Source organism: Rhinoraja longicauda, chromosome 1 (assembly GCF_053455715.1).
Source record: "Rhinoraja longicauda isolate Sanriku21f chromosome 1, sRhiLon1.1, whole genome shotgun sequence".
NCBI lineage: Eukaryota > Metazoa > Chordata > Chondrichthyes > Rajiformes > Arhynchobatidae > Rhinoraja > Rhinoraja longicauda.
The window spans coordinates 103,393,850-103,465,938 of NC_135953.1; the positions used below are offsets into that span (position 1 = coordinate 103,393,850).

The following is a 72,089-nucleotide window of genomic DNA, read 5'->3' on the forward strand; positions in this document are numbered from 1 at the left end:
CGACACTACAACATTTTCAATAGTCAATAGATGAAGGAGGCCATTCGGCCCTTTGAGCCAGCACCGCAATTCAATGTGATCATGGTTGATCATTCTCAATCAGTACCCCGTTCCTGCCTTCTTCCTATACCCCCTGACTCCGCTATCCTTAAGAGCTCTATCTAGCTCTCTCTCTTGAATGCATTCAGAGAATTGGCCTCCATTGCCTTCTGAGGCAGAGAATTCCACAGATTCACAACTCTCTGACTGAAAAAGTTTTTCCTCATCTCAGTTCTAAATGGCCTACCCCTTATTCTTAAACTGTGGCCCCTTGTTCTGGACTCCCCCAACATTGGGAACATGTTTCCTGCCTCTAACGTGTCCAACCCCTTAATAATCTTATACATTTCGATAAGATCTCCTCTCATCCTTCTAAATTCCAGTGTATACAAGCCTAGCCGCTCCAGTCTTTCAACATATGACAGTCCCGCCATTCCGGGAATTAACCTAGTAAACCTACGCTGCACGCCCTCAATCTCCTCTTAACTTATCAAATTCCCATTGGAAAATAGAAAATACCAAATTTATTTTATGTGATGCAACACATCCTTCACCAATGATCTCAGATGCCTCCCCTGACTAATAGTCTTCCCACGTACTACTACTGATGATATAACGTAGCTCTATTTGGCTTCACGATGCAGCTCTTCACAAGACTTTGGTTAGGCCATACTTGGAGTATTGTATGCAGTGTTTACAAGAATGCTGCCTGGATCAGAGAGTTTCAGCTACATGGAAAGGTGTTGGGATAAACCTGGATTGTTCTCTCTGGAATGTTGGATGTTGAGGGAAGACTTGATAAAGTATATCAAATTATGAGAGGCATAGAAAGGGTAAGTCAGTTGGAACCCCCCCCCCCCCCCCACCCCCTTGAAAGAAATGTCCAACATTAGAGGGCGTGGCTATAAAGTGAAAGGGGGAAAGTTTAAAGAAGATGTGTGGGGCAAGTTGTTTTTTTACACAGATAGTCCTGAGGGCCTGGGACACACTGCCAAGGGTAGTGGTGGAGGCAGATACAACAGTGATGTTTAAGAGGCTTTTAGATAGGCACATGGGAGTGCAAGGCATAGAGGGGCATAGATCATGTACAGATAGATGAAATCAGTTTAATTTAGCATCCGTGTTCGGCACAATCATTGTGGGTCAAAGGAGCCATTCCCGCGCTGTAATGTTCTATGTTCTACTGGGGACAGTTTCGAGTTCCTTAGTTTATTAAAACCCTTCATTAATCTGTACATTCCACAGCCTTTAGGATTACTGCAGAAAGGCTCTAGTTTCTCCATGTAACCAATGAAGTTCAAGTCTTATAGCTCTGGTCCAAGAACAGTAAATCTCCTCTGCACTTTAAGGGCATGAAATCCTTTCTAGGTGTGACACCCAGAAGTAGGGATTTTTTCTCCCAGCTCTAATGGGCTCTTAGGTTTCAGGTTTGAATGCCTGAAATAAACCGGCAATCAATCTGTCTTCCAGTCTGCTTCATCTTTCCCAAGAGTCCATCATTAACATGATGCTTGAAACCACAGCCAAAATGACTTATTCTTCCAAGTGCAGAAGTTTCATGAACCAGATTTGAAGTGCACCACTAACCGAGCCAATAACAAGCTCTTAAGAAGTTTATTTATTCACAAAATGCTGGAGTAACTCAGCAGGTCAGGCAGCATCTCAGGAGAGAAGGAATGGGTGACGTTTCGGGTTGAGACTCTTCTTCAGACTGATGTCAGGGGGCACCAGTCTGAAGAAGGGTCTCAACCCAAAACATCACCCATTCATTCTCTCCTGAGATGCTGCCTGACCTGCTGAGTTACTCCAGCATTTTGTGAATAAATACCTTCAATTTGTACCAGCATCTGCCAGCATTATTTTACTAAACTAAGAAGTTTATTTAGTTCAGTTTAGATACAGTGTGGAAACAGGCCCTTCGGCCCACTGAGTCAATAGAGAATAGGTGCAGGAGTAGGCCATTCGGCCCTTCGAGCCAGCACCACCATTCAATATGATCATGGCTGATCATTCTCAATCCGTACCCCATTCCTGCCTTCTCCCCATACCCCCTGACTCCGCTATCCTTAAGAGCTCTATCTAGCTCTCTCTTGAAAGCATCCAGAGAATTGGCCTTCACAGCCACCAGTGATCATATGTTCACTAGTTCTACACTACATATGAGACAATGAACAGAAGCCAATTAACCTACAAATGTGCACATCTTTGGAACGTGGAGGGAAACCAAAACCCCGGATAAAACCTACATGGTCACCGGGAGGACCTAATACCATTTTAATCTCCATTATCCATATATCTGATTTTGCACAAACCATAAACCAAGCTGCTACTATTTTTTAAATCCCCAATAAAACACAAGACAGCCCAGGCTAAACATGCAGTAATATAGAAGCAATTTTCAATCTTTACAAGACATTTAGCAAAAGGTTTTCAATCGCTGAATCCTTCACGAACACGTTACCATAGGGACAAGCTTCATTAATTTCTTTCTCCCAGTTCTCTTTCTCAGAAAATAGCTCAACAGCCATTCCGGCCACTTGGGTAGTCTCTGGAGATGATGAAATGCAATAGTCACTCAGGTCACTATCTGAATATTCATTAGTATCAGTTTCATCATCATCTTCCTGATCATTTTCATCTTTTGCCCAAGAGAGATGTGTGACCTGTCGTTCCAAATGTTGAGAATCTAAATCAAGAACACTATCCAGTTCCTTCCTTGCCCGATCTATTAAAAAAGCGAAAATATTGGATATTTGAAATTAAAGAATTTTGACAACTATTTTTAATGATGATGCATGGTAATTTACAACAATTGTTTAGACATTTATTGCATTCAAATCCAACCTGGAGGAATGCAACAGATAGGGTAGATGCACAGTCTTTTACCCAGGGTAGGGGAAACAAGAACCATAGGACATAGGTTTACAGTGACTAAAGATTAATTGGAACTTGAGGGGCAACTTTTTCCACATAGAGGGTGGTGGATGTATGGAACGAGCTGCCAAAAGAGGTAGTTAAGGTAGATACTAAATCAACATTTAAACGTCATTTAGACAGGTACACAAATAGAGGGATAAGGGCCAATCACAGGCAGATGGGACTAGGATAGATAGGGCAGCTTGGTCAGCATGGGCAAGTTAGATCGATGGGCCTATTTCCTTGCAATATGACTGACTTTACATTTTTACAATCTTAAATGAAATCAGTATGGGTGTTTTCAAACCAGTTTGTCATGGACATGGATACAATCTAAACGTTATATCCCCGTACTCTTTCCAATATTCAACATTAGCTGACAGTAAATTACTACTCTCATTCAGAAGCCTAATTCTGGGCATGATGTTTTAAGAGCAATATCTTTGGTGAGGGTACAGAAGAAATTTGTTAAAATGTTTACAGAGAAATTACACATCTCATTGAAGGCAAGATTATTTTTCCCAGGCTACAATGAGATTTTCTGATGCATTTAAAATTAAGCAGGGTTTAGATAAATACATTATTTTTAAAAGCTGATAACAAATTTTTAAAGAGAAATTTAAGCAGACTGCCACAACAACCAGAAACGACAAAATAAAAATATCTTCTAAATACCGACACAAGGAACTGCATTGCAGATGCTGATTTTTAACCAAATACAAGTGATTAGGATTTGGAATGTTCTGCCCAAAGATTTTTTTTTAATTTTCAGAAGAGAGCTGGATGTATACTTGATTAAAAAACTCCAATTACATACAAGAACAGTAGAGTACTAAAGATGCACCACTAACTCAGTAATAGATTGAACCATCTTTTTCCAATTGGAAAATTCCAAAATTGGTGCAGCTTTGGCAAGAGTGTGCAACAATAAAAACCCAAGTTTTCATTTTCATTCAGGAATAAATAATGTATGCGACAAATCCTTAAATTGAGAACAATGTCCATGCATAGTTACATCATATTAGTTCCTCCAGCAGTTACAAGAGACATCTACCCACCCAAAGCCAATCTCATGATGGATGGGTGGTAGAAGTACAGTCACAAGATTAGGAGATACACGGCTCTGATTTGTTGTACTGTGAAGAAGAAACTCTGTTCTTTTACCAAGGAGTTTGTTTTTCTTGCTATGCAGCGGTCAGTAATTCTGGCTATGATGTTAATCTGTATCTTTAGTTACTGACAGACTTTGTATGTTCCAGGTAACCTCTCTTTTTTGTACCTTATGCGTGGCAGTTCAAACAAGACTCAATAGTTGAACATTGATATTCTCTATTCTCAATTTTTAGGTGACTTCTAACAACCCCCACCCTTTTCTATCCCACCCCTTCCTTCCCTGTGCTGCACCTGGATTTGCACCCATTTCCTTTCCTCTGGCTTCACAATTTGCAACTCTTCAATTCTTCTGTCTCACACCATCTGCCTTTGTTCCAACCATCTGCCTATCACTCCTGCCTATATCCACCTACTACCAAGCATACTTTGCCCTGCCTCTGAGGTTTCTCCCCTTCCCCACCCCTCCCAGCACATTGCATAATGACAGGAAGGGAAGAGGGGGGGGGGTGAAGATTAGTTTGCATTTCTTTAGTATTCTTCCCAATCTCAGGTTATCCTAAAATGCAGTTAATGACATGTAGTCATTATTTTAATATAGAAAATGGATAATAGGTTACACGTGTTATGGATAAGTAATGGCAAATTTCAGATTGTCTTTGTTCCAACATACCTACTCTGGGCCTCCAGATTGGTCTTCCATTTTTATGGCAAACTGATGTAATGTGCATCTCTTCAAGTCCTTGCGAAAATCCCTTATTCTCCTTAACTGAAGTCTACAAAGCAGGAAATATAAGACTCAAGAATATGCACAAAGATGTAAAAAAAAACTATTGGCCAAAGCTCAGCTCCAATCCATCCTAGAAAACACCTATTCTACTCAGAAAAACATGTGGGATTGCTACCGCATGATTTGGGGGCGTTGAGGTTTTGTATCAGGTTGGGGCATAGACTAGGGAATGAATAGTGTGTCGTCAGCTGGCCATCAGTCATCCTGAACTCAGTCACTGAAATTGATATCCTTTGTACATTGTGTATCTCTACTTGATTCCTTAAGGAGCTGGTCCTGTCTTTCCTATTATAAGGGTGAATGATGTGTAGGCGGCCGTACCTCCTGCAAGGCTTGGGCGCTGGCGCCAGGCAGCGACACCCCGGCCTCTCCCGCCATCGGACGTCCGCACGACCTTCCCAAGATGGCGGCTGCCTAGTCCGACCTTCCCAAGATGGAGGCCGCCTGCTCCAACCCACCCATGCAGTCAAGTGGCATTGAGGCCCGCCATTCAACACACCAGCATAGCCACTGCAACCTGGACACGCTTTTAAATCTTAGCTATGGTTCTTCGAGGCCGTTGGATACAGGGAGTGAGCAGAAAACCTCAAAGGCAGACCTCCCTTCCCCTTGCCTCCCCTCGTCGCCTTCGCCCGACAACACGGTAACTCCACTGCGCCTGCGCGGTAGAAGGGAAAAAACGCCGCCACGCGCATGCGTGTTTGGTCGCCCCGCTGTAACGTCTGCGTGTGCGCGGACCTCGACGTCATCGGGGCATCACGTGTACTGCCGCTCCTGCCGGCCATCGAGTCGTGCGCCTGCGCATTGCCCCTGGAGGGAGCAGCGTTGCTTGGTCGGCCATTCAGTGCATGGATACATTGTCCAACTCAACACACACACGCCGTCCGCTCCACTGCGAAATCCCTACTTTGAAGAAGTTCTCCTCCTCTCACTGACCAGAGTTCTGCAACACTGCTCCCCCTCTGTGATTGCTCCTGCTCTCCAGCCTTTTTCCCTGTCTCTCAGGGGACCAGTCTCAGACTCAGGGAAGGGTCTCGACCAGAGCCGTCTTAACGTATGGGCCTGATGGGCACTTGCCCGGGACCCCATGAGCATAGGGGCCCCATGCTGATCTGTGTATGTTAAGTGACTTGCAATAAATAAATACTACTTTAAAAATGTAGGTTCAATAAGTGCTTTTTTCGCAACATTTTCGGTCCCTAAGTGCTTCTCACAGCGATCTGTAAGCACTTTTCGCAACAATGTAGCACCCCAAGTCCATCGCTAAGTGCTTTTCAGTAAGTGCTTTTCGCCGGCACGACAGGGGGGGGGGGGGCTGGTAGGGAAAGGGGGGTGGGGGAGAGTAACGGTAGGGGCCCCAGTACACTGCTTTGCCCAGGGGCCCATGATGCTGTAAAAACGGCCCTGGTCTTGACCAAAGATAATAGAACAGAGCAAGATAGACCACTCGACCCTAAAAACCGTAGTATGACATGGCGCCATTTTAGCAGGCAGAAACTTGCAGAAACATTTAAAAAGAAAAATAACAAAAATCTGTGCATTGATAGATGAGCTATATTCTGCATTTTTATGGTATCATCACACATACTATTCCCCCAAAACTCTGCGAGAGGCATAACGGACGGCGGGTTTTGCTTACTAAAATGTCACCCATTCCTTCTCTCCTGAGATGCTGCCTGACCTGCTGAGTCACTCCAGCATTTTGTGAATAAATACCTTCGATTTGTACCAGCATCTGCAGTTATTTATTTTCTTACACTTCAGTATAGACGATTTCGACAGGGTGGTTCATCTTGCTCTATCTTTGGTCTCGACCCGAAACGCCACCCATTCCTTCTCTCCTGAGGTGGTGCCTGTCCCGCTGAGTTACTCCAGCATTTTGTGCCTATCTTCGGTGTAAACCAGCGTCCGCAGTTCTTTCCCACACGATACTTATGAAGATTGATGTTTAATTAATGTGGACGGCTTGATCGTATTCTTACAGTCTTCTTTGACTGGACAGCGCACAAACAAAAGCTTTCCATTGTACCTTAAACTAAACCAACTAAGTCCCAACACGGATTAGAATTTTGAGGTGTCGGGCTAACATTTTTTCTGATTATTAATAGCCAGAGTAAAATACTAAGTACTAGAACTCAGTGGGTCAGGCAGCATCTGTAGAGGAACGATCATGGAATAGTTGTAAAGTTCCAGATAGTGTTCCCTCCCAAGATGCTCTTCTCTCCACAGATGCTGCCTGAACCAGAGTTAATCCACTGTGATTTACTCAAGATTTTAGCATCTGCAGTTCTGTGTGCCTATTAATAGCACAACCCATTTTCAATTCACCTATTAAAAAAAATATCATTCATTGTCATAAGACGTTTTCCAGTGTACCAGCTAAGTCTAAAAGGAACACAAAAAAAACCTCACTGCAGCAAATGTCACCTGGTCAACCAGACCAGAGGCCAAATCATTGGGATTTCAGAACGGTTGGGTGTAGATTTGAACAATAGCTAATGAAGCATAAACACCATTAAAGGTACCAGAGAGGTGAAGCTGAAGAAGTCAAAGATCAATGTACACACATTAGACAGCCAATGCAAGGATCGAGAGCAATATGAGAAACCTGATGTAGTCAAACCGCATTTAGAATATTGTTCAGTTCTGGGCATCATGAAATTGGAAAGATATTGTCAAGCTTGAAAGGGTTCAGAAAATATTTTTGAGGATGTTGCCAGAAACAGAGGGTGTGAGCTATAGGGAGAGGTTGAGTAGGCTGGGTCTCTATTCCTTGGAGGGCAGGAGGATGAAGATCATCTTATAGAGGTGCACAAAATCATGAGAGGAATAGATCGGGCAAATGCACAGTCTCTTGCCCAGAGAAGGGGAATCGTGGACCAGAGGACACAGGTTCAAGGTGAAGGGGAACGATTTAATAGTAATCCAAGGGGTAACTTTTTCCACACAAAGGGTAGTGGGTGCATGGAACAAGCTGCCAGAGCTAGTTGAGACTGGGACTATCCCATTGCTTAAGAAAGTTAGACAGGTACATGGATAGGACACGTTTGGAGGGATATGGACCAGGCGCAGGCAAGTGGGACTAGTGTAGCTAGGACATTGTTGGCCAGTGTGGGCAAGTTGGGCCAAAGGGCCTGTTTCCATACTGTATCACTCTATAAGCTTGTACTCCGCTGTAAGATTTGAGAAGTTTTCCCTCATTTGGAAAGCAACACCAAACCAAAGAGCTGCAGTTTGGACATTTTAAACGGGAGACTGGGGCTGATAGCGGAGAAAGGCTGCGGTCAGATTACCAAAGGATTTCACAATCCGTGGGTCCTAAAATGGCCGCAGGACCTCGTGACCAGCCACAAAAAGTAAAAACCTTACAACAGTCTCTAGGTTTCTGCAAAGCCACGGCCAGAACAATGGATGGGTATTGGCCATGCAGAATCCTGCGAAACCAGGTCGAAGTCCAGACACTGGGGCGCTGACATCAGCACTCACAATGCCCCAAGCCGACCTAAACAGTTCATCTCGTTAAGGGGGCACAATAGCCCATAGAAGACTACCTGGTAGGTGATGGGAAACCAGTTAAACCCATCACCTCGCAACGAAATACCAATTAACACCGTCTAGCCATCCCCGGTATCCCCGGACATAAGCGCAGATCAGAAAAGAACTCATACATATCTTTTTGAACAAAGAGATTCCAAGATCTGGCGGGAGATAGGACGGGTCAGAATAGTATAACTGGCCACTACTTTTGGGTAAAAAACTCAAGTCAAGACACGCAGAGAAAACCGGGTTCCAAGAAACGGACGCAAGAAGGAAGTCAAGACACGCAGAGAAAACCGGGTTCCAAGAAACGGACGCAAGAAGGAAGTCAAACGAATGCAGGAGGAAGAAACGACAGGCAAGAAGAACGGATGCAAGAGAGAGGAACAGGCACACAGCTCGAAGAGAAATACTGAAAAACGAACAGCCAGTAACCCCAGTAATAGCCCCATGGTGAGCATGCACCCCGATCTTGCATATCCTGGACATAGTTTAGTGTAGAGGGGAGGGTGGTTTGAATAAACGTTGGGTGTGTATTGAAATATGTGTTGGTCAATGTTGCGATGTGTCGTACGTTCCCCATCTTACAGTCGTGTATGTCTTGTAGAACTGTGTGTTTAAGAATTCAGCGAAAAAGGTATTCGTGTATATGTCTTGTAGAACTGTGTGTTTAAGAATTAAGCGAAAAAGGTATTCGTGTATATGTCTTGTAGAACTGTGTGTTTTGTGATTCATAAGTCAAAGGTATTCATGTGATTCAATATGTGTTTAATAGATATGTCATATAAAAATGTATAAATATTCATGGACAATAGTCCCAAGCGCTAAATAAAAGCCTTTTCATTTAAACCCTGGTTTTCAAATCTGGTCTGGTGGAATTTTTCTGCACTATAAGAGCTCCTGCATCTAAGTCCAGTGTCTAGAACCGTAAGGGGTGAGTGGGTCGAACCACTCACGGGGAACCAGTGTGCACGGCCTGGTCAAGGGATCAGAGCAAGGCACGGGGACCTTAGGTCGGGCGAAAGCTCGGCGCAGAAACCCCTTACACCGCCTAAGGAGTGTGTCACCCAACAACATCAATATTGAATTCTCCAATTTAAGGTTTCTATTAATTCTCCTAATCCACCCAGATTCTCTCATACTCGTTTCCAACTCTACCTCCCCAAGAGCCCGATTTCCTTCTGCCTATCGCCCACATGCTCTACCTCCTTTGTTCCCTATGCCCACTCCTATTGTTTCTTTTCACATCATCCCTTCCTTATCTAGTTCTATTTACCACCTTATTATATTCCATTCCATATATTATATTATAACACCGCTTTGCTTTCACAGATGCTGCCTGGCCTACTGATAATTATTTGTTGTTGAAGGTCAATGCGTTTGACCAAGGCAGAGGAACGACGGAGAGACCAATTTGTACTTATTTCACTCGTAAGTGGCTTAACTTTTATTTTGAAACTGATATTCTTCTGTTGGGGAATAATCTTTCCTGTATCTATCCTGTTGTGCTGCACAAGCATTACTTTTAATTCCCGGTCGGAAATCAATTCCACCTGAATGAGATCGTGCTACATTTATCAGTCATGGCACTTCAAAGCCTGGGACAAGATATCCAGCCTCACAACTGTGCACTGACCCATAGACTCGGTGGTGAGTTTTTCCCTTATGTTATATCTCCAACATACAACTCACTTCCTTGTAGTAGGTTAGAATAGAAAGCAAGAATACTTTGACTCATGAAGATTATGTTGCACGGAGTTCTCTACTAATCTCCTGACTGTACTTAATATTGGTCCATCCTTTGCTAGATCAATAATTCCTCATATTTTCAGGTTAACCGAATCTTAGACCCAATTACATTTAAAGAAAATCAAATTTTATCAGATTGAAGATTATAATTTATCATACAGACAAGAAATCCTTCAACAATTAAACAGAAAAACATTTGAATCGCCAAGAATAAGTGCTGGTAACTAGAATTAGGAGAGTTGGTTACTCGAGTCAGCTCAGTTGTGATTAGCCAAAGGACCTGTTTCTGTGCTTTATGACTCTGTGCCAAACGGGATACAATTTGAAACTAATACATAAAACGTAAAGAATCTAAGGAGACAAAGAAATTGCAGATACTGTAATCTTGAGCAAAACAAAGTGCTGGAGAAACTCAGCGGGTCAGGCAGCATCTGAGGGAATGAGACTGGAGAAGGGTCTTGACCCAAAACGTTGCCTGCCCATTCCCTCCCCAGATGCTGCCTAACGCGCTGAGCTCCTCCAACACTGCTTTGTTAAAAAACATCTAAGGATGCATATAAAACCTTTCAAATCTTCTTTGCTGTAATGAACAGTTGAACAGTTTTCTAATTACATGCTACCAGTCTGGCATCATTGTTTTTCTCAAATATACCTTTGTGTTATTTCCATGGCACATCTTTCCGCCTCCCTTGTTTCAGAACCTGGACAGTTCTCTGCTGATTGGAAGAGGAACTGCAATGAAAACTTCACTTACTGTTTTAACTGGCACAGCAAATTTATGTTTCAAATAATTTTGAAATATATAGATATGCCGAAAAGCCTTGGCATCCAAACATCCTTAAAGAATTAATTGATTGTGGTTTGATCCATTCATCCCAAGGTAAAATAAGGTGACAAGAATAAACTATTTTGTAAATATTGCATATAAATGATTATACAACCAAAAAAAATAATTGCTTAGGTCTTGAGTTTGCTCATACTAAGCACTATAGTTCATAACAATTGCAAAAGTCTTTGATGTGGGACAAGAGCATCAGTTATAACGGTTGGAAAAACTGTCCAAACATTTCTGAGTCGGCGGGTGGCCTTCAGTCATCCTGAACTCAGTCACTGAAATGGATATCTTTTGTAAATAGCGCATTCCACTTGATTCCTCAAGGAACTGGTCCTGTCTTTTTTTCTATCTTTCCTATCGTAAGAAAGATTTTATGTTCATAACTTATTCTGTCAAATTTTTGTGCCAGTTTAGCTCTGTTTGGATATTTATAGTAATATTTACAATTAGAATTAAAACAATTAAAAAACTCCCAATAGTTAAAAATGCGCAATTAGATAAATGGTCAATATCACTTAATCCTACATTGTCACAAAACCTGCAAATGATGAACACACAGAATATTTTGTTTAATTACAGTCTGAAAAGCAATAAAAATAAAGATTGAAAAAGAGAATTTTCCTTAATAAAAGCACCAACCACGATTCAATACTGCAGATACCCAACTAACTGCAGAGATCAAAATACCTTGGGATGAATGGATCAAACCACAATCAATTAATTCTTGGTTTAAAATTTGTACTTTATTACAGGAAGAAACCTTAAGAGGGGAAAAATTGAAGGTGGGTTTCACAAAGCATGTTGCTTACTGTATAACTAATTTCATTTACAACTGGAGAGAAAATACGACTTACGATTTAATTATCTAAAGTATCTTATAGAAACTCAGTGACTGATTACTTGAAGTAGTTTATTGTTCAAATACACCAAGTTAAGTTGCAAGCACTTTTTATGTCAAATATATACAGAAAAAAAGTACAGTAACACAGAACAGTGATTCAAATATCGAAACAGGACATTTTCTCAAACACTCCAGAAGGAACATGTGTCTCCTTCAAGCATAGGTAGCATACATTCAGAACAAGTGTGTGTCTTACTCAAAAAAAGGGTACTGGAAACCAATACATGCCTGTTAAAACTACAACTTATATTGTCATGACTGTTGCACTTAGACCTGCTTATCATACCATTTTACATCAATATTTCACAGTATCTGGATAAAACAAAATAACCAGTGAAAGCAGGCAAAATCTGACTGTTATGACCAAATATCATTTACTTCCAATTTAGAAGTAAAAAAAAGTAATCACTGCCAAATTGTGCTCAATGTTCCAGGCAGTTCTGCCTTTAGTAGGGCATATTTGGTCCGTGTTAATGTTATTATGTTGTGACAAACTGAAGTAATTTTAGAAAGACATTTAAATTATTGTTGCTTTTTCTGGAGCAGGTGATCTGCCGGCGTGGTTTTAGTGTACTAAACAATTCTTTATAAGAAATAGTCTGGAGTACGTCGAGTGACGTGAGGTTCTCCACGGCGTGGTGCTGGATCAAACTGAAGACTGTAAGAGAGGAAAAGTTGCCAGCATGTGAGCCAATGACCATCGAACAACATGATACAGATTTAACACTTAAAGATTGAGTGGTGTATACCAGCAAGAATAGCATTAAGAATATCATTATACTTACAATGAATACTTCAGTGTATCGTCTAGTTCCATAATAGCAGCCTGGTTACCACAACGATAACAATAGTTTGGAGCACTGAATATTGTCACAACATTTCGATCATGACACCAGTTGTATCCCTGAGATCAGATGAAAAGATATAAAATTATCATCTTACAAAATAGGATTATACCAGATACAAAAATCCCATTAATTTGCAGCGTTCTTCTACATAGCATTTGAATTAGCATATCCTTCAGTCCATTTATAACTCCTCAAATTTGCTAAACCAAGTCATATACATAAATTTGAGGATTTATTGATTGAGGATTGGACAGCTATTATAGTAAGTTAATACAACAGCTACTCAAAATACTAGGATTGTATACTCTAATCTTTGTAAATGACAGATTATCCACTGAAACATTAAAATTACCAGCGATTTCTGAAAACAGGCAACATTACCTCAGGGTCAGAAGATTAAACTCCTTTTAGCCGTAAACTTTTAATGCCAGTAGCTCCTCTCTACCAAGCCCTAAATGTGGACTGTGGCTAAGTTGGGACCGCGGGACTTAGCCACAGTGGCTAAGTTGCGGCCGCGGGACTTTTCATCGCTGGTGCGGCTCGGCCGCTGGACTTAACATCGCCCTGTGCAGCTTGGCCGCGGGGCCTTCCATCGCCCGGTGTGGCTCGGCCGCGGGACTTAGCTGCGCACGGCTCGGTCGCGGGGCCTTCCATCGCCCGGTTCGGCCGCAAGACGTCTCAGCGCCCGGTGCGACTCGGTCGGGGATGAGCTGTCTGTCCGTGGGCGTGGGGAAGAGAGTGGAAGTTTTGTTGCCTCCATCACAGTGAGGGGGTGTTTGGAGTCACTGTGATGGACGTTTGTGTTGGGGTCATGTGTCTTGTGTTCTTTTTTGTGTGTGACTGCTATGTAGTTTCGTTCGGTACCTTGGTACCGAATGACAAATAAAGCTCTGTTGAACTGTTGAACTGTTGAGTTGTATTTGCAGACAGTTCCTCAGTCTCAACTATCATGCATATTTATGATAAACAGGATTCCTTGTACACATAAAATAAAATAAAATCTAAAATTTATATCTTTATATATTTTATCCCAAGAAGCAATTTTTAAATTGGGTATAAATTAGAATGGCGAATCCCTTGATTTAAAAATTTATCAACGCATTTATATCCCGGCAATTGCCAACAGCATTTACATAGCGGGTTACATATAGACCAGAAAGAACCATATACTGGTTAATGCTACCCGGTTCTACTATCGGATAAAAATCAGCTATTTACCCTCTTAAATTCGTTGTTAACCATGGGATATTAGTGTGCAAGTTAATTGAACTCAAACCGAAGTTGGGAATATAGATTTCATCAATTACAAAATTCATAAGATTGGTAAAGATCTATGGTATTTTATATAGCTAGGCTTCAAATGGGCAATTTTCAAGCTTTAACTCCCCCAGCCCCTTCTCCACCAGGCCTGTAATGCCAATGTACCTGTTGGTTTGTCATTATGTTAAAAATATACTTGCTGCACCATGTACCAGCTTTAACCATGTTTGAAAGGCAGTACCATCAGAACATAATTATAGAAAGTATTATTATGTATATATTTCTAAGCCAATCATATAGAGCTGATCTATTAAAAAAAGAGGTCAAAACACAGTTAACAATTCTTTATGCTTTCGGTAGTTGACAGACCCAGACCAGCTACTGTTAAACTATATGAGCAATTATCAATTTGGCCTATCATTCAGTCTGAATTGAAACTGGATTACTCAAAAGCTTTTAAAGTCTACAAATAGGATATTGTGTTTATGAGATCTTAAAGTTACAAACTGAAGAGCACCAACTCCTGTTAAGTACATGATACAATAGTTCAGGTATGAATCCCCTACCTCCATTACAAGTTGATGAGCCCTAGAAACCAGAGTGAGGCCATTTGCATGGTTAAAAGTTTCAGAAATGTCCTGTCCAAAGGTGTAGCCTGCACCTCGAGGTGAAATTCCCCAACCACCGCGATCGTCAGGATCCGACCACAGCAAATCACACATCGGGCCCTGTTTGAACCAAGCAGAACAAAACGTTACAAAGAACTCAGGTCAAATATTACCTAGAGGAAGAAAAAGTTAACTTTTTAGGTTGATAATCTGATGAGACATCTACAGTAATATATTTGCATATTTGCCCTTCTCCCAGAAGCTAATGGATAAAATTGATTTTATATCTACAAACTGAAATAAATTTAAATTGAATGATATATTGGCCCATAAAATAATGGTCACTGAAAGCCAAGGCTCCCAGCAGAGTCAATACATGTCCAAATGTCGTGCATTAAAAAAAATCAAATTCAACTGACTGAGTGTTAAAAACAAATGCACTCAAACTGGGAAAAATACATAAAATAACAAATACTTTAATATCTCAGAGTTGTCCTCCCCTTCAAATTCAACAGAGATTAGTCTCTGTGTCAGGTTCAAACTAGACAAGTATGTTTTTGCAGATTCGCCCAAAATAAGTGATGTTGATCTGTTTGTGTTTTCTTCCTAGACTTCGAGTCATCCAGTGCTGAAGGTTTAGAAAAATATAGCCAGCAGCTGATTGCAATTTTGGAGCCAAGATCCCAATGTTACTCAAATTTATAGGACAGTCAGCACTATCAATTCCCTGTAAAACCATGTTATCCAATTCAAATTTGTTTAACACATTTACATCAATCTAGATTATCAGACTTGGCATCAGTAAATTTACATTGAAAACCCACACAGCAATGAGGCCTTACTTTGACTACGACATGCAGCAGAAGGCAGTAGTTCATCTGTGAACTCAAACTGCTCAATGTGAAATAGAGACAAAGCAGTTCTCAGATCAATATGTAATGTCATAATGTAAATCTGGCAGCAATGCTGCAATTGTTTTTTGAAACATTATTCCTTCAAATTGCAGTCATGACTATGAAACACCAAAAACCTGAAAGCGACCGTACAGGGGCAAAGTTAATCAGATTAATTAACTATTGTACATTTGGTACATAGTGCTCAGATATCAACCCTTTACCATTGTCGCTAAAATGTAGGAAGCCACTTTAGCTCACCATTTACCTATTTTCCCTGCATTCACATCAATCCCCCCACATTCTACCTCTCACTTGCACAATGAAGGCAATTTACAGCAGTTAATTAACCAACCACCCTGCACATTTTTGAGATGTGGGAGGAAACCAGTGCACCCAGGGAAACCCTAAACTGTCACATGAAGTACGTGCAAACTCCATGTAGATAACACAAACTATAGGATTTACCTTGGGTCACTCGAGCTGATAGAGAAACTTTGACATGCTATGCCCACTGGGTCATCCCAAATCTGTTGCACTACTTCAGAATAACTTTTGAAATGGTGACAACCAGACAAAATTGCAGGGAACATACCTCGTGTGGTACTTCCTGCAGACGATCTAAGGCTCGAATATGATCCAATGTGTCTATGGATGGGGAAAGCCCACCATGCAGGCAAAATATCTGTGGATGGCAAAGCAATAAATTAAAAATATTAATATCTACCAGGTATACCAAAACAATTTCCGTGTCATAAAATCATAACGTTCAAAAAACCTTACAAAAAATATACCAGACCAAAATCATTTTAAAGATATAGGAATTAATTTCTTGATGTACATCTCATTTCTTTAACTATGTTCCAACTCAATTTGGCATTAATGGTAACAGGTAAAAAATACTCAAACAATTCAATCAAAACAATGTGGCCCATCATAATCCTTCCTGATTAAACCAAGGTCACAAGAAAGAAGCATTTAATAAGTAATAATTTCCAAGGAACGTCATAGGAACAAAACCAACATATGAAATGGAATGAAAAGAGGATTTGAATGCAGGAAAATTACTCAATGAAGTCTTAAATTTTTCTTTAATGAAAACATTCCACTTACTTGACCATCTACTAAGGCCGTCAAGGGCAGATAATCAAACAGATCTGTGAAGTACTTCCAAACACTAGCATTTCCATATTTTCTTAGGCATTCGTCATAAAATCCATAAACTTGTGTGATTTGTCTGCTTTCATGGTTCCCTCGTAATATTGTGATGCGTTCTCGATATCGAACCTTTTTTTAAAAAAAGAAATGGAACAACTAACATTGAGCAATATTCCCAATAGCTGCATTGCAAAACTAAGTATGACTGAATCAGTACTACTTTTATCAGTAGTTCAAATAATAATATGCATGGTAAGCATTTGTGAGGAAACCAGATATAATTGCATAATATAAAAGGATATAAATATGAAAATGAATCATACCTTCAGTGTTACAAGTAATGAGACAGTTTCAACTGAATAATAACCTCTGTCAACATAATCTCCCATGAAAAGATAATTAGTGTCTGGAGATCTTCCCCCAATTCGGAACAGTTCCATGAGGTCATGAAACTGTCCATGAACGTCACCACACACAGTGACGGGACATCGTACTTCCTGTACATTCGACTCCTTTGTAAGAATCTCTTTAGCCTACAAAAGCAAGAACGAAAGGAAGGATTAATTCAAGAAAACCAATAATTTTTTTAAAACCCATGTGAAAGATAAATAATAATAATAATATATTCCTTTAGTCGTCCCACACCGGGGAAATTTACAGTGTTACAGCAGCAAAGTGGATAGCAAGAGATCATTCATTATAAATAAAAGTAAAGACAAGGATAAATTGTATTCCTTAGCGGTTACTGTTGACTCGTCTGCTGGGAGCAGTGCTGGTTGTGCAGTCTCACAGCAGCGGGAAAGAAGGACATCCTATATCTCTCCTTCACGCACTTGGGGTGAAGGAGTCTGTCACTGAAGGAGCTACTCAGTGCAGTGACAGTGTCCTGCATGGGGTGGGAGTCGTTGTCCAGTAGCGATGTTAACTTTGGCATCATCCTCCTCTCTCCCACCGCCTGCATTGTCGAGGGGGCAACCCAGGACAGAGCTGGCCTTCCTGACCAGCTTGTCAAGTCCCTTCAATTCCGCCGCTGAGATGCTACTGCTCCAGCAGACCACTCCATAGAAAATGGCCGATGCAACCACCGTGTTGTAGAAGGTCCTTAGGAGTGCCCCCTGCACTCCAAAGAACCCGAGTCTCTTTAACAGGTAAAGTCTACTCTGGCCCTTTTTGTATAGCACATCGGTGTTTTCGGTCCAGTCCAATTTATTATTGAGGTAAACACACAGGTACTTATAAGTCCACCCTCCCGATGTCAATTCCCTGGATGTTCACCGGCATCGGGGGGACCTGGCTGCGCCTGCGGAAATCTACCACCATCTCCCTGGTTTTCCCCGCGTTAGAATTGACTAAATTCCTTTCTCACATTGCTAAATATCATTAAGCAATGATAAGCAACTTGGTATTCCAATAAGCAACTTGGTATTCCAATGAGTCCTTAGAAAACAGCTTGGTGCATTTGCTTTTCCATAAAATCTATTTACTATGTACCCTTTTAACTTGTGATTCGTGGTGTGCCTCACGGTTCGGTGCTGGGCCCATTGTTGTTTGCCGTCTTTAGGTTCAGATGAGAACGTACATGGCATGATTAGCAAGTTTGCAGATGACACCACAGTGGGTGGGGTTGTAGATAGTGTAGATAGTGAAGATGGTTGTCAAAGATTACAGCAGGATCTTGATCGGTTGGGCAGAGGAATGGGTTGATGGAGTTTAATACAGAGAAATGAGGTGTTGCATTTTGGGAGGTCTAGCATGGGCAAGACCTACACAGTGAATGGTAGGGCTCTGGGTTCTTTTTTTAAACACAGATAGGTGTTGTGCTTGCATGGAACGGGTAATTCAGGCAGGAACTATTGCAACATTTAAGAAGCGTTTGGAGAGGTACATGGATAAGGTAGGTTTAGAGGGCTAAGGACCAAAAGCAGGCAAGTGGGACCTGCGCAGATGGGGCATGTTTGTCGGCATGGGCAAGTTGGGCCGAAGGTAGACACAAAATGCTGGAAGAACTCAACGGGACAGGCAGCGTCTCTGGAGAGAAGGAATGGGTGACGTTTCGGGTAGAGCCCCTTCTTCATATTATAAAAAATAAAAAAAGACGTCAGGGGGGAGGGAGATAGATAGATAAGGAAGTGCGAAAACAGGGCCAAATTCCCATGTGTGGGCAAAGGGAATTGGGCATAAGGGCCAGTTTCCACACTGCATTACTCTAAAATAAATATCAACAACGCAAGAATCTATTCACTTTTGAGCAATGATAAGCAGTACAACAGGAGTGACACGAAGAGTACATTGGCATCAAATGTAAACCAGCACAGAATCTGAAGATTCTAACCCAAAATGTCATCTGTTCATTCCTGCCATGGATGTTACCTGACCTGCTGAGTTTGTCCCATTTTGTGTTTTGCTCAAAGCAATAATCAGATAGTTCATTATTGTCATTCAGACAATTAAGACATCCGGACAAATCAATGCAATACCATTGAACTGATTTACACTCTTTAGTTTAGTTTATTATTATTGCCACAATGAAAAGCTTTGTTGGCATTAATTTATTATGTCACATCCAATTTCTTTGCTAATGATACCAGCTCTCTGACCCAATCTGTCAGCAGGAATCACGACATTTGCAAGACCACATCCAGGATCTGTTTTTCATTATATAGCACTGTTTGCAATAGGATATAATGCAGAGAGGAAAGCAAAACTGCGCCAACCTGCAGCTTCTACTGCATGAAGACCTTGATATTAAAAAGGCATCACACTGCTATTCAACCAAACAGGCACATCTTTCAATCATGGTATTCATCTTCTCGAAATCAATTGAAAACTACTTTAATCTATCAGCAATAACTTAAACCAAGTAGGAACAAATTAAAGGCTGGATTCATTTGCAGTTAACTGAAGGCTTCCAGCTGGCCGTGACATGTATTTATAGGAGAGTGCTTATCTGTGTTTCAGGCCAAGCAACAGATCCCACTGAAAGGATAAAAGAAAAACATTGTGGTTGAGAACACAATGATTTACAAGCCCTGCAATTTCAAAATCTAAAATTGCTACTTGGCATTGTATGTGGCTTTAAATAGCAGTTTAACAGCAAATGGGAAAAAAAGGCTTTGCATGAACTCTCAACACGTGGTTTTGGAATGTTTTAGAAGTGATTAAATCTGTATTTTCAGTGGAATACAGCAATTCTGAAACCAGGCAGTTAAACCAAAATTAAAATGGTTCAAAGAAGATGAAATACTCAGCGTTAATTCACAGATATATTTCTCAAATCCACATGGCTTTGCTATATGTATACATGTTCAGCTGATTGGGACAGATTGTATGTTAACAAACACCTAAAGCAGATGTACACAATATTAACTAGATATTTAGAAATTCATTATTGTATTTTGACAAGTACAAAGACAACTGTCTATCAGCAGTTAAAGCAGTGGAAAAGATGACAATGACAGTCCACTTGTTGGCTCTACCTTAAGTACTTTTAAAACCCTTTCTCGGTTTTCAAACTTCTCTCCCCTTACACATCCAACTCCACCATTATAAGAAAGAAACTACATCTTTTGGCTTAATAGTGGTCTAGGTTAATGACCAAGAAACATTCTATACAATGGTGCAATTTTTTTTAGTAGGGTCGGACAGCATCGGTGGAGGTACAGGGATGGTTACAGGTCAAGATCCTGCATCAAGAATGTCGACCATGTCTCTGCTGCCACAGATGTTACCCGACCCACTGATTTTCTCCAGCAGTTTTTTTTTGCTCCAGATTACTGTATCTGTAGCCTCTTGTGTCTGTTCTATAGAATGGTATTATTTTCATTTTGTGAAGTTTTTTTTTGGGGGGGGGGGGGGGGGGGAAGACCCACTTTGATGGTACTAAATTGGTAACAAGGTTCAGTTATACTCTCCTGAATACACCACTAGAGCACACTACAAGAAAGGCTCTTTCTTCAAAAATACTTTGTAGCAAAATATAAGATTCACATTACAGTTGCTCCTGATTGCAAGAACTCGTTCTAAAAGCATTCCCTAAACATCAAAATTGTGTGTCAATGCTGACAGCATACAATATATCCTCAAATGATGTGGATAAAATCAACCCACTGGCCCCTGTCGCATCACAACTCACTCCTCTTTATACTGGCTACATTCCCTCTCTACTCTTAGCCCTAATGTTCTGAAACATTAATAATTCCTCCCCCCAACTCACAAATGCTGCTTGACCAACTGAGTTCCTCCTGCAGATTATTTGTTGTTATATATCCTGGATGACTGGTAAAGGAAAGCTGAGAGGATTTAATGCCCCTGTTACATGAATATTCCTGCAATTGATCTTTAATTGACTATTTGGTTGAATTTAATGTGCATGACCTTCAAATAATGTTTCTTTACATAGACAACAAGATTAAAATCAAGCGGTAATGACAACAAAAATTATTGATGGCGCAAAAGATTTTTTTACACTAGAAATTTCTCAATTCACAACCAACCATTTAACCACCAGCACAGCGCTGTACACTGATGGTTTATATTAGTGATTTTCAATAGAAGCTACAAATCTAAATCAGGACAACGGGAGAAAGAGAATGTGTTTTGTTACTCCCTGTCACCAAGCAGAATCTAGCATCTGATACAATCTCAGCTGAGATTTGCAAAAACAATCACTCTCAGAACACCAAAAACTAAAAGCAGAGGTCTGGAAAGTCATCTCGTCATTACTTTGATGGGCTATAAACAACCTGGATAGGATTCTACAATACATGACATTCATAGGGAGAATAAGCATGCAGATCATCAAATTATTCTTTTAACAAATATAGTTGTTGAATAAAAATATCAAAAGACAGATTATTCACACAATAGCCAATGCTCAGTTTTTTCCAATATTGACAAATAATGACATTGGGACATGTTTGCATGAAATAAACAGGAATAAAAGATCCCACCAAATCAATGAAATGCAGCCAGCGAAACACTGGTCTGAAGAGAGATAATTTTCTTGGAAATAACTTCCTGCTATGTGGAGGTTAAACGGACTGCACTTCACCACCCCATGAATACATCTATATTTGATGTTATAGTTAAAAAGAACTATTTTAACAATTTCTCATTGGGCAATAAATTTTGGACTCTCGTTTGGCTAAAACATTTATCCTGTCACTTCTGGGTCTTATTCCAGCCATCTCAAATTGGATGAAGTATTTCTTTCCAGATATAATGGTTTTTAAAAGATTATCTCATAGAAATGTTTGCTTTCAGCATCAAACCAGCTGCAATTTGCCTATAGCTTTACATGGTTTGAACCAACATCCTTTCCCCCACTCCCCTTATTAGCTGTAACTTAAGAGTCAAGCATTTTCACTAACAAATTGGTTAGTATTCAGTTGAAAGATAAGGACAGTAATGCAGCACAGAAATTGGCCCTTTGGCCCACTATGTCCACACCAACCTTTTGCCCACCCACACTAGTCCAATTTGCTTGCATTTGGTCTGTATCCTTCTTTGCCATGCCCATTTGTCAAAATATCTCTGGTAGTATATTCATTTCTCTCAGCTTAAACAGATACTTTTTTTTTGTTTTTAATGCCTCTAACATGGGACAAAGATGTTGACTATCTACTTTACCCACACCACTCATTATATGCATATTTTTTATCAGGTCACCTCAGTCCAGCCAATCTTTTCCCATAATAATGTCCCCCAATCCATGCACCAGTCACCTCTACGCTCTTTCCAATGAGTACAATAACAGAATAAGAAATAGGGCAGACAAAAATAATTGATGCCCAAAACAAATAACTGTTCATATTAATTTCAGTTTAAACTACAGGAACACATTTTCATCACTATAATTTCAGTTTCAATTTAAAGGAGATTCACATTGTAAAATACAGCTATTATAATCCTGTTATACTATAATTTGGTATAATCCAGCATCTGCAGTTCCCCCCTACACTATTATCCTGCAATTGGATAGAATTAGTGAGAATAGAACAAGCATTTTTAAATGTAACAGTTGCAATATTACCCCGTATTCTTAATAATTCACAGATCAATTTGAATATCTGTCCAATTAAATAACACACTTTTAAGAACAGTGCACCTTGGAGAAGGTAGTAAAGAATTACAAAACAGTTACAGGGCCGAGGAATATATTTTTCATTATTCGGAGATATTCAAAAACGTGTTATCCCTCTGAAGCACAAGGGGCTGAGGGTGGGATTTAGCAGGATGTTCAAAGTTATTTGTAAAAGAACCAGAGGGGAGACCATGAGAAATTATTTACACAGTGAGATGTTATGATCTGGAAGACAATAATCAGAAGGTCAAAGTCCAACAAATTCAATGACAGCTTTCGAAAAGAAACTTGGTGCATTTTTATGCAAATAGATTTGTATGCCATGGGAAAGCACGAGTAGGAGATTAACAGGACACATCTTTCAAAAGGCCAGCTCAGAAACTATGGCTTAAATGGCTGCGATACCAGATGATACTCTAAACAACAAAATGCAGACGTTACAGAATATCGAAAGATTTAAGATTTTAAAAGGGTAATTAAAGCTTTCAAACTGTAAGAGTTTGCATGCAAAGCCAACAAAATTCAAAAAAGATGAAAATCAATAAACTGCAAATGTTGGAATCATAAGTGACAACAAAATGCTGGAAATATTCAATATGTGAGGAAACATTTGTGGAGACAGAGCTGAAGTTTCAGGTCCAATAACTCTTGATCAGATTTGTAAAAGTGAAGAAAAAAAAATTAGGTATTTTAAAGCCAATGAGATGGATATTTAAACCTCAACTTTCTTTCCCCTCATTATTTCAGGGTCATCACCCTGAAATGTAACTTTATCTTTCCACAGGCTCAACATGTTGTTTTTCTTTCAAAGGAAATGGCTTGAAACCAGTAATCAGAAGTATAAAATAACACTGCGGATGCTGGAAATCTGACAGACAATCACAATACGAGAAATATTGAACAGATTTGTCGGCATCCCCGGAGGAATAGATTTGCGGAGACCTCCGCAACAGAGAAAACACAACTTGCAGACTTGTGACTGAACCATTTCAGCAAGTCCACTGTAACATCAATAGAATCAGAAATGTTGAAGATACTCAGCATGTTAGATAGCTTCCGTGTACAGAAGCAGTTGGGAAACAAGCAGAACAAAGGACAGTCAGTGGATGTTGTTTTCTTGGATTTTCAGAAGGGCTTTGTTAAAGTGCCACCTGGAAGGCTGCTAAACAAGAGAGGAGCCTGTGATATTAGAGGCCAGGTACTAGCATGGATAGAAGATTGGTTTACTGGCAAAAGGCAGAGTGGGAATAAAAAGAGCCTTTTTGGGTTGATGGTCGGTGACTAGCGGTGTTCCGCAGGGGTCGGTGTTGGGTCCGCTAATTTGCACGTTATATGTTAATGATCAGGATGAGGTCAGATGATATGAAGATAGGTGGAGGTGCAGTGAGTAGGGAGGCTGCAGGACTTCGACAGGTTGGGAGAGTGGACTAAGTGCCAAATTGAATACAGTATATAGCAAAGAGTACAGTCATTGCCCTTGGTAGGAGAAATAAAGGATTACACTGCTTTCTAAATGGGAAGTATTCAGAAGTCAAAGGTGCAAAGTGATTTGGGAGTGCTGGTGCACGATTCCCAAAAAGTTAATTTGTAGGCTGAGTTGGCAAATACCGATACAAATTTATTTCGAGGGGACTAGAATAAAAAAGATTTAATGTTGAGGCTTTATCAGGTACTGGTGAGGCCACATTTGGAATATTGTGAGCAGTTTTGGGTCATATATCTGAGGAATGTTGTACTGATTTTGGAGAGAGTCCATAGGAGGGTTACGAGAATGATCCTGGGAACAATTGGGTTAACTTACTAGGAACGTTTGAAGTCTCTGGACCTGTATTCCCTGGAGTTTAAAGGGATGTTGGTGGTCACATTCAAACCCACTAGATAACGAAAGGCCTAGATTGAATGAATGTGGAAAGGATGTTTCCAGGAATGGGAGACTCTTGGACCATCCTAGACACAGCCTCAGAATAAAAGAAAGTACTTTAGAATGGAGACGAGGAGCAATTTATCTAGCCAGAGGATGTTGAATCTGTGGAATTCATTGTGGAAGACGGCTGTGGAGCCCATGTCATTGGGTATTTTTAAAGCAGAAATTGATAAGAGTCTTGATTAGTAAAGGTGTCAAAGTTTACAGGAAAAAGGCAGCGGGGGAAAATAGATCATCCGTGATTGAATGGCGGAGTAGACTCGATGGGCTGAATAGCCTAATTCAGTTCCTATGTCTCAGGGTAGAGACATCCTCCACCACTGAGTCAACTTTTTATGGTTCTCAACTCACAAATTCCTATCGGCTCGCTGAATATTTCCCCACACTTTATCCTGCTGGTCTTGTCACTATGGATCTGGAGCAGCCACTCCCAGCGACTGGTAACGTGCCCGCTCGCACTCGTCCATGGAGGGGGGGGGGGGGGGAAGGGGAGGCGCACGGTCTTTGGCGGCGGCCCGTCTGGTCTATGGCGCACTATGTGGCAGGGCGAGTGCGGCCTACCCGGGGAGGGTGACCGTGGCCCACTCGCCGTGGGCGGACCGGAGGGACCCTCGCTGCCGCCTCCGCCCCTCACCCCATCCCTCCGTCAGCTGAAGACCCGGCTAAAGCCTCGGCCTCGATTTATTCGCAGCCCAATCACCAGCTCACCTTCTCGCACAGAGTCCGCACTTGGTTCTCGTTCAGCTGCTTGCACTCGTTCAGCTGCTCGACCCATTGGTCCAGCTCCTTGGCGAACGCCTTGCTGTCCATGGTCACCGGCTCTTTGTTGTTCACCGTGAGGGGGGAAGCGGCGGACACGTTACATGGAGTCGGGAGCCCCGAGGAGCTCGGCGGCGGCGTCCGCGAGAAGAACCAGAGCGAACCAGCGCGCCAGAGGGCGTGGGGGAGGGGGGGGGCGCGCACGCACCCGGCCGCGCGCTTCGGGGGCGGACGCGCACGTAGCTGGTCGCGCAGTGGAGGTTGGGGAGGCGCGCGCACGATCGGTGGCGGTCGGGGGGAGGGGGGCGCGCGCACGGCCGTCGGTTGGGTTTGAATCGAAGGGCGCGGCTCTGACGTATGCCTCCCGCTCCCGCTCCCGCCCCCGGCGGCTGACCCGCGCGCCCCTGACGTCACCGCTGCGGCATTTGCTCCTCTGCCGCCTGTGAGGGGGAGGAAGAGACGCACGTGATCCCTCTCGGAGCCCCGCCCCCTCCTTGTCCCCGCCGCAGCTGGACACAAAGTGCTGGAGCAACTCAGCGGGTCAGGCAGCAGATGAATGGACAACAGGGGCAGGAGGAGGCGGCCATTAGGCCCTTCCAGCCAGCACCGCCATTCAATGGGATCGTAGCTGATCATCCACAATCAGCACCCCGTGCCTGCCTTCTCTCCATACCCCTCGCCCCTAGAGCTCTATCTAACTCTCAAATTCATCCAATGAATTGGCCTCCACTACCCTCTGTGGCAGAGAATTCCACAGATTCACAACTCTGGGTGAAAAAGTTATTTCTCATCTCAGTTTTAAATGGCCTCCCCTTTATTCTTAGACTGTGGGCCCTGGTTCTGGACTCCCCCAACATTAGGAACATTTTTCCTGCAATCCTTTAATAATTTTACATGTTCCTATAAGATCCCCTCTCATCCTTCTAAATTCCAGTGAACGCAAGCCCAGTCGCTCCATTCTTTCATCATATGTCAGCGCCGGCATCCTGGGAATTAACCTCATGAACCTATGCTGCACTCCCTCAATAGCAAGAATGTCCTTCCTCAAGGCATCATCTCTGGAGAACATGGATAGGTGGTGTTTATGGTTGTGATCCTTCTTCAGATTGATTGCAGGGGTGGGGAGGGGGTTAGGGGGAGAAACAAAGCTAGAAGAGTGGAGGGCAGGACAAAGCAGGGCAGGTTCTTAAGTCATAACAGCAGAATGAGGCGATCCGGCCCATCTTTAGACATAAACATAGAAAATAGGTACAGGAGTAGGCCATTCGGCTCTTCGAGCCAGTACCGCCATTCAATATGATCCTGCCTGATCATCCTAGATCAGTACCCCTTTCCTGCTTTCTCCCCATATCCCTTGATTCCGTTAGCCCTATGAGCTAAATTTATAGATATAGTGCAGAACCGGGCCCACTGAGTCCATGTCGACCAGTGATTACCCCATACACTACCTGTAGTGTGGGGGAAAACCAGAGTACCCGGAGAAAACCCACACGGTCACAGGGAGAACGTACAAACTCAGTACAGAATTCAGTGGAATTCTCTGCCACAGAAGGTAGTTGAGGCCAGTTCATTGGCTATATTTAAGAGGGAGTTAGATGTGGCCCTAGTGGCTAAAGGGATCAGGGGGTATGGAGAGAAGGCAGGTACGGGATACTGAGTTGGATGATCAGCCATGATCATATTGAATGGCGGTGTAGGCTCGAAGGGCCGAATGGCCTACTCCTGCATCTATTTTCTATGTTTCAGACAGCACCCGTAGTCAGGATCGAACCCGGGTCTCTGGTGCTGCAAGACAGCAACTCCACCGCTGCGCCACCTGCCATCGAAACTACTTCATGAATCATTGCTGATCTATATTTCCATCTCAACTCCATTCTCCTGCCTTCTCTGTAAAAGTTGTAGTTTGAACACAGGCAAATGCATTTATTTGGTTGGACAAGATCAAAGATGAACACACACAAGGTGTGAGACAAAAGGGATTAGAGAATTCCGATTTGTGAAACTAGAGGATTGACATGGTGCAAATTCTTTAGGAATGTAAGGGTAGGGGAGATATAGGTACAAGGTCAGCCAGGCCTCAGGGGAGGAAAGGGGGTTATGGGGAAGAAATGGGGTGGGGGATTTGTCGTGGTTACCTAAAGTTCAATGTTCATACCATTGTGTTGTAAGCTACCCAAGTGGAATATGAAGTAGATACAAAGTGCTGGAGTAACTCAGCCGGTCTGGCAACATCTCTGGGGGAAAAAGGATAGTTGACAGGACCCTTCTTCAGACTGAAAGTAGGGGGTGGGGAGGAGGTGAGGAACTGGAGCTGAGAAAGGATCAGGGCCAGCCTGTTAGCTAGGGAAGGAGTGATCTCAAGAGAAACAATGTGGAGAACTGTGGAACTGGAAAAATGACTAGCGTGAGGGAGGGGTAAGAGGGATGAGATATTTACTGAAAATTAGAGAATTCAATGTTCTTACCACTAGGCTGTAAGCTACCCAAGCAGAATATGAAGTCCTGTTCCTCCAGTGTGCGTGTGGCCTCACTCTGGCAATGGGGGAGGCCCAGGACAGAAAGGTCAGTAAGGGAATGGGAAAGGGAGTTAAAATGGTTAGCAATTGGGAGTTCTTGCAGGCCTTGGCAGACCGAGCACAAGTATCTGGCGAAACGGTCACAGTCTACTTTTAGTCTTGCCGATATACAGGAGGTCACATCGGGAATATCGGATGCAGATGAGGTTGGAGGAGGTGTACGTGAACCGCTGTCTAACCTGGAAGGGTTGTGCAGAATATAGTTTCTCAGCATTGTAGTGCAACAGTTATAGAATCATGGAGTCAGACATCTTGGAAAAAGACCCTTTGCCCAATTTTCCCATGCCGAACAACATGCCCCATCTACACTTGTCCCACTTGCCTGCATCTGGCCATATCCCTCTAAACCTTTCCAATCCATTACTTTTTCCAAATAAATGTCTGCAATAAGGTTAGTTGGAGAATTGGGACCACTACCCTAGCTTAGTTTATTTTAGCTTAGAGATACAGCATGGAAACAGACCCTTCAGCCCACCGAGTCCATGCCAACTAGCGCTCCCCACACATTAGCACTATCCTACATACTAGACACAATTTACAATTTTTACTGAAGCCAGTTAACCAACAAAACTTCGTCTTTGGAGTGTGGGAGGAATCCGGAGCACCTGAAGAAAACACACAAGATCACGGGGAGAACATACAAATTCTTTACTGACTGCACTCATAGTCAGTATCGAACCCGAGTCTCTGGCACTGTAAGGCAACAACTCCAGTGCTGCGCAACTGTGCCTCCTTAATGCTTATGGATGGACTATTAAGAAGTCTGATAACAGAGGGGAAGAAGTTATTCCTCAGTCTGATGTGCATGTTTTCAAGCTTCTGCATCTTCTGCCTGACAGGAGTGGAGAAGGATTGACCCAATGCCCTTCCATCAACTTGTTTTCCAATGCACTGAAGATTGTATTGGTACTGTTTCCTGTGCTCATACAGAACTCAAAAATGTCATTTACTTTTGTTGCTCATTTCCATCTTGCCTAGTCCATCTCAGACTCTTCCCTTTCTGGATTTCTCCATCACTGTCTCAGGGGGTACACGTCAGTGACAATCATTCATTGCAAGCTCACAGATGCCCACAGACATCTTGGTTATTCTTCTTCCCACTCTGCCTTTTGGAAGGTCTCTTATCCATTCTCCCAATTCCTCAGGCAATTGCAGGAGATGTAGCACTACTCTTCACTTTTTCCCATCCCACCATCTAACATTAAGTGAGTGTTCGTTGTTGAAGGTGTTGATTTTTAGTTGAGACCCTTTCTGACTTTCTTGTCTTGATGAGCAGAGGGGATCTCATATGTCCTGGACAATATTAACCTCATATTGAAGGACATAAAATACTGGAGTAGCTCATTGGGTCAGGCAGCATCTCTGGAGAACATGGATAAGTAACATTTTCAGACTGATTGTAGGGGAGGGGAAGAAGAAAGCTGGAAAGGGGAGAGGCAGTACAAAGCATGACAGGCAATAGGTCGATATAGGGGATGGTTTTGTTTATAAACAGATGGTTGGAACAAAGAACAAAGATGGTTGAGTCTGCAGAAGGATTTCAACCCGAAACATCACCCATTACTTCTCTCCAGTGATGTTGCCTGTCTCGCTGAGTTACTCCAGCATTTTGTATCTACTTTTGGTTGGAACAAAGGCCAGGGATAAGATCAGAAGGTGTGCGATCGGTTTGATGCGTGGTGGATTGTGAAGCCAGTGGAATGAAAGTTGTTGGAGAAGGTGGAGAGAGCGGCCAGGAGAAATAGTTGGGGAGAAATAGTTGGGCCATTGGGGAGGAGGGGGGGGAGGGGGGTGTGAGGGGTAGAGGTTACCTAAAATTGGTGAATTCAACATATCATTGGGTTGTAAGTTACCTAAGCGGAATATGAGGGGCTGTTCCTGCAATTTGTGTGTGACCTCACTCTGGCAATGGAGGAGACATATAACCTCACTTTGAAAGTGATTGCAAATCCGTCCTTGATTGAAAAGTTAATACTTCATGTTGATGAACGGCACATTGTATTGTGTAGGAAAGAACTGCAGATGCTGGTTTAAATCGAAGGTAGACACAAAATGCTGGAGTAGCTCAGCGGGTCAGGCGACATCTCTGGAGAGAAGGAATGGGTGGCCTTTCGGGTCGAGTCCCTTCTTCAGACTTCACATTGTATTCCTACCTTAGATTTGGTTTCATTAGCTCCTAAATTGTTCCTTTAGCATCATGAACCGAGGATAAATTTCCATTAGTGGGTCATTATCCCTTTGCTCAACGAGGAACAGCTAGTTACATGCTGCATTTCTTACATTCAGCATGGGCAACTTTTGAAAATCATTCCAAATAAGGGTCCTGACCCGAAACATCACCTATCCATTAAAGGACACAAAGTGCTGGAGTAACTTAGCAGGCCAGGCAGCATCTTTGGAGAACATGGATAGGTGAGGTTTTGGGTTGGGACTCTTTTTCTGAATAAGCATCCTGACCTGAAACATGACCTATCCATGTTCTTCAGTGATACTGCCTGATCCGCTGAGTTACTCCAGCAACCTCCCTTCCATTGACTCCATTCACACCTCACGCTGCCTTGGCAAAGCCACCAGCATAATCAAGGACAAGTCACACACAGGCCATTCCTGTGGATGCTCTTCCTCGACTTCAGCTCTGCCTTTAACACGGTCATCCCGAGCAGACTGGTCACCAAACTTTCTGACCTTGGATTTTCCCAAACCATCTGCCAATGGATCAAGGACTTCCTGACCAACCGCCCCCAGACCGTCAAAATAGGCCCTCACCTCTCCTCCACCATTACACTGAGCACCGGCTCACCACAGGGCTGTATGTTGAGCCCCATCCTTTACTCCCTCTACACTCACGACTGCGCCCCCACCCATCCCACCAACACCATCATCAAGTTCGCGGATGACACGACTGTGGTTGGACTCATCTCAGGAGGAGATGAGACAGCCTATAGGGATGAAATCCAAAGGCTGGCAGCATGGTGTTCAGTGAACAATCTTGTCCTGAACTCCTCCAAAACAAAGGAACTTATAATTGACTTCAGGAAACCCCTTTCAGGTTCCTGGGTACGCACATCGCAGAGGATCTTACCTGGCCTACCAACACCATCACCACAGTAAAGAAGGCACAGCAGAGACTCCACTTCCTGAGGATCCTCAGGAAAACCAACCTGCAGGAGAAGCTCATGATGTCCTTCTATCGCTGCTCCATCGAGAGTGTGCTGGCATACTGTATAACCACATGGTATGCCAGCTGTTCAGAAAAGGACAGGAAGGCCCTTCAGAGGGTCATCACGACGGCCCAGAAGATCATCGGCTGCTCACTGCCCTCCCTGGAGCACCTGTTCAGCCTACGCTGCCTCAGTAGAGCAGGCAAAATAATAAAAGATCCATCCCACCCCGGTCACCGTCTGTTTGTTCATCTGCCCTCTGTTCGACGTTTCAGGTCGATCAAATCCCGAACAAACAGACTTAAGAACAGTTTTTACCCCAGGGCCATACGAGAACTGAACACTACCTTCTGCACTAGGCAACACTGTTAAAAAATCTTTTGTACTTAATATAATTGTATTTATTTGTTTTTGCATTTATTGCATATATGTTTTTACGCACCGTCAGGATTGGCTATTTTTAAATTTCGTTGTACTCGTTGCAATGACAATAAATGAATATTATTATTATTATTATTATTATTCCCTCTTCTCCCATCTCCCAACGAGCAAAAGGTATAGAAGCATGAAAACGCACACCTGATTCCGGGACAGTTTCTTCCCAGCTACTATCAGGCAACTGAACCATCCTACCAACAACTAGACAGCAGTCATGAGCTACTATCTACCTCATTGGAGACCTTGGACTATGTTTGATCGGACCTTACTGAACGTTATCTTGCGTCATTACCTTATTACATTTATCATGTATCTGTACACTGTGGATCATGTATTGTTTTTCCGCTGTACATTGTAATCATGTATTGTCATTCCGTTGACTGATTAGCATGCAACAATGATTTTCACTTGCCTGTACACGTGACATTAAACTAAACTTAAACTCCTTTTGTGTTAAACTAACATCTGCAGTTCCTTGTTTCTACATCACCAATACGTGTTCTCCACAATTGCTGCCTGACCCATTGAGTTACTCCTGCACATTGTGTCCTTTTGTGTTAAACTGACATCTGCAGTTCCTTGTTTCGACATCACCTATCCATGTTCTCCAGCATTTTGCGTCTTTTTTGGCAAACCAGCATCTCCAGCTCCTAGTATCAACATTTGAAGATTATTTCTTTACTTGTGCAGCTCTTTGGAATATCTGGAGATTTTGAAGGGCAGAGTGCATATACAAACCTTTAATTGTGTCCAGAGTTACGAGCCAGAGTATTGAAAAGAGGCGTAAAATAGATATTCTAAGTACACTGAAGTGGACTGATAGCAATTTCTGTAACAAGTTTGTGTAAATTAATTTCTGCAGAATTAGTCTAGAATGAATGATTTGAAAATTTATGATAATTTTGCAGTCAGTCCTGTTTTTAAAAATTTGCTCTACAAAAGAGAATTCTTTAATAAAACAACTAACACAGAGATTGTATCAAATGTGTATTTCCATCAAGTGACCTTAGAGAAGCATAAAAATAACATCGACTCACATGTCTTACAAAGGTGTCATTCATCATACAGTATGCATGGCTGGAATCAAACAGTGACAACAGAATGAAAAATAGCAGTTAGATCAATGTAAAATCTTAACTCATCTTGCAAACAGAAATGAAAAAGAGTAAACTCTTGAAAAAGCAATCAGCCAAGAAAATTATATCAGGAATTTAAATATCCACAGAACGAGTACACACACAGTATTTTATTTGACACAGTGTTTATTTTTTGGCTGTAGCTATTCAAACAAGAACAACAAACTTTAAAATATCATGGGTGCTCCAAAGCACTACTGCAAATCTTTTTCTAAATTATCAGGTTAGAATTTGTTTTGTCTCTCTTTAGAAATGTGAAAAGAGCTGCCTGGTATAACCCATCCCCTCAGTCATTTAGAAAGTAGTTCAACATCATGTTTTTTTGAAATTCTCACAAAAATAATCATAACAAATTTTGTTGGGATTAAACTTTAGCCCAATTCTGCTTTTTGTTTCCCAGACCTAAGGCCTTAAACAACTAAATCACAACAAATGTATTAAAAGTGGTCCATTAAAGTAACATCAAACAGTGTTTCAGCAAAGTAAGCTACATTTTCAGAGACTAAATGTTCTCAAGGTTGAGATTATCTTCTCGTGCCTTCATCATTACCACTTCCAAAATCTATCACTATTCTTTGACGAGCAACCAAATAGTTTGATGAGATAGACTTAATGTATATTCATACACTGCAAATAACTCCTCGTAAGACCAATGGGAAACTCAAAACTTACATTTGCTGGACTTTTTTTACCATTCTTTTAAGATCTGCTGGTCATGATTAATTTGATCATTTATTTGGACCTGACGCCATTTATTTTCTGATCATTCTAATATATCATAAAGCTTTCCATCTATTATCAGCTTACACTGCCTTTATTCTGTTGATGTTAACTCTTGTACAACAATTTGTAAATATCACTACTCACAGTAAATACGTTGAACAAAAATCCTGGTTCAAATATTAATCCACTGGTCTTAGTCCATTATTTTGTTTGTTGTGACCCTTCTACATAGCTTCACAGCAATACTTGTCATTCACCTTTAATCAGAGGTCAGGAAGTACACACAGAATATAAGGGAGGATTTCCCATATTCTGCGCTCTTTGTATCGGTTATTATCTACAAATTCAAAATAAACAAACATTAGTTCTCCAATTTGCATAAATGGAAAATAAATCACCATTTCAGAAAGACGAGTACAGATCATAGAATCCATTGCACTCCAATGAGTGGAACTATTGCCTCACTAACATTTTTAGAGAGTAAGATATATTTTCCTCAGGACTGTGACATTCAGAGTTATATGACAGTCAGGGTTGACAATGGGTTGGATGAAATTATTGTCTGTCACTGAGCCTTCTCTATTTGTGCTTTATTCATATAGTTTATGTAGCACTGAAGGTATTTATTCACAAAATGCTGGAGTAACTCAGCAGGTCAGGCAGCATCTCAGGAGAGAAGAACTGGGTGACGTTTCGGGTCGAGACCCTTCTTCAGACTCACCGATCAGGCAGCATCTCTGGTGAAAAGGAATAGGTGACGTTTCAGTTCGAGACCCCTGAAGAAACGTCACCTATTCCTTTTCTCCAGGGATGCTGCCTGACCCGCTGAGTTACTTCAGCTTTTTGTGTCTACCAACCTAAATCCGTGATCTGTATTACCAACCCCCACCCTCATTTCTGTCAGAAATAACTTGCCCAAAATTATACATAAACTATGGACTTAACCTTTCCTGATTCTTTATTGATCAGTATTGGCGTGGTCCCAGATTTGACCGCTGATAGAGCATTCATTACATAGCCCCCCACTTCCGAACTTAAATCTTTTACTTTACTCTTTGTCCTCATGATCTAGGCAGACCAAACATTGCTTACATTTCCTACCTACCTTTTCCTATGTCTTCTGATTTTTATCCATATCAAACCATCCCTGTTCTAACTTTTAAAATGCCCCAACCTTTTCTTCTAGCTTCCCATTTGTCCTTCACCACGATTCAGGTTAAATGCAAAGAATAACTCAATAAGATTCATGTCAACCTCTACGTACAGTGGCACGGCTGGTAGAGCTGCTACCTCACAACGCCAGAAACCCGGGTTCGATCCCGACCCAAGGTGCTGTCTATGCGGAGTGTGCACATTCTCCCTGTGTGTGTTTCTTCCGGGTGCTCTCATTTCCTTCCACATCCCAAAGATGTGCATGTTTGTAAGTTAATTGGCCTCTGCAAAATTGCACCCAGTGTGCAGGGAGTAGATGAGAAAGTGGAACCAACAGAATTGTAGTGAACGGGTGATAAATGGTTGGTATGGTCTTGATGGGCCGAAGGGCCTATTTCCATGCTGTATCTCTAAACTAAGTATCCTGGTGAATCTGTACTGTACACACTCCACTGCACTTCCATCTTTCCTGTGGTATGGCCTTTACATCACACTAAGAACTCCGGATGTGAAAGCAAATTATCAACCTGCTTGCAGCTATTTAGGGAATGGATGTGCTTTTTCTCCGACAATGCTCCGGTTCACAGCCCCTCCGAAGTGTATCTCCTGAAATCTAGGCGTCATTCCTTAGAAATCATACAGAGTGGTTTCACTAACCTTCCCTTAAAATGAAATGCCATACAACCAAAATCAATGGAGCATTACTTTATTCTTCAAAGACTTCTACAAACAGCCATGTCAGAACTTCTGTGCAACGGAGCAGAAACAACAACACAGGACTGAAATAATTTACATCTTACGGTACGAAGGGAGGGGTACAATGTTTCTAAATGACAGACTATATGTCTAGCTTTCTATCATTGTGCAGAATGATTGCAGGGCAAGTCAAGTCAGAACAATACAGCAGGCAACCTGCAGAGGAGCCCATTGAGTCATTTGTTGCATCTCCCTCTTGTAGGTCTCAGATTCATCCTTTATAGATCTGGCTCTACAACATGTATTTCTTTGCAAACTAGGAACTTCCTTCACGAACCTATTCCCTGGATAGCAACACAGAAAATTTGAGTGGAAGCCCTTTATATATTGTTCCTGATTTTAATAGGCAGATGGTTGGACAAAGCCCAGAGAAGAAATGAGCATGGATGAAAAGGTAAGTATTGAAGATTTGCAAATCGTGAAGCCGGAGGAGGGATTGTAGGTGGAAGGGGACAGGGAGGGGAGAAATAGGTGTGAGTCCAGTTGGGTCAAAGGCAAGCAAGGGGGAGGGGGGGGTTGATTAGTTACCTAAAATCGGGGAATTCAAAGTTCATACTGTTGGGTTGTAAGCTACTTAAGCGGAATCTGAGGTGCTGTTTCTCAAGTTTGCGTGTGGCCTCATGTTGGCAATGGAGGAGGCCCAGGATAAAAAGGCGAGTAGTATAGGAATGGTAAGAGGAGTAGAATGGTTAGCAACTTTTGCTACATGACCTGCTGAGTTATGTACATTATCCAGTAGGCCTTAAAAGACCAAGCACGCGTTTGGCGAAACAGTCGGTGAGTCTATGCTTGGTCTTGCCGACGGACAGAAAGCCATATCTGGAACACTGGATGCAGTAGGTGAGGTTAGATGAGGTGTATGTGAACCTTTGTCTCACCTGGAAGGACTGCTGTGATCCCTTGATGGAAATGAGGGAGGAGGTATAGGTGCAGGTGTTATATCTCCTGTGGTTGCAAGGGAAAGTACCTGGGGAGGGGGTGGGTTTCAATGAAAAGGGATGAGTGAAGCAAGGAGTTGAGGAAGAAGTGGTCTTTGTGAAAGGTGGAAAGGGATGGCGATAGGAAGATGTGACTGGTGGTGGGATTACAATGGAGGTGCTGGAAATGTCGGAGAATGATGTGTTGGATGTGGAGGCTGGTGGGGTGAAACATGAAGACCAGGAGAACTCTATCCTTGTTCCATCTGGGGGGACGGGGAGCAAAAGCTGAACTCTGGGACACAGAGAAGATGCAGATGAGGGATCCATCTATGGCAGCAGGTGGGGAAACCATGTTTACTAAAGAAAAAGGACATCTTGGATGTTCCAGAATGAAAAGCCTCATCCGGGAAGCAGATGAGGCTGATTTGGAGAAAATGCGAGTAGATAGTGTCTTTGCAAGCGGCAGGGTGGGAGGGTGTATAGTCCAGACAAGTGTGGAAGTCGTGGGTTTGTAGTAGTTGGAAACAGAGAAATATAGAAAAAATTGGTGCAGAAAGAGGCCATTTGGCCCTTTGAGCCAGCACCACCATTCATTGTGATCATGGCTGATCATCCACAATCGGTAACCTGTGCCTGCCTTCTTCCCGTATCCCTTGATTCCACTAACCCCTAGAGCTCTATCTAACTCTCTTTTAAATTCATCCAGTGAATTGGCCTCTACTGCCTTCTGTGGCAGAGAATTCCACAAATTCACAATTCTCTGGGAGAAAATGTTTTTTCTCACCTGAATTTTAAATGGCCTCCTATTTATTCTTAGACTGGCCCTTGGTTCTGGACTTCCCCAACATTGGGAACATTTTTCCTACATTTAGCTTGTCCAGACCTTTTTAATTTTATAGTTTTTATAAGATCCACTCTCATCCTTCTAAATTCCAGTGAATACAAGCCCAGTCTTTCCAATCTTTCCTCATATGACAGTCTGCCATTGAGGAAGGGTCTCGACCCGAAACGTCACCCATTCCTTCTCTCCCGAGATGCTGCCTGACCTGCTGAGTTACTCCAGCATTTTGTGAATAAATCGAATTGTACCAGCATCTGCAGTTATTTTCTTATCCTGGGGATTAACTTTGGTAACCTACACTGTACATCCTCAATAGCAAGGATGTCCTTCCTCAAATTAGGAGACCAAAACTGCACACAATACTCCAGATGTGGTCTCACCAGGGCCCTGTAGAACTGCTGAAGGACCTCTTTACGCCTATACTCAAATCCTCTCATTATGATGGCCAACATGCCATTAGCTTTCTTCACTGCCTGTTGTACCTGCATGTTTACTTTCAGTGACTGGTGTACAAGGACACCCAGGTCTCGTTGCAGTTCCCTTTTTCCTAATCTGACACCATTGAGATAATAATCTGCCTCCTTGTTTTTGCCGCCAAAGTGGATAACCTCACATTTATCTACATTATACTGCATCTGCCATGCATCTGCCCACTCATTCAACCTGTCCAAGTCACCCTGCAACCTCCTAGCATCCTCTTCACAGTTCACACTGCCACCCAGCTTTGTGTCGTCTCCAAATTTGCTAGTGTTACTGTTAATCCCATCATCTAAATCATTACTATATATTGTAAATAGTTGCGGCCCCAGCACCGAGCCTTGCGGCACTCCACTCGCCACTGTCTGCCATTCTGACAGGGACCCGTTTATTCCTACTCTTTGTTTCCTGTCTGCTAATCAATTCTCTATCCATGTCAATACCCTACCCCCAATATCATGTGCTCTAATTTTGGCCACTAATCTACTGTGTGGGACCTTATCAAAGGCTTTCTGAAAGTCCAGATACACTACATCCATTGGATCTCCTTCATCCATTTTACTTGTCACGTCCTCAAAAAATTCCAGAAGATTAGTCAAGCAGGATTTCCCCTTCATGAATCCATGCTGACTTGGACCTATTCTTTTACTGCTATCCAAATGCGCCATTATTACTTCTTTAATAATTGAATCCAGCATCTTCCCCACCACCGATGTCAGGCTAACTGGTCTATAATTCCCCGTTTTCTCTCTCGCTCCTTTCTTGAAAAGTGGGATAACATTAGCAACCCTCCAATCCACAGGAACTGATCCTGAATCTATAGAACATTAGAAAATGATCACCAATACGTCCATGATGTCTAGAGCCACCTCCTTGAGTACCCTGGGATGCAGACCATCAGGCCCTGGGGGTTTATCAGCCTTCAGTCCCATCAGTCTACCCAATACTATTTTTCGTCTAATGCTAATTTCTTTCAGTTCCTCAGCCTCCCTAGATCCTCTGTCCTCTAATACATCTGGGAGATTGTTTGTGTCTTCCTTCGTGAAGCCAGAACCAAAGTACTTGTTCAATTCTTCTGCCATTTCCTTGGTCCCCATAATAATTTCACCTGTTTCTGCCTTCAAGGGACCCACATTTGTCTTTACTCATCTTTTTCTCTCAACATACCTAAAGAAGCTTTTCCTATCCTTCTTTATATTCTTGGCCAGCTTACCCTCGTACTTCATCTTTTCAGCCCGTTTTGCCCTTTTTGTCGTCCTTTGAAAGTTACCCAATCCACAGTGGCTCTATATCGCCAATCCCTATGTCACCCCTCGCAAGGGACTGAATTTCATCCCTCACCAACAGAGCTACCCCACCTCCTCTGCCCTTTCTATAGGACGAATAACACTGAATATTCAGTTCCCAGGCCTGATCCTCCTGCAGTCATGCCTCTGTAATCCCCACAATGTCATATCTACCAATCTCTGACTGAGCCTCAAGCTCATCCACTTTATTTCTTATACTTTGCACATTCATATATAATACTTTTAATCCATTACCCACCTCACCTTTCACATCGATTCCTATTTCACTTGGCTATCCTCTCCTATCCCTTCGTGAGCTTTCTGCCCCGTTAATTCTGGTGTCTTTCTTAACTTTTCCTATTCTCTCTTTCCCTTTAACTCCATCCTTGTATTTCCAATTTGTCTCCTCCCCCCAATATATATTTTAAACCCACCTGTGTACCAGTGGCAAGCCTGCTTGTCAGTCAATAGTCTGTAGCCTGTGATGGAGAGAGATCAAGAAAAGGGAGAGAGATGTCAGAGATTGTCCAAGTAAATTTGAGGGCAGGATGAAAGTTAGTGGTGAAGTTCATGAACTCTACGGGTGCAGGGGGTAGGCCCAATGCAGTCGATGTAGTGGAGAAAGAGTTGGGAATGGAGCCAGTGTATGTTTGGAACAAGGATTGCTTGATGTCATCAACAAAAGACCCAAGCAAGTGCCCATGGCTTTACCTTTAACTGAAGAAAGTGAAAGTAGTCAAAAGAGAAGTTGTTGAGGGTGAGATAGACACAAAGTGCTGGAGTAACTCAGTGGGTCTGGAGAAAAAGGATGGGTGACGGTTTGGGTCAGGACGGTTTGAATCAGGTTCTTACTTTCTGTCTAGCTTTGGTATAAACCAGCTTCTGCATTTCTTTGTTTTCGACATTGTTGAGGGTAAGGACAAGTTCTGTCAGACCAAGGAGAGTTTTAGTAGACGGAAATTGATCGGGTCTCTTTTCAAGAAAGAATTGGAGGGCCTCGAGCCCTTCCTGGTGGTGGGTGGAGGTCCAAAGGTACTGGATATCCATTGTAAAGATGTGGCAATGGGGGCCTAGAATTTGAAAGTAGTTGAAGGGTGTGCAAGTTGTCTCGGATGTAGGTCGGAAGGTTCTGAACAAGGATGGGATCAAGGTATTCGGAGATGAGTTCTGTGGGGCATGAGCAGGCAGAAACAATGGGTCTGCCAGGACAGTCCTGTTTGTGGATTGTGGGAAGGATATAGAAGCAGAAAATGTGGGGCTGGGGAACAATTAGGTTGGAGGCTGTGGAGGGGAGATCACACAGGAGATAAGATCAGTATAAAGATGATAACTTTATCTCATCTGTGAGTATTTTCCCTGAGAAAAACTGTTTATAAAAGATTCCAAGATCATTTATCAAATATTACAGGTGACCATTTTAATTCAATCAATGTACATTTACAGATAAACAAAACTTGGGCAGCACATTGGGGCAATAATAGAGTTGCTGCTTTACAGCGCCAGACACCCGGTTCGATCCTGACCAAAATCCTGCTGCTCAAATCTTTTGGTAGCTCACATCTAGCCTTCATTTTCAAGGCACCTGACTACTCTTCATCGCTAGAAGCAACTCTGTGTCCTGACCCGACTCGAAACATCATCTATCCATGTTCCCCATGCTACCTGACCTGCTGAGGTACTCCTGCCCTTTGTGTCCTTCTTTGTAAACCAGCACCTGTAGTTCCTTGTTTCTACATCTCGGTGTTGCTCCGTAGCATAGGGAGAAATGGCATCACATAATTCTGCATCACTTGCATTGGGATTGCAAGGCCAGAGGTAAAATGATCAGAAGATATCACCACTGAAACATGCCGTCTTTACCCATTCCATGGCGTTGCGTGCCGCCTGCTACTGCCATGTCCTTGCCTCCCATTGACTCCTTTTCATCTCGTCTTTGTCACCTACTCCACCCACCTGCCAGTCAATACCCCCCCCCACCTATATCCACCTATCACTTGCCAGACTTTGTCCCATACTTCCCCATTGCTTTCTCCTCCACTACTGCAATCAGTCTGAAGAAGGGTCCTGACCCAAAACGTCGCCTGTCCATTCCCTCCACAGATGATGCCTGACCCATTGAGTTCCTCCAGCACAATCAGTTTTACTCTGTATTGTAATTTCTATCACACTTACCATGGTTGTCTTATTGGACTGAGAGCCCCAAGTTCTTCTCAATTTGGAACCAGCACAGAGTCACTAAGCTGCCTTTTCCTCTTGCCGGTTTGGGGCCCACGATGGCACCTGTCCTCTGCAGCGACCAGTCTGTCCCACTGGACTTCCCTTGCGTTGCCTCGACTGCTCCTCAGTTTATGCGATTCGGAGTCCTGCAGGAGCTTCCTCTTCTGGCTGTTGAGCTGCATCTGAAAGGTGAGAATGTGTAGGGTCGAAGACGGGCCTTGCCTAATTGCCTGCCTCATATCGGCGATGCTCTTCATGGCTTCCATGATGTGCGCCATCTTCCCCAGGTCTTTCATGGGCGCCTTGGTCAGCTTCTCCAAAAGCAACGCCAACTGCTCGTAGTTGTGGCTCAGGTCCGACTCGGTGTTGCCATAGTTGATGGTTGCTGCATAAGGCACATTATTCAGAAACACACCGACACCAAGAGTACATTGGCGCATGTAGTCCCTGACGGCCATTAATTCGGACAGCTCCCTTGACAAAACATGGAACGCATAGGTGTAGTTGCAGCTTTCCCTGTGCTCAGAGATCAAATTCAAATCTTGCTCCAGGGTGGAGATTGCCCGCTCCAGGTAACCGGTCGAGTCACGTGAGTATTCCCTATGGCACTGTGAGAAGATCGAGTCGTCCTGCTGACTGTGAAGAAACTCGGGAAGCAAGGACAAGTCAAACCAGAGCATTGCACGGTACGTCGGCTGGTTCACATGGTGGGCTATCAGGTTCCTTAGGTAGTGAGCTGTCTCCAACATCATGATCAGCTCAATGTAGACTTCGGTGGCTTCGGACTTCAGGAGAATAGGGCGGGTGTCTTGGGCAGCAGATGGGACAGAAAAGCTGGCCTCGCTCAGTAGGATCTTCTCAGCTTGGACTTCCTGGAGCACGTGGAAATGTTTTCTCAAAGACTTCGCATGGCTCTCGCACTTGACAAGAAACTCGCACAGTTCTGCCTGTGGAGCCCCCCGGGAACGTTCTAGGATTCTTCCCACAGAATCAAACTGCTGCGAAAGATGTTGGAAGTCACTCCTGGGGCAACTACCCAGTTCGAGTCCCTGGTGCTCTGGGAAGGTATCTTCTACTGACTGGTCTGGCACTCTCCTGGGGAACCTGCCATGGGTGGTGTCCACTTGTTCTTTGCTGTTCATAGAGATCCTCCTGGAGTTGCTGCGCCCATTGTACAACAAGCAGAGTGCCTCCTTGTTTAACTCTGAGATGTGCTCCCTTGTCTGGCTTGTGTGGCTCCAGCCCTCACCTGCTCTGGCCCGATCCCCATCTGGTGCCTTGCCTTTTCCCCTCTTCTGCCAAACCAGCATCTTGGCTGCATCGAACCGAAGGTGCTCGAGGCCAAACCAGCCGAGCTCTTTGCCTGGCACCGAGCTGCCGTGGATGACTCGGATTTTCCCATTGACAAAGTCAACGAGGAGCCACAAATGCAGCAGCTTGGCGACGTCGCGCTGGCCTTCAGGCAGATCGGCCAGTCTGCTTATCAACACCCAGGTTTTTTTGTGCAGCGCTTCCAAATCTTCCAGGCGGTCCCCGTAGTTAACACTGGCCGTCACCGGGATGGAGAGGCAGAAGAGGGAACAGTCGGAGAGGTTCTGCATTAGCGCCGAACATTCATCCAGTTCCCGTTTGCGCTTCAGGGAGGCATAGTAGGCATTTTTCCCCCTTGTTTCTGCCTGGCAGCACACCAGTATCTGCTTCTGGTAGTCGCTCAGTGCTTCCGAACAGTTGCCCCGCACCCTCTCTTGGAAGGAAGGGTACAGGCTAGACTGCTGCTGACAGCCCATCGTCTCGGTCAGCAAGTCACCATATAATGTCTCGTCGTACCACAGCAGGCTGCGCTTCGTCAGGCCGCCTGTCAGGAAGCTGATCTTGTTCTGCAGGAACTGCGCCGTCTCCATCATCATCTGCAGCTCCACGTAGGCTTCCAGCGCGCCGGGCCTCAGGAGCACCGCGCCGACAGTGGCCATCAGGCCATTACGCAACGACCAGTCTCTGCAAATAATGGACTCCGTGAAGGACGCACCCTGCGACTGCTCAAACACTGAGACAAATGCCGGCAGCATCCTCTCACACTTCTCTTTCAACCTTTCCAAGCTTTCCAGTAACGACGTGCCGTCGGCTTCCTGAAGAATCTCCGATATCTTGGATACAAGAACTTCAGATCCTTGGGCTCCCTTTGTGCTTTCCAGCGGTCTGATTCCATCCGAAAGGCTCTGATCCTCTACCCTGCCTGCCCTGTCATTGCCGGTGGACACTCTGATTTCTACCAATTCACATTCATTTTCTGAAACAATTTTGCCTACCTCCCTCTCCACATTTTGCTGCGAGTTTGTAGTCTGTTCTGCTACTTTTGATCCGATGGTGAAAGATATATTAGGGCATTCGCCTTTGTAACTTTGCGGTCGATCGTCAATAAGTAATGTTTTCTCCAAGGAAATGGGTTGGAAGGGTACTGATTGGGGATGGAGTTGGTGTCGTGATGTACTGAAATTGGCAGAGGATTCGGGCATCTTGGAAGAAAGGGGAATATTGAACTTTTGACGTTGACAGGGAGGAGTCAGGTGTGAATCACCATGCTTACAGTAAGCTGTCTGGTCCGTCTCTGATGGTGTTCCTGCTTCAGATTTATTCGGAGAATGTATCCTGTGTTGTCTTTCTTCTTGTTCAGAGGACGGTTCGGTTGGATGTCTTGCACCCAAACGTTTCACCGATTGGCAAGCAGCAGACGTATTTACTCCCCGGGCCTCTTCCGTTTGTGACTCAAAGCAACCTTGTACTGCTGGAGAAGCAACTGGAGATTCCAATCCTGTTTCCAAGATTGTGTTCTCCCCAACGCACCTCTTGCCCTCTCGGGGGTCAATACTAAATCCCATTTGGGATTTCCCAAGCGTGGAGTAAGTTGAAGATTCTGATGGCTTGGGATGCACTGAGCTGTCCATTGCTTCAAAATTCACCACATGGCAATCAAATTGAGGTTTGGCCGAGATGGGCCCAACTCCAGCTAGGAGCGTCTGGGCAGGTACACCATCAGGGGCATGTGCGTTCCTGGACTTTTGAAGCGGGTTTTGACTTGGCCATGTCTTTGTGATTCCTATGTTATTCTCCAGTGCAAACCCAGCGTGAGGGTGGGCTTTATTGTGCATCGGGTTTGAAGCCACTCCTGGATTCACCACGCTGCTTGGTATTGACATCACATTGCTCGTTGCACATGCGGCCTGTTCACTTTTGCCGTCCTGTCTTCTGCACTTTACACCTGCCCTTCGTTTGCAAGACTGCTTCATCTCAGCAACTAAACTTTTCCCATGCTCTTTGCTGGTAATCCCACTGCTTTTTGAGTCCGTTTTCAGAATGGATTGGTCCAGGCACTTTGCACAAAGTTGTTGACAGTATGAGTCATCACGTTCCCAGAAAGTATTGCAGTTAGTTTGATTGGAATTTGGAAGTAAACTATGGCTCATAGCCACACTAATTCTTTTCACAATTTCTGAAGACTTATCTACTCTATCAAAGGCTTTGTTTAGGTTCTTCACTGCATGGGTAAGCATCTTTGATAGTTGGCTGCTTTTGCTTAAGCAAGCTTCATTCGATAGAACAGTGATGGCCTGAGCAATCTGCCTTTGGCACATGTTGAAGGCATTGATGTGTCCTTCACACAAAGAATCAAGGCTTTCAGTGGAACTGTCATCCCCTCTGAGATTCCCTTTATTGACATCTGTGGAAGATACTTGCATATGTGGGGCAGCCTTGGAACACCTTTTGGCTTGTATTGCAGCCTGGGATTTGGACTCTAGCATTTTTGGGTCTCTTAACATTTTAACGTTTCCATTACAACATGATATGACTTTGGTTTTATCAATAAACTGACAATTGTCTTCTTCAACGATGTGTTCTCTGTCCGTGAGAAGAGCATTTCCCTTTAGAACAGACATTCTGTTACCTTTGTGTGTGTTCTTTCCACTCATACAAAGTTCCCCATTCACGTGCTTAAAGTTCAACGCAACGTCACTGTCTGAGGTAATTTTAGAGACCCTTTTCAAGTAATTTAGTTTAGAATAGCGGCTCAGGTTTTTCAGACCCTTGCCATGTGGCTTTGATGCAGATATCTTCCGGATTTTTTTCCTCAGCACCGATTCTTCACAAAGGTTGTCGGATGATGCTTTGGGTTTATCCCTTTTTGATTTAGCGTGATTACATCTGTGACCGCCTGTGGCATCCTGGTGTTCACTTACAATCTCCATCTCTGCCATGTCAGACTGGATCAACGCCGGCAACTCAACACATTCTGTTGTCACGTTGCACTCGTGACTATTTGAATTTGCAGAACAACCTCCACATCTGCTCACCGAACGCTGTTTATTTGTGAGCAAGGCAGGAGGAAAATCTGTCTTCCTGCAGCTTTTGTCGATCAGTGGAGGGGGACAACTTGATGGCGTTCTGTTCCATGCACGACGCAAACCATTTTCAGACATCAGTTCTGTATTTAACTCATCGATCTCTGTCTGCGATGTTGCACTTAATCCTGAACTTTCAGACATTGGCTCTCTGGCTTCTCGGTGGAAAGCTGCCTCCCAGGCTTTCTCAGCCGTTTTCAGGCAGCTCTCCCCATCGCCTTCATTGTTTGTTCCGATCGGTACAAGAGATTCGCTGGAGAAGCCAGGCCGGTTCGCTATTCGATCGGATCGCTGTGTTAGTTCAGGGTGTGGTTCAATGTTTGCAATAGAGTCACAGTTTAAGGTTATTCGCAGGCTGGGAATCACTATTTCATTGCCTGAGATTAGCAGGCTTTCACTCTTTGACACTGAATGCTTCTGGATTCTATGATCTTCACCATCTGCAACCTGAAGACAATGAAGAGCTAACTGACTGGCTTCAGTTACAATTGGTGGGGGAATTGGTTGACCGCATTTATCGGGTTTTGTAACTGCTACTGAGTCCAGATTTATTTGAAATTCAGTCTCTTCTGTTGCTTCAAAGAGATTCTCCCATTCAATCCGTGCTCCCAGGAAATGGAGCAAAGGGTCTGAGTTTGGTGATTTGTCGTCAGCTTCTTGTACGCACGTCGCTGAAGTAATGAATACCTGCTCTACTTCCAAAGTAGTGTCAGGGGATGACCCCTCTTCAACGCTGCTGGCCCCTCCATTTGCCAAAGAGCTCAATGCAGGTCCCGCCATTTTGATTTTTTCAGTCAGCTCAACATTTGCACTTCCTTCGGAAAGGGCGCATGTTCCATGGTCATTGGAACTCTCTGCGTGCACCGCTCTCTGGTCGCTTGACAGATGAATGGCACTGAGGAAGTTGCACTGAGAAGGTACTGACTGTTCATCTCCCCCGACAGACAGCGATGGTGCCTGCATCTGACAACTAGTAACGGTCGACACATCTTGAGTCACATTCATCCTATCGTCGTCAGCGGACCTCCGTAGTGTTTCAGCCACATAGCTAGTTCTGGGAATAATTTTGAAGCACACCTCAACCTCCTCCACGGTTAGAGCCTGTGTATTGTGCGAAAGGCCACTGCCAACACCACTCTCATCACAACGAACACTGTTCACTGCTGTCATGGTGGGCCGAGAACCTCCCGCTGATTCCTCTTCCATCCCTTTTGCATCAGCCAACGTGGCCACACTTTGTCCAAGCCCCTTGCTGGCAGTGTCACCAGAGGCCAATTCAATCCCACATGTGGAGGAATTGCCCCAGTGTGCCAAATCATGCGAGCATGACTTTGCATCTTGAGCTGAGGAACGGTCTGAGTTACACAGAGAACGAGGGTCATGGGGTTTGGACGGAAAGGCATCGCAGCCTGTGCCAAGTCCAAGTTCAGTTTTATATCTTTCATAATACTTCTCATATGTTTTTAATCTACAGTAGAAGCCCCTTTTATCCATCGGGCTTAGCTTCTGCAGGGAATCGATCTTTGACAGTCTCTCCTTGTCGCCTAACTCCAAGTAGGCTGAATACCTCTTCAACTTTTTCTTCACCTCGCTTTCATACAAGTTTAAGTCTTTAAAGTAGGGCTGATCAGAATGTTCGGCTGCATTTGACGTGGAAGGTAATACATTTTTCTGTGTGCCCGAACCCACTTTGAGGTTTAACTCTGTCAAGGAGGTAAGGCCGTTGTCTATTTCCATTGTCTTAGGCTCCTGGTGATCGGCGGGCTCAAAAACAACCATGGGATGATCCAAGGTGCTTTGAGACCCAGCTACGGCTGACGACATCTCCAGCACAGACGCTCCCAAAGTCTCCAAACTCTTACTGCCCACCGCTGCTTCCTTCAAGTCCTGACTCCGCGCTCGATCTTCTCCAGCTCCGTCTGCCGCTAGCTGCCTGGCTGAATTTACACACAGCAAGCGGGAGGAGCACGCGTTCAAAAAGCAAATTGTCTTTATTAAGGTGTTAATGTTCCTTAGTTGTTTAACGGGCAGTGAAATCTTTACAGGAACGGAATCCTTCTTCTCGTCCTCCGCACAACTGTCCTTCTTCCCTAACCTTGGATCCAGCTTGGTGCTTGATGTGACCACTTTGACAAGGTCCTTACTTGGAGACAACTGATCAGCGGAGGCTGGTGGACTTTTCTTTCTGCCAATTTGCTCGTACACAACTTTGGCATCTTTTCCTTTGCCAAGTCTATGGGCGATTGTGCAGCTCTTCGGTCTGGAAGTTTCTGTTGAGTTTGTGTATGGAACAAAAGAAAAAGAAATTGTACGTTATTTTGAATCTTGTTACCCTGTTGAACAGCAATGTTTTACAGTGATTTCTGTTTTTGACAGAGTCCCAACTTTGTGTTTTGTGTTCACAAAGTCCTTGTGGCCCATCTGGGATGTAGCTTACCTTAGGAATTGTTTAGCATGATGGGGAAGGGATGGAGGAAATGAAATGAAGCTTCTGAATGGTCCTTCCATAAGCTATGGTCATCTCCGGTTCACCTCTACCCCATTTTGGACACTGGACTTTGTCTATGGAAATGATGCGCTACAATGCTAAGACCTATATTCAGCACTCTGTATCTTCCCATTTGCTCTCTCTATTGTACTTGAGTTTGACTTGATTGTATTTATGTATAGCATATCTGATTTGTTTGGATAGCAATTTTCAGAAAGATGATATTAACATTTAATATAAATATTTTGCTTCCTTATTATGAATTCCCAACGAGAGAAAACCATTTCTCTCTGTCCAGCTTAGTTCTTTGTTATGTTTAAAGGTACATGGAAACAGGCCCTTGGGCCCACTGAGACCATGTTGACCATTGCTCACCCGTTCACACCCGTTTTGTGTTATCCACTTTCACATCCACTCCCTACACACTAGGGCGAATTTACAGAGGCCAAATTAACCTACAAACCCACACGTCTTTGGGATGTGGGAAGAAACCGGAGCACTGGGAGGAATCCCATGCGGTCACAAGGAGGTCAGGATCGAACCCGGATGTCTGGGGCTGTGAGGCAGCAGCTCCAACAGCTGCACCAATATGCCACCAATCCAAAAATGATCGGCAGCAATATTTGAGTATGATCCTGAATGTTGCTATAGGATCGAGTGCAGTGGCCAGATGTGCCCCTGTGTTTCCTTACCGAACAGCGAAGTGTGTGTTGCAGCAGAACAGTGCCAGAAAGGCCCCCCAGCCGACTTCACCTCATGACCCAAGAATCGCACTGTAACAAGAGCGTACGGCAGGCAATGCCTTGGACATTCCGTCGTTTCACACAGCTCATTGAACTCATACAAATATACCTAAGCACAGTAAGTAAAATAACAAGCAATGTAATTTGCAAGCAATATAGAAACAACACGCTCCCTGAATTCAGGAGACAGTTGGAAAATTATACATGTCACTCTATTATTTAAAGGGGGAGGAAATAAAATGAGAATATACAGAGCAGCAAGTTTAAAAACAATGGCTTATTCCTTCTTCTAACTTCTATGTTTATGTGTATTCGGCAGAACGCACCATGGGAACTACACTCGTCCCCCTGCAGGACCTATACATCAGGAGGTGTAGATCGGGAGCTAGCAAGATTATGAGGGACCCCTGCCACCCCAGCAACGGACTGTTCCAGATGTTACGGTCAGGCAAGCGCCTCCGCTGTCACGCTATGAAAACGGAGAGGATGAGACGGAGTTTCTTCCCACAGGCCATCAGGACTGTTAACTTTTATAACTCTTTTATAACATACACGATGTGCAGTGAAATGAAAGTGGCAATGCCTGGCAGGCATTGCCACTTTCATTTCACTGCACATCGTGTATGTGCATGTGACAAATAAACTTGACTTGACTTGATCTGGCCAGAATGATTAAATATGCTGTTACATTGGTTATCTTGTCAGGCCATAGGCTTGTAATGATATTGATACTCCACTTTACACATTTAAGTATTTAGGATGTGTGTATTAAACTAGCCTACAATATTAGGGTGGCACAGTAGCAAAGATGGTAGAATGGCTGTCTCCCAGCTCTAGAGACCCGGGTTTCATCCTGAGCTTGGGTGCTCTGTGTGGAGTCTGCACATTCTCCCTGTGACAGCGTGGGTTTCCTCTGGCTGCTCCTGTTTCCACATCCATTCCAAAGATATGCGGGGTTTTAGGTTAATTCTATCCATCTACATTTCACGTTGCCTTGGCAAAGCCACTGGCATAATCAAGGACCAGTGTCACCCCAGTCTCTCCCTCGTCTCCCCTCTCCCATCAGGCAAGATGTACAGAAGTATATAAACGTACACCTCCAGATTCAGGGTCAGTTTCTTCCCAGCTGTTATCACGCACCAGCTAGAGTGCGGTCCTGAGCTAACACCTATCTAATTGGACACCTTTGAACTATCTTTAATCGGACTTTATTTCACATGAAATGTTGTACGCTTTATCTGCACTGTGGACAGCTTTATTGTAATCACGTATAGACATTTTGTTGACTGGATAGCACACGAACAAAAAGCTTTTTCACTTTTATTAACGATTCTTCAAGAATTTAGATTCAAAAACTCACCGCAGAATTGATGGCCTGAATATCAATTGGGTCCTTCAGAGTGGCTGGATTCTGGGACATGTGACAATCAAATTTTGCCATGGGTTTGATATCAATCTTATCCTTGGGCTTACATGGTGGAATTGTCCTCACCTTTCCCAACAACACCTTTAAAAATGAAAGAAAATTGAAATAGTAATCAGCATCTCATTGATTATCAAGGTTGGGAATATACCACCTAGTGGATGGCGGACGGGGCAGCCAGCTGAAAGTGCTGTGCGGTTTGAATGCTGTGTCTTGACAGTGGTGTCTGCATTAGCTCAGCGGCAGCACTCTCTTGTCTTGGAGTCAGGTTTGCAATCAATTCCACTTCTCGAGACCTGAGCACATAGGGCTGCACAGTAACGCAGCGGTAGAGTTGCTGCCTTACAGCGCCAGAGAACTGGGTTTGATCCTGACAATGGGTGCTGTCTGTACGGAGTTTGCACTCTCTCCCTGCGACTGCCTGGGTTTCCTCTGGATGCTCTGGTTTCTATCCGCATCCCAAAGACACGTGCATTTTAATTAGCTTCTGTAAATTGTCCGTCGGGTTCAGGATTGAATTAGTGTACGGGGTGATCATTGATCGGCGAGGACTCGGTGTGCTGAAGGGCCCGTTTCCACGCTGTACCTTTAACCTAACTAAACTAAAGGTAATGCAGATCAGCACTTCCGTCTCATGCAGACTGAATACTACACACCCAGAGATGTCAACCTTCAGGTAGGACATTAAAGAAGCTGATACTGTTTGAAGAAGAGCCAAGGATTTCGTCAACCATCACTTGTAGCTCAGATTCCAGCAACTGCAGTTCCATATGTCTCCAGATTATAACTGTTGTTTGTTCATGGGGTCATGGAGAATATACTTACATATTCACAAACCAACCCAAAAGCCTTTTGAACCTCTTAACTAGGTAACTACCTCTCTAAAAGCCTTGTAAACCTGATATTTGCCTCCTCCAGCACCCCTGGCAGTGTGTCGCAGCATCCACCACCCTCTGTGTGAAAGATTTGCCCACACATCTCTGTACACTTACACTTGTAGAAAGACGGAGGAAATGTCAGTTACAATGAAATATGGTTTGCTTTCCTTCATTGGTTGGGGCACTGAGTGAAACAGTCAGGAAAATCATGTTGCAGCTCCATAAGAATTTGGTGAGGTCGCATTTGGAGTATTGCATGCAGTTCTGGACGCCCCATTACAGGATGCTTTGGAGAGGGTGCAGAGGAGGTTTACCAGAATGCCGCTTGGATTAGTGGGTATCAGCTACAAACAAGCTTGGACAAATTTGCATTGCCTTCTCTGGAATGACAAAGGCTGAGGGGAGGCCTGATAGATATAAAATTATCAGAGGCATAGATAGGTTAGACAGCTAAAAACTTTTTCCCAACATAGAAAAAAATAAGTGGAGGAGTTGGCCATTCGGCCCTTTGAGTCAGCACAGCCATTCAATATGATCATGGCTGATCATCTAAAATCAGTACCCCGTTCCTGCTTTTTCCCCAAATCCCTTGATTCCTTTAGCCCTAAGAGCTTAATCTAACTCTCTCTTGAAAACGTCCAGTGAATTGGCCTCCACTGCCTTTTGTGGCAGAGAATTCCACAGATTCACAACTCTTTGGGTGAAGAAGTTTTTCCTTATCTCAGTCCTAAATGGCCTACCGCTTATTCTTAAACTGTGACCCCTGGCTCTGGACTCCCACATCAGGAACATTTTTCCTGCATCTAGCCTGTACAATCTTTTTAAAAAATTATATGTTTCTATAAGATCCCCTCTCATCCTTCTAAATTCCAGTGAATAAAAGCCCAGTTGACCCATTCTTTCATCATATGTCACTCCCTCAATAGAAATAATGTCCTTCCTCAAATTAGGAGACCAAAATTGCACACAGTAATCCAGGTGCGGTCTCACCAGGGCCCTGTACGACTGCAGTAGGACCTCCTTGCTCCTAAACTCAAATCCTCTCGCAATGAAGGCCAGCACGCCATTAGCTTTCTTCACTGCCTGCTGTACCTGCATGCTTACTTTCAGTGACTAATGTACAAGCACACCCAGGTCTCGTTGCACCTCCCCTTTTCCTAATCTGACACCATTCAGATAATAATTTGCCTTCCTGTTCTTGCCACCAAAGTGGATAACCTCACATTTATCCACATTATAACTGCATCTGCCCACTCACCCAACCTATCCAAGTCACCCTGCAGCCTCATAGCATCTTCATCACAGCTCACACTGCCACCCAGCTTTGTGTCATCCGCAAACTTGGAGAAGTCACATTTAATTTCCTCATCTAAATCATTAATATATACAAGACCAAGTGGACCTGTTGGGCCCATTCCTCATTGGGTTCTCATTGTGACGTGGGAAAATCGTGTTTGTTCTTTAAAATAACCTAAACACGATTTCAGTTATTAATGAAAACTGAATTATTAGATCAAATTTAAAAAAAATGTAGAATAAAATTAATTTCAATGAAAATCGCGGGTTTGGGTTAGGGTGAGGGTTAGGCTTTTTAAAAAATAAAATAAATCTCAATGAAAATCACGTTTGTTCTTTAAAATAACCTAAACACAATCTCAGTTATTAATGAAAACAGAAGTATTAGACCAAATTTTTTTTTTAGAATAAAATGAATCTCAATAAAAATCACGGGTGACTCCATCCAAGGACCCAAACAGTCTTTCCAGGTGAGGCAGAGGTTCACCTGCACATCCTCCAACCTCATCTATTGTATCCGCTGTTCCAGATGTCAACTTCTCTACATCGGCGAGACCAAACGCAGGCTCGGCAATCGTTTCGCTCAACACCTTCGCTCAGTCCGCCTTAACCAACCTGATCTCCCGGTGGCTCAGCACTTCAACTCCCCCTCCCACTCCCAGTCTGACCTTTCTGTCATGGGCCTCCTCCAGTGTCATAGTGAGGCCCACCGCAAATTGGAGGAACAGCAACTCATATTTCGCTTGGGCAGATTACAGCCCAGCGGTATGAACATTGATTTTTCTAACTTTAGATAGCTCCTCTGTCCCTCTCTTCCCCTCCCCCTTCCCAGTTCTCCCACTGTCTTCCTGTCTCCACCTATATCCTTTCTTTGTCCCGCCCCCCCGAAATCAGTCTGAAGAAGGGTCTCAACCCGAAACGTCACCCATTTCTTCTCTCCAGAGATGCTGCCTGACCCGCTGAGTTACTCTAGCATTTTGTGATACCTGTTAATTCCTACTCTTTGCTTCCTTTCTGCCAACCAGTTCTCTATCCATGTCAATGTCCTACCCCCAATGCCATGTATGGGACCTTGTCAAGTGCTTTTTGAAAGTCCGGATGCACCACATCCACTGGCTCTCCCTTATCCATTCTACATGCTCCATCCTCAAGAAATTCCAGAAGATTAGTCAAACATGGTTTCCCCTTCATAAATCCGTGCTGACTTCGCTGCTTTCCAAATGCGCTGCTATAACATCTTTAACAATCGACTCCAGCATCTTCCCCACTACCGATGTAAGGCTAACCGGTCTATAATTCCCCGTTTTCTCTCTCCCTCCTTTCTTAAAAAGTGGGGTTACATTGGCTACCTTCCAGTCCACAGGAACTGATCCAGAGTCGAGAGAACATTGGAAAATGATCACCAATACATCCACGATTTCTTATTCCTTAAATACTAACTGCACATTCAATTCATCCACCTTATTACGAATTAAGGCACAAAGTTTTCAGGTTATTTTTTCTTATCTCCCTTCTACCTTTTGCTTCTGTCCTCCTTTTATGTCCCTCTGTCTCCTTGCATTAGGTCCCATCCCCCTGCCCTGTTAGTTTAAACGTGAGCTTTCCTACACTCTCTTACCCGTTAACTGCACGCATACGCTTCCACGTTGTTGACTCCACCCCCCCGCCCCACTGTTTAGTTTAAACCCACCCGTGTAGCACTAGCAAACCTGCCTGCCAGAATGTCGGTCCCCCTCCAGTTAAGGTGCAACTTGTCCCTTTTGTACAGGTCACCCCTGCCCCAGAAGAGATTGCAGTGATCTAGAATTTTAAATCCCTGCCCCCTGCACCAACTCCTCAGCCCCACATTCAGATCCCCTATCTCCCTGTTCCAACGTAGAAATATCAAAGACTCGAGGGCAAAGCTATGTGGGGAGGGTCAAAGTTTAAAGCAGATGGGCGGGCAAGTTTTTTTTACACAGGGTGTTTGGTGTTTGGAACACACTGCTGGGGGTAGTGGTGGAGGCAGATATGAGGTTTAAAAGGCTTTTAGAAGGGCACATGGATATGCAGATAATGGAGGGATATGGATTAAATGCAGGCAAGATGATATCAGGTCATCATATTTGGCACAGACATTGTGGGCCGAAGAGCCTATTCCTGTAATCCAAAATGTTTTGTAACTGAACTACTTCTCTCATGCATGCAAAACAAATCATGAAAGGACTTTTAAGGTGTCAGTAGGGAGCATCCAGTGTTGGAAGCTCTAATTACAGTGCATTCCATTCTACATTCATTTCATTTTATTTTACATTAATTTTTTCATGAAATTTTACAATTACTGTGGGTTCCACATTATATTTCATTTTACATGAAATGCCTCGCAAAATAAATCTGAATTTATTGCCACCGATGGCTGTGGCTAAGTCATTCGGTATTTTTAAGATGCAGATTGACAGATTCTTAATTAGTACGGGTGTCAGAGGTTATGGGGAGAAGGCAGGAGAATGGAGTTGTGAGGGAAAGATAGATCGGCCATGATTGAATGGTGGAGTAGACTTGATGGGCCAAATGGCCTAATTCTGCTCCTATAACCTTTGTACAGCACTGGGAAAGAAGTGAACACCACAACAATTATGTTAACGTCAAGTAAGCATACCTTAAAAAACAGAATAGTTTCCAAGACCAGGTTGTTTTTCTGATGGTACTTGAGGAGGACGTCAATGTGCCGATGAAGGTACACACCATAAGCTGGATTTCCCAGGGCACTTATGTCAGTAGAGTTGGTGCTCAATCCATCTTGATACAGTCTTAAAGCTGCGTCATGGGACGTCACCAAGAAGAACGTATTTTCCTCAATTTCTTTGCCCCGCCTTCCTTCCTCGCGCATCTTTGATCTGGTGTTCAAATTGGTTAATGTTAAAATCTATCGTGAAATACAACGTAATTATGTCAACATTTGGTGATAGCATTAGAGAGTTGTAGAATCATACAGCAAGGAAACAATAATTTGCCTGGGAAGATTGGGTGGGTCTTCACTACTATAGAGTCATGCAGCACAGAAACAGGCACTTCAGCCCAATTCATCCAAGCCAACCAAGATACCCCATCTAAGCTACTATCAGTTGCCCGCATTTGGTCCATATCCCTCTCAACTTTTCCTACCCATGTATCTGTCCAATCATCTTTTAAATGTTGTTATAGTACCTGCCTCAGCTACCTTATCTGGCAGCTCATTCCATTCTTGGTTAAATAAATTGCCCCTCAGGTTCCTATCAATTCTTTCCCCTCTCACCGTAACCCTATATTGTCTGGTTCTTTATTCCCCTACTCTGGGTAAATGACTCTGAGCATCCACCCTATCTATTTCATTCTTCTAGGTTGGATTTGAATGCAGAAATTATCTAAGAATTTAAAGTTAATTGTTGCAAATTACCATGCATCATCATCCTATGAATTCCTTTCATGACATTAGATTTTCAAACATTAATGGGTAAAGAACATCTGTACAACACCCCACCCATTCTGAATCCTTACTCTAAACATTCATGAGAAACACTAGGTGGTAGTTCATTTATTATATACATTTCAATATATATAAATAATATATTATATTATATGGATATACACACAATCTTGTGCTTGCACATTTCATACTAAAATTATTATTTTCATACCTCTTCTCTGCAAATCGTTGCTCAAGTTTCACATTATGTATGAGCTTAACATCACCAAACTTCCACTGGAGGTTCAAGCTGTAGCTGCTGTCAAGCTTTGATCCCTCGAAAGTCGACTGAATGAATCTGTACTCGCGCCAGTCTGTATGGCAGATTTCTAAATAGGCTTTGGAAGAAGATGTGATTGAAGTCAGAACACTAGTAAGATTCACTGGCAACAAGGTTTAATTGAACAGTAGCAGTGTAAATTTAGCTAACCACACAGTTAGGGTGACACAGTAGAGCAGTGGTAGAGTTTGATGCCTTACAACGCCAGAGACCTGGGTTTGATCCTGACCATGGATGCTGCCTGTATGGAGTTTGTATGTTCTCCTAGCCACCGCGTGTGTTTTCCCTGGTTGCTCAGGTTTCCTCCCACACTCCAAAGATGTACAGGTATGTAATTGGCTTCGGTAAAGATTGTAAATTTTCCCTACTGCATAGTGCTGGTCAGCGCGGACTAATTGGGCCGATGGGTCTGTTTCCACTTTGTATCTCCGAACTAAACTGAACTAAACAGGCCTTAGTTCAATTTTCTCTCATGCTGCCATATATCCCACTTATGGAAGCAACTGCAACAAACTGCTCAGACTTATGAGACAGCGACTACCAAACCTACAACTTCCATCACCTAGAATGGCAGGCAGCACTGGATTTTGTTTATAGGCTTCGGCCCACCAGATCCATGCCGAACATCCATCACCCGTTTACACTAGTTCTATGTTATCCCACTTTCGCATCCACTCCCAACACACTAGGGGCAGTTTATGGAGGCCAATTAACCTACAAACACGCACGTTTTTGAGATGTGGGAGGAACCTGGACAACCTGGAGGAAACCTAAACAGTCACAGGGAGAACGTACAAACTCCGTACAGGCAGCACCAGGGTCAGGATCGACCCCGGGTATCTGGCAGCATCAGTTTTATCTTTCTGCAAATTGCTTTGAAACTGAATTCAATAAATCTAATATTTTTCTGGATTGGCATCAGAATAAATCATGAATTATTCACTGATGACTGTCAAGGAAGAACACCTAGAGTCATACAGTGTAGAAATAGGATTTTCGGCCCAACATACCCCATCAACACTAGTCCCAACATACCCCATGACTGCATTTGGCTCATATCCCTCTAAAAAAATGTCCTATCCATGTACTTATCCAAATGTTCAAACACCTCCCGCCCTTCCTAAATCTAGCCCACAGAATATGTTCAGTTTCCTACACCCTCCGAAGAGGCTAGTTAAATCGAGAACACCTTGTCCAATTGCTAAAGTTTGGAAAGTAAGAGCAGGTCTAGAGAATGCTCAAGGAAGTTGTTATTCATGAAATCTCAAGAGTGATGGATTTTATTTACCCAGTCTAGAGAAAAGTGAGCACAGCAGAGCAGAAAAGGTTGATAAAACGATTTTTATGAGTTATCTAAGTCGCAAAGGGTCTGGACAATGTGGATGAAATGAAACGATGGCTGCAGGGAGAAGGGTCAAGGAAAAAGCTGATAGATATTTAAGGTGATTGGCAAAGGAATCAAAATTGGTACGAGGCAAAAGCATGTGGTTGTGATCATCAGTAAGGTAGATGGTGAACGTGTGATGGAAGCAGATTCAATCTTGACCATAAGAATTAGGCAAGTACTAGAAGAAGACAAAATACAGCTCAACAGCTCAGAATGAAGGCATCCTGGGGTTGCTCTGCACAAAAAGCTAACGTGGACCAAATGGGCCAAACCACTGCTTTTTTTTTTGCAGACAAAAATGTGCCGTCATGAAGTAAAGCATTTCATGCAAAACTATCGACTGCTGTAAATCAATCTAGTTTTTAAACTTTTAAGGGTTTAACATGTACCGACACAAAGAACGCCCTGGTCTAAACTGTGCTCTTATAATTCTATGACCCTAACAACGAATGGACAATAAATGTGGTATCACACACATCACCCGAAAAACAAAAATAATGAAAAGGCAAGTGAACCTTTGGTAAATTACCTGTGTCCACGCTCCTTTTCCTGGGTATTGTGAACTTCTTCAAGCCGTCTGGATTTGTCTTGAGCTTCAGGATTTCACTCTTGCGGTTTGCCTCCATTCCTCAGGTTTTTTTTACATCAACACTAAAGAAACGCAGTGTCAGTAACTGATGGTGAAAGATAATCAATGCACAATTATTTCCCACAAAACCACAGCAAAAGTCCTTTGAGCTTCCATCCTTTTCTTTCCTTTAGTACTGGTGATTGCAACCTATTCTCCTTCAACTATCCACCACTTTTTCTCTTTATTTGGGGTCAGCAGTGTACCTATAATCTATTTCAGTAAGGTTTCACCTACCTCTCCTTTGATGTAGGGCAACTTTTTATGTTGCTGTCAATCACAGCATTTCAAGACATTTCACTGTTGACAATTCTTTTAGGTGCTTTACTCTTGAGATTGGAGACACGGTGTGTGCAAGGATTTTGTTTTAACCCAGCGTAGAGGAATCATTATTAGTGATGGAGAAGTGGCCATACTGATGTTGGGCAGCAAGGAGGGGGGTGGGTAGTGGAGGAGGGCCAAGTCTTTGCAGACTGAAGTCAAGCTGTAAGTAGGTGTGAAGTGGTGATTGAGTGACTGACATCTTCTGTCCTTGTTACAAGTGGGGAGAGGGGGAGCAAGAGCGGAGCTGCGGGATATAGAAGAGACCCTAGTGAGAGCCTCATCTATAATGGAAGAGGGGAAGCCCCGTTTCCTGAAGAATGAGGACATCTCTGATGCCCTAGTGTGAAACACCTCATCCCGGGCGCAGACGCGGCGTAGACGGAGGAATTGGGAGTAGGGGATAGACATTTTGCAGGAGACCGGGTGGGAAAAAGTGTAGTCCAGATAGCTGTGCGAGTCAGTGGGTTTATAGTAGATGTCAGTCACTAGTCTGTCTCCTGTGATGGAGATGGTGAGGTCCAGAAACGGGTGGGAGATGTCGGAGATAGTCCAGGTATATTTAAGGACAGGATGGAAATTGGAAGTGAAGTGTATGAAGTCAGTGAGTTCTGCATGGGTACAAGAGGTAGCACCAATGCAGTCGTCGATGTGGCGGAGGTAGAGTTCGGGGATGGGGCCGGTGTACGCCTGGAACAGGGATTGTTCGACGTACCCGACAAAGAGGCAGGCATAGCTAGGGCCCATGCGAGTGCCCATAGCTACGCCTCTGGTTTGGAGGAAGTGGGAGGAGTCAAAGGAGAAGTTGTTAAGGGTAAGAACCAGCTCTGCTAGGCGGAGGAGAGTGTTAGTAGATGGGGATTGGCTGGTTCTATGGTCGAGGAAGAAACGGAGGGCTTCGAGACCATCCTTGTGGGGGATGGAAGTGTAGAGTGACTGGACATCCATGGTAAAGATGAGGGAGTGGGGGCCTGGGAACCGGAAGTTATCGAGGAGACAGAGAGAGTGTGAGGTGTCTTGGACGTAGGTGGGGAGGGATTTAACCAGGGGGGATCGACATTTCGGGTCGAGACCCTTCTTCATCAGGTCTGAAGAAGGGTCTTGACCCGAAAGGTCACCCATTCCTTCTCTCCTGAGATGCTGCCTGACCCGCTGTGTTACTCCAGCATTTTGTGTCTACCTTCAATTTGAACCAGCATCTGTAGTTATTTTCCTACACAGTAGAACTCGTTCAGGTCGTTGATCAGCTGACGATTGCCCAAGGAGTTTTACATTACCTGTTGCTCCACTGCGATTTCTCCTCAAGGTATGTCTACCTTGAAGAAGTTCTCCTCCTCTCTTCGATGAGTTTAGCAACATGCTCTCTCGCTGCTCCCCCTCTGTGATTTCTCCTCCTTCCCAGATCTCCCTCTAACTTCCTGTCTCCACCTATATCCTTCCTGTCCCGCCCCCCTGACATCAGTCTGAAGAAGGGTCTCGTCCCGAAACGTCACCCATTCCTTCTCTCCCGAGATGCTGCCTGACCTGCTGAGTTACTCCAGCATTTTGTGAATAAATTCCTCTTGTAGCTGGTGATTTCTTGCAAGCCCTTCCATACTGAAGATGAGTCATTAGCTGAGAACTTGCTCCTCAACTTCTCATTGTACCTTTCCTTGGCAGCTCTGATTCCTCTTCTCAGCTGTACCTGACCTGCCTGTTGAGGTCTGCATCCCCGCTCCTGTAGGCCTCATCTTTAGACTGGCGGAGCTGTCTGAGTTCTGCTGTAAACCTAGCCTGATAATTGTTACCTTGCGTTTAAGACCAGTTTCTTCCCACCAACCATCAGGCTCTTGAACCACCCTGCATAAACCAAACCACAACCCCACCTCAAGTACCTTAATCCTATTAAACCACTGTGGAATTTGCACAACTTGGTTGCACAATGTAGTTGATTTATGCACTGTCATGGTCTAGTTTAGTTGAGTTTAGAGATACAGCGTGGAAACCGGCCTATTGGCCCACTGAGTCTGTGCCGACCAGTGATCACCCGTACACTAGTTCTATCCAATATACAAGGAACAATTGTTTTAGCCAATTGACCTTCAATCGTGTACGTCTTTAGAATGTGGGAGATGAGCGAAGCATCCAGAGAAATCCCACACGGTCACAGGGAGAATGTACAAATTCCATACAAAATCCTACAGCACCCGTAGTCAGGATCGAACCCAGTTGTCAGGCGCTGTAAGGCAGTAACACTACCGCTGCGCCACTGTGTCATCACTTAGAATAACTGACAATTTACTGTTTATCTACTGTTGTTGTGATGCGTCCAGAGCTGTGGGAAAGCTGCAGCAAGTAAGAATTTCATTGTTCTGATTCACATCTGATGCAGGTAACAAATATACACTCTAGACACACTCTTCACACTCACTCTGACCTTGCTACCTATTGCATCTAAATTTGCTCCAGTGAAGTTCAACGAAAGATTAAAGAAATGCACCTCAATTTCCAACTGGGAATTTTAAAACCTCGCGTTCACTTCAAGGACACAGGTTATAAATGCTACTTCATGAACAGTACTAGAAAGCAGACGAGGTGGAATTTCTTTAATCAAAGGGTGCTGAATGTGTAGAATTCAGACGGTCGTGCAGATCAAGTCACTGGGTATTTTTAATGTGGAAATTGGCAGATTCTTGATTAGTTAGGGTGTCAAGGGTTATGGGGAGAAGGCAGGAGAATGGGGCTGAGAGTGAAAAATAGATCAGCCATGATTGAATGGCAGAGTAGACTCGATGGAACGAATGGCCCAATTCTGCTCCTATGTCTTATGAACTCATGGGTTTCATTTTTGCAGTCCTGCTGTTGCCAATTATTCTCCTCTAGCAACATCTTCCTTTTTTGATTTGTCGCAAAACCATCCAGTTTTTTCATGCACCATCCATTTAACTCAATAAATTATGATTTAAGAAAGATAGATCTCTATGGCATCAGATGAAAATAATTGAAAGGGCTCCCAAAATGAAAGAAAAGCAATAAATACGTCAAGCTATTTCGCAATGATGAATCCCCCTTGGAATCACACTGTCCCTGGTCAACAATCTGCCTATCAGTGATCCTCCCTGCTTGAGGTTATCCTTTGCCATCCCGAATTTGCCCTGGTGTTTTCTTGGTTCCAGTTCCCCACCCCCCCCCCACACCCTCCCTACCCCCTCCCCGCCCCACAATCAGTCCGAAGAAGGGGTCCGACCCGAAATGTCATCCACCCACGTCTCCAGAGATGCTGCCTGACCCGCTGAGTTACTCCAGATCTTTGTGTCTATCTTTAATCCATTCAGCTGCTTGTTCTTGTACATGAACAGGATGGAATGAATCACATGGCGACATCAACACGTCAGCACAGTATATGTACCACAGAGCTACTGCAAAACGGAAGCATAAGAGAAAAACCTGCAAAGACTGAAATTCCTACGCCAGTCAAATTTCTCCGCATGCCTATCTGTATAGTTCATTTCCAAGTGAAGTTCACAGCAGGTACTGGAAAATGCGAACTTACCGTGCTGCCTTCAACTTGGATACCATCGCCAAACTTATATTTTTAAGCTATTTTGACAGTCGTTTCCAAACGTGAGACTTCTGCATTCAGAGTTAAGGTTGGTAGGCTCCAGGACCTGCAGCTTTCCCTGCCATTCACACATGACCATACTTGGAGTTAAACTAGTGCATACATTTAGCCCACAGAGTCCTGCTGGTAAAAATATACAATGCATTGCAAAAGGCATTCAGACCCACAATATCCATAAAAACTGCACTGATTGTTTCTCGTGTTCACTTGGGGGGGGGGGGGGGTGGGGGGCAATCAATAACGTCACAGGGGCCTGTTTCCATGCTGTATCTCTAAATACTAAATAGAAGCTTTTACTGTGGGGAACAGTGCCTTTCGCAAAGCCTCCATCAAGCACTGTAACCAAGGTCGAGCAGCAATGCAAGGAAGACTTTCAGTGCCCGAGTACTTATACAGATCTGTTCCACCTGACCTGTACCTCCAGCACTGAATGGGGTAAATCTGCATTTTGGAATTCTACTGTTGGAATAATTATCAGGATTTATCTCTACTATTGGAATGTTCACTTCTGGATAAGAGGATAGTAATCGGAAATTATAATAGAATAAAAACACAGCATGAAAGACAGCCAATCTTTCAGACAGCTGCCTCTATCCAATTAGGTCGTTCCACACTCGTATTTAGTCATGCAAAACTGCTGACTCGCTCAACACACATAAATTCTGAAGAGAAGCACCGTGTTTCAAACACTTAAAAGAGTTAGAAAAAACCTGACAAGTGCTAAAGCTACTTGTCAAAAGAGCTACAAGACATTAACTTTGACAGCTTCAACTACCACATTCACACAATTATTTGACCTGCTCCACCTAAACCCAGTTCTATTGCAGAATGTACTTGCAGCAAAATGACCAACAATCACAAAGTAAATTGTAAATATTTTTTTTGATGACTGCAATTATTATTACTTTGAACTCTTCCTTTAAATTAGTTTAGTTTAGTTTAGTTTAGCGACGCAGCGTCGAAACAGGCCCTTTGGCACACTGAGTCCGCACTGAACAACGATCACCTGGGTACACTAGTTCTCTCCTACACATTAGGGGCAATTTACAGAGGCCAATTAACCTACAGACCTGCACGTCTTTGGAATGTAGAAGGAAACTGGAACACCCGGAGAAAACCCACATGGTCTCAGGGAGAACGTGCAAACTCCATACAGACTGTACCTGTAGTCAGGGTCAAACCCGGGGTCTCTGGTGCTGTAAGGCAGCAAATCTACCACTGCACCACTGTTCTATCATATTGTTGTATCACATATTAGTCTTTTTTTTGGTGCATTACATATATATGTTAAAAAATAACATTATAAACTTACTTCGTAACTTTTAGCTTTCTGTTCTCATTGCTCTCAATAGTTTAAATCTTAGTTTACAGTTTTCCACCTTCTTTGACACTGCTGAATGTTGAGACCAGTATTTCAACTCTCCATAAATTTCTCGGTCTTTCAAATCTCATTTCACCCTTGTTGGGTTGCTGCTCTCTCCACCATTTTCCTCGTCTATTGGCTTCTATGGTTTAGTTTGGTTTAGAGATACAGCACGGAAACTGACCCTTCGGCCGTTCACACTAGTTTATATTATCCCACTTTCTCATCCACTCCCTACACATGAGGGGCAGTTTTACAGAATGGCAATTAACCCACATGTCTTTGGAATGTGGGAGGAAACCTGACAACCCAAAGGAAACCCATACGGTCACAGGGAGAACGTGCAAACTCCACACAGACCTGAGGTCAGGATGGAACCCGGGTCTCCGACGCTGTGAGGCAGCAGCTCTACCTGATGTGTCACTGTGCCAACCTACGCTTTACTTGTGGACCACTGACCCCAGTATTTCTTTTGCCTTTTGCCCTTGAGTCCTCCCATATTGTCAGTGTTTAAGGACAACAAGCAGGGCCCTGTAAATGTACAATTTGTGACACTGTGAGTTAAGTACCTGCCCTCATTAATGTTTTAAAATACTCAAAATTAGCACTTACTTGAGCACTTACCACAAAATTGACTTGTTCCAACTATGTGAACTTTGATCTTGTTTGATATTCAGTCAGCGTCCTTGTGCTGTACAAAACTGCACTGTCTGAGCTCTTTAACTGTGCAAGTGGACTGCCCCTTTAACAACTGTTGGCCTAAAGAGAATGACAAAACCACATCTTTTCTTGTTAAGAGGGGGGCTGGTACCACCGGGCTATTTTGCTGCTCAACAAATCAGCATTTTCCACATGTGTGCTTGGCTACAAAACTGCCACGATGAAGATCCCGTGAACAGCAATTTGCATTCGTGGGACAAACACAAGCGTGAGACAGGTGGAGGCTGAGAAAGAAAGTTGTCATCCAAACTGTCCTTTTAATTTGTGCAGGAGCTGGAATTATCTTGACAGAACATGATCTTGCCTCAGACTTCAGCCTGAGACCTAACGGCAGCACCACTATTCCAGGCACTGGTACCTAACAGATTATGTCATGGTCAAAGAGAGACTGCAAAGAAGATTAAAACATCAAAGTGTACTCATCTCCTGTATGTTTCCGAAACATGGACTATTTACAGCGGACGAACTGTATATTGCAAGGGCCAGGAAGCGAGCGGGCAAGATTATCTGTGACCCCTCTCACCCTGGCCACAAACTCTTCGAAGCACTTCCCTCTGGAAGGCGACTCCGGACTGTCAAAGCAGCCACAGCCAGATATAAAAACAGCTTTTTTCCACGAGTGATAGTTCTTTCAATAACCAAAGTCTGTAGTCTCTTTTTTGCTCTGGTTTATTTTCACCCACATGTTTAGACCGTAATGGTGTATCCTTATTGTTTTGATGTGTTTTTGCTTTATTCTTAATTGTTAACTGTATGTTTGTGTTGTCATTTGCGAGCGAAGCACCAAGGCACATTCCTTGTATCTGCATACTTGGCCAATAAACTTATTCATTCATTCATTCATTTCAAAGCACTGTATATAATACCCAATGATGGAAATGGGGGGTACGCAGGGGGGACAGCATTCCCCTAGTTTTCAATTTCCAGCTTGGGTTTAATGAGTACTGCAGAAAGATTCGAGTCGTTTATCACTTTATTCAACTCAGACGAAAACGATTTGTTAACTGCCACTGTTCGCACTTATTAACAGCCAGTAGTTAACAGGTAGTAGTTATACAATGTGTCATCAATACATCGTTCCACATTCCTCAGTAAATGTAATTGTGTTTTGACCATGTATTAATGACACTGCGTTCCTTTGAATAAAATTCAAGGGAGAATTTCTTAAACTCACTGTCAGGGCTACCGGACCACAAGCTCAGGTAAAGTCACGTTATTTTATTATTCCACGTTATTTTATTTGCTGCTCTGCCGCTGTGCCTCAGTTGTTTCAGTTAAATTAGAATGGATGGGGAGAAAATTAAATAAGTAGTACCAATAGTTTTTTCCAGCCTAAATCGTGAGTGGTGAATATTTTATTGTGGGTGGTTTTATTTAGTAAAACAATAGTGCAAGCGGAAATATTTTATTATATATCACTATCAAATTTTATTATATATCACTATCAATCAAATATCTATAAATTTCAGATTTGTGTACCCCTGTGAAAATGAGCATACTGAGATACTTTGAAAGACAGCGTCTTCAGATCGATGAAGAAATAAATGATAATGAAAACACTCAGCCAGAAAAGAAGGCAAAATTACTTGAAAATGATAATGTAACTGATGCAGCTGTTTCGCCTGATGCTGCATGTGAAGACATTTCAAAAGATATTGAAAAATGTGATCTTCCAGATTGTTGGACCCAAGAAATGTACTTAAACAAAAAGAAAGAATATCCCTGGCTAATTATTAAAAACAGAAAACTAGGATGTAGTGTATGCAGCAAGTGTCATCTTGGACTTGAACGAACACAAGGAATTCATTTGCCTCGTGAGTGGTGCAGTGTTAATGTAGGAGTGAGTGATGACAAAGCAAAACAGTTAATGAGTTTAAGAAAAAAGATTTTTAAGCACAAAAATAGTGAAGCTCACATCAGATGCAAAAAAATCAACGAAACAGCTGAAAAACAAGTAATCGGAAATGTAGTGTATATGTCACTGAAAAAGGACGAATCAAAAGCTGGTCGAGTTTTTAGAACTGTATATAATATTGTACACAAAGGTAGGCCCTACACAGATATGTCTTCTGATATTGAACTGCAAGAAAGAAACCCATCGACTTAGGGTACGTTCTACACTCTCGTAAGTCATGTGCAGATGTTTCTCACCACATAAGGAACCAGTTGCAAAAGACAGTGGTGGAAAATATAATTTCAAAACAATCTACAATGTCTATTATGATTGATGAATCTACTACTATTAATGAGAAAACTGTTCTAATAGTCTGCTTGAGAGCAGCAGTTGGTGAATCTTCCCAACCTATATCATTCTATTTTGCTTAGAACATATGAAACTTGGTGCAAATGCAAAATCTATAGATGATGGGCTTCTAAGTTGCTTACAATGAGGTGGTTTTTCAATACAGTACCTAAAAGAAAATGTGATATCACTTGTAACTGATGGTGCATCAGTAATGTTAGGACGAAATGCAGGGGTTGCAAAACTATTTCTTGATGATTTCCCTAATGCAACTGTTTGGCACTGTGCCAGTCGCAGGCTTGAATTCAGTGTAGGTGATGCTATAAATGAAGTTGCAGGTTTGAATCATTTTCAGATATTTTGTGATAAATTGTATTCCTTATATCATAGGTCTCCTAAGAATCAGGATGAGTTAACTGCATGTGCTGAGGCTCTTCACTGTCAACTGTTGAAAATTGGTCGTGTTTTCAGTGTGAGATGGGTTGCTTCGTCTTATCGAACTGTAACGGCAATGCGGCAGTCTTCTAAAGCTATTTGGGAGCATTTTGGAAAAGCACGCTGTGATGCTTCAAGATCTAGTGCAGAGAGAGCAAGTAACAAGGGGCTGAAAAAAGTGTTAGAGTCATCAGCTTTCGTAAATAATTTGGGCTTGTTGATGGAGTTTGCTAGAGTTGTCTGAACTGTCACTTGAACTGCAGACCCGAAATTGTACACTTAGTAAAGCACATGAGGAAATTAAATGAACTATCAAGGTTCTTGAATGTCAAATAGAGAAGCCAGGAAAATTTTATACTCAAGTGGAGAAAGCAACAAGCCAGATGATATTTAATGGAATAAATTTGAGAGCTGGTAAAATACATAGACAACAGTTTTTGAGGAGTTTGGTCAATAATATGAAATCCAGACTGCTTGAATCTGCAACAGCTTCCAATGATAAATGTAAAAAGTTAGTTAACAAGTCAAAATATTTAGATATTAACAATATCCCAGAAGATTCACTTTTTACCTTTGGGGATAATGATATAGAAGAAATGGCAGAACAATTTGGCTTAAATGGTCGGCTTTGTGTCAGAGCCTTCAGGGAATTCAAGGAATATATAGGGAAGGTACTTTCTGCAGATTTTCAACAGCTGGTAACGGCTGTAAATACAATTCCAGTATCAACAGCAGAATGTGAAAGAAGCTTCAGTGGCATGAATTTCTGCATGTCACCACAACGTGCAAGACTTCAAACTGATCATCTCTCAACTCTTCTATTTATTAAGTTGGTGGGACCTCCTCTGTCAAAATTCAACCCCGAAGAATATGTGAGGACATGGCTTCTTAGTGGCAGAAGGCGTGCTAAAGAAACGGCATGCAGAAAGAAAGAGGTGACAGAAAAAAAATGGAGATTATATACCATTACGGAACATTTTGTAATGTAAACAGAGAGAGAGATGCCAGAAAGCAGCTATGACATATAATACACAATAAACTATATTATAAATACACAATAAACAAGTTATGCATTCTTATACTCTTACATGGGTATGACCGCACATTACAAATCCCCCCCCCCCTTCCTTCCCAACCTCAGCCTCACCTAGAGCACCCTTAGTTCCTAAAACCCATTTCCATCACTGATACCTCAACGGATGCTATCTCAACAGATGGTCTTATCCAAGTTCAGTCATGGCTAGAGTTGATAAAAATTGATACCATACCAAATACAGCGATACGGGGACATGCATGTTCCTCAAGGTTTACGTGAAGTTTAAGGTTTAGGTTTTAAGGGTTATCTTGAGGGGATGAGAAATGAATTCCTTAGGTCTGCCCTAGGTCAAAATGGAGTATCGACCGAACTTATCCATGTAGCCCATCACGCAAGCCAACCTCCTTTCCACTGACTCCATCTATACTTCACGCTGCCTCGGCAAGGCCACCAGCATAATCAAGGACCTGTCTCACCCCCAGTCATTCCCTGTTCTCCCATCAGGCAAGAGGTGCAAAAGTGTGAAAACGCACACCTCCAGATTCAGGGACAGTTTCTTCCTAGCTGTTATCAGGCAACTGAACCATCCTGTCATCAACTAGAGAGCAGTCCTGACCTACCATCTACCTGATTGGAGATGCGCTGACTGTCTTTAATCAGACTTTACTGGACTTTATATTGCACTAAACATTATTCCCTTCATCCTGTATCTGTACACTTTGGACAGCTTGATTGTAATTGTGTGACAATAATAAACTAAACTAAACTGCATCTATCTGATACCTGGACCACGGATGTGTCCAGTGGGGTAAACTGAGACCTCAGCTCCTAATAAGCCCCAGGCATCCTAGTGCCGAGGTTAGGACCCCGACAACCTATGACAAAAGGCAAAGCATGGCATAGAGCTTTGCCTCCTGACGAAGCTGACATACAATTTAAATGCTTTTATGTGTCTGACATTTAAAAATATTTAGAAATGATTAAAACGGATGTAACCAATTTAAAAATATGCTTAAAAATCAAAGAATAAAATTTAAATTAATAACATTGAAATACATTAAATCACCAAAAGATAACTATTTTCCTCCTAGTTTTGAGGCTGTGAATGTGAAAGGATTCAAGGTCTTGATGCCTTGGGGATGGAGAGGCAGGTTCCCCAGTGCAATGCTGGGGAATCCCCAGCAAGACTTTAGTTGCCCAGGGGCAGCTAAGTGGTGGCAGTTCCTATGGGAATTGCCAGACCCAACCATCTATATACTAAAACTCATGTTTGTTTCTTCCTGAACTGCAGCTAAATTGGTACACGATAGTGCGACAATTTTAAGCCCTTCTTACTCACCGTCGTCCCTTTGGTGCTAATGGAAGAAGTTTCATTGAAATCGGTGTTACACTTTTAAAGTTATTCACATTTTAAAGTTTAAATCTATCACCTAGGGAGGGGGGGAGGGAGGGAGCGGGGTGGTGGGAGGGGGGAGAGAGGGGGAGGAGGGAGGGGGTGGAGGGAGGGAGGATGGGAGGGTGAGAGAGTAGGGAGAAGGGGGATGGCGGAGAGGGAGGATAAGGGGGGTTGAGGGGGATGGAGTGGGGGGAGGGGGAGTGGAAGTGGAGGGGGAGGGGGTGTGGAGGGGGACTGGAGAAGAGGGAGGGGGTATGGGGGCGGGGGGAGAGGGGAGGGGGAGGAGAGGGTGCTGAACCAATGCAGGAGAGGCTTGGGCCCAACGGGTCCACTGGTCTAGTCATAATTAAATCCACCATGTCCAACTCACTCCATTCATTGTAGTATTTCCATGAAGGTCCCCAATATGAAACGACTTCCGTATACTGCCACAGTTGAGGTAACCGTAAAGGCAAAGTATTCCTTTGGAACCTCCCCATCACATTTTGTTGATAATCCTGTGACTCACCATGAAAAAATCCTGTGACTTGCAGAAATCTACTAATGTTCAAAACGTGACACTCTGGTACAAGTGGGATAGAGACACATGGGTTCAAGCAGCTTAAGAGCAAATTTAGGAACGATGTTAAAAAAAAAAAGAACTCATTCAAATTGTGATCAATATGTTGACCGTAGTCTTCCAAAAGGAATAGTTGAATCGTCCAGTAACTTGATGGAAGGCGTAGTTGGATGAAGTGGGCTTGTCCTGGGATGGTGAAGCTTAAACACCATTTTTTTGCTTTTGGTTGCTAGTGCCAAAGTCTCAAGGAATGCAGAATCCGAGGGACACAATGGCCAGAAGCAGGACTGCAACTGTGAGGTAGAATCTGTTGACCTTCAAACGATTTGGAACCCTGATTAATTTTATAAATTAGAATCCAGGGAACAAAGCATTGCTGGGTCAAATTGGGGAGACCACCCACCAAAGCTTGTCGTCTGAAGTTATGCACCACAGTTCTTTTATTGGAATTACATTCCTACTTCATATCGAAACTTTTTAAGTGATTTAATAAATTTTATACCTGTTGCACTGCATGACATTATGGAGATAATAAATATTTTGGAACAGCCAGCGTCGTGCATCTAATGCAGTTGCTCATTAATATTTGAAAATGTTTTTAAAATACATTGATGAAAATAGCAAAACCGTTGTAATTCTGCTGGTAGATGTGATCAGCCCAGTAGAGATGGTCAATAAATGATGGGCTTGTTGGCATTACCCACGTCCCAAAAATGAATTAAACATGAAGTTGGCTTTTGCTGAAATTTAAAAATTGGTTCATCAATACCTCCAAATTGCTACCAGATCCTATCTTCCCCTCATTTTCCCCATTTGCTGACAACTAATCTTCACCTTGAGGAAAACAGGCAGGTCCTCCAATTAATATTATGTGGAAATGAAAACTCCCCATAAGCAGCAGAGGTTGGTGGGTGCCTGCAACGCACTGCCAGGGATGATGGTGGAGATTACGGTCAAAGAATGGCGTTTGGAGGGATATGTGCAGGCAGATAAGAGTTTGTTTTGGCATCATGTTTAGATTTTTTTTTAGATTTAGAGATACAGTGCGGAAACAGGCCCTTCGGCTCGCCGGGTCCGCGCCGCCCAGCGTGCCCCGCACATTAACATTATCCTACACACACTAGAGACAATTATTTATTTATTTATTAACATTTGCCCAGCCAATTAACCTACATACCTGTACGTCTTTGGAGAGACAGAGTTCGGCCTATGTTCGGCAGAGACAACATGGGCCGTAGGGCCTGTTCCTGTGCTGCACTATTCTACTGTAACTTCTTTATAAGCAAGTGAAACTGTGAAGATTTGAGAGAGCTGGCTATAGTTGACAGGAGAATACATTGAAAGTTATGATGGATACCAGGCAATGATTTGCATTTAAAAAATGAATATATTAGCTGCAAAAATCAAAATCCTTCATGGCACAAAAATACAAAATGCAAAAAAATGTTGGTGTAGATAGGGTAGACAGTCAGAACCTTTTCCCCCCCAGGATGGATATATAAAATACTGGAGAGCATAGTTTTATGGTGAGATAGGGCAAAGTTTAAAGGAGATGTGTGGCCAAGTTTATTTTACACAGAGGGTGGTGGGTGCCGGGAATGTGCTGCCTGGGTTGCTGGTGGAAGCAGATGATAGTGACATTTAAGAGGCTTTTGGACAGGCATCTGGATATGCAGGGATTCAATATAAACAAGAAAAACTCTGAAGATTTGAGAGGACAGTTGGCTATGATTGATGGCTATGGAGAATGTACTGAGAGCCATAATAGGGAACAGGCAATGGTTGGTATTCAAAGAAATAAGATCATAGCCCAGGACGAGATTTTCCATACTAGATCATCGGATGTCCTAATTCTTTAGGAAACGGGGGTTCCCCTCTTCCATTATAGATGAGGCTCTCACTAGGGTCTCCACGACATCCCGCAGCTCCGCTCTTGCTCCCCCTCTCCCCATTCGCAACAAAGACAGAGTCCCCCTTGTCCTCACCTTCCATCCCATCAGCCGTTGCATACAGCATATAATCCTCCTACACTTTTGCCACCTCCAACGGGATCCCTCTACTGGCCACATCTTCCCACCTCCACACCTTTCTGCTTTCCGCAGAGACCGTTCCCTCCGCAACTCCCTGGTCAACTTGTCCCTCCCACACAAACCACCCCCTCCCCAGGGACGCCCCCCTGCATCCGCAGGAGATGCAAAACCTGTCCCTTTACCTCCACCCTCGACGCCATTCAAGGACCCCAACAGTCTTGCCAGGTGAGGCAGAGGTTCACTTGCACCTCCTCCAACCTCATCTCCTGTATCCGCTGTTCCAGGTGTCAACT

The 72,089-nt window shown here is 43.3% G+C and overlaps 2 protein-coding genes across 3 annotated transcripts in view; both read right to left on the reverse strand.

The window, feature by feature from the left end:
* Nucleotides 1-5,497, reverse strand: part of LOC144600207 (uncharacterized) — a 7,666-nt gene extending 2,169 nt beyond the window's left edge. Inside the window, exons 1-3 of one of the 2 annotated variants that reach the window (XM_078411714.1) lie at nt 5,355-5,497; nt 4,739-4,841; nt 2,501-2,764 (exon numbers count right to left, since the gene is read on the reverse strand). In XM_078411714.1, coding sequence (XP_078267840.1) covers nt 2,501-2,764; nt 4,739-4,841; nt 5,355-5,360 — 373 coding nt within the window. In that variant the 5' untranslated portion in view covers nt 5,361-5,497. Of the gene's footprint in view, nt 1-2,500; nt 2,765-4,738; nt 4,842-5,176 lie in introns of both variants that reach the window. The other variant, XM_078411702.1, reaches the window with a different exon arrangement.
* A 6,368-nt stretch (nt 5,498-11,865) lies between these two features.
* Nucleotides 11,866-25,642, reverse strand: ppp2cb (protein phosphatase 2, catalytic subunit, beta isozyme). Its single transcript, XM_078403731.1, has 7 exons — nt 25,359-25,642; nt 16,968-17,177; nt 16,600-16,773; nt 16,082-16,171; nt 14,552-14,713; nt 12,663-12,781; nt 11,866-12,535 (listed from the first exon to the last, which is right to left on the reverse strand). Exons 1-7 carry the CDS (start codon nt 25,458-25,460, stop codon nt 12,463-12,465), a joined length of 930 nt encoding a protein of 309 aa, XP_078259857.1. The 5' UTR covers nt 25,461-25,642; the 3' UTR covers nt 11,866-12,462.
* Between the last annotated feature and the right edge of the window lie 46,447 nt (nt 25,643-72,089).

Excerpts from the sequence above, each read along its gene's own strand:
- ppp2cb (XM_078403731.1), bottom strand. The coding sequence starts at position 25,460 with ATGGACAGCAAGGCGTTCGCCAAGGAGCTGGACCAATGGGTCGAGCAG. Across the intron at positions 17,178-25,358 it reads TGCGGACTCTGTGCGAGAAG|GCTAAAGAGATTCTTACAAA; the intron begins GTGAGCTGGTGA and ends TTGCTTTTGTAG. Across the intron at positions 12,782-14,551 it reads CTCATCAACTTGTAATGGAG|GGATACAACTGGTGTCATGA; the intron begins GTAGGGGATTCA and ends ATCTGATCTCAG.